The 71608-nt window shown below is 42.9% G+C and overlaps 4 protein-coding genes across 11 annotated transcripts; 1 reads left to right on the top strand and 3 right to left on the bottom strand.

Annotated features, from left to right (window-relative positions):
* Positions 1–17767: 17767 nt before the first annotated feature.
* suclg1 (succinate-CoA ligase GDP/ADP-forming subunit alph) lies at positions 17768–33524 on the bottom strand. The gene is given in 9 exon segments (XM_064335129.1): positions 17768–18001; positions 20835–21023; positions 25583–25734; positions 26117–26200; positions 26982–27039; positions 27377–27581; positions 27755–27909; positions 31132–31232; positions 33418–33524. Coding segments are annotated over 9 exon segments (1005 nt in total). The 5' UTR covers positions 33452–33524; the 3' UTR covers positions 17768–17974.
* Positions 33525–34818: 1294 nt separating this feature from the next.
* cisd2 (CDGSH iron sulfur domain 2) lies at positions 34819–41476 on the top strand. 3 transcript variants are annotated; one of them, XM_064335128.1, is made up of 4 exons: positions 34819–35020; positions 39576–39790; positions 40284–40397; positions 41340–41476. In XM_064335128.1, exons 1-3 carry the CDS (start codon positions 34918–34920, stop codon positions 40371–40373), a joined length of 408 nt encoding a protein of 135 aa, XP_064191198.1. In that variant the 5' UTR covers positions 34819–34917; the 3' UTR covers positions 40374–40397; positions 41340–41476. The 3 variants fall into 3 exon arrangements, 2 of the variants coding, with proteins under 2 accessions (XP_064191198.1, XP_064191197.1); XR_010329951.1 differs by having other exon boundaries at positions 34820–35020; positions 40284–40429; XM_064335127.1 differs by having other exon boundaries at positions 34820–35020; positions 40284–41476.
* Positions 41477–42618: 1142 nt separating this feature from the next.
* Positions 42619–57270, bottom strand: si:dkey-162b23.4 (sodium/hydrogen exchanger 9B2). 4 transcript variants are annotated; one of them, XM_064335119.1, is made up of 13 exons: positions 57115–57270; positions 54777–54897; positions 53153–53396; positions 52423–52593; positions 49306–49448; positions 48664–48791; positions 48164–48339; positions 46821–46927; positions 46429–46578; positions 45862–45970; positions 45286–45422; positions 45017–45218; positions 42619–43910 (listed from the first exon to the last, which is right to left on the bottom strand). In XM_064335119.1, exons 2-13 carry the CDS (start codon positions 54846–54848, stop codon positions 43837–43839), a joined length of 1713 nt encoding a protein of 570 aa, XP_064191189.1. In that variant the 5' UTR covers positions 54849–54897; positions 57115–57270; the 3' UTR covers positions 42619–43836. The 4 variants fall into 4 exon arrangements, with proteins under 4 accessions (XP_064191189.1, XP_064191192.1, XP_064191190.1 ...); XM_064335122.1 differs by lacking the exon at positions 57115–57270 and adding an exon at positions 55926–56665; XM_064335120.1 differs by lacking the exon at positions 57115–57270 and adding an exon at positions 55746–55903.
* Positions 57271–57781: 511 nt separating this feature from the next.
* On the bottom strand, positions 57782–64694 carry bdh2 (3-hydroxybutyrate dehydrogenase, type 2). Of its 3 annotated transcripts, none has more exons than XM_064335124.1 (10): positions 64560–64694; positions 63468–63569; positions 62966–63044; positions 62176–62272; positions 61821–61929; positions 61240–61300; positions 60530–60643; positions 59875–59933; positions 59304–59396; positions 57782–58567 (listed from the first exon to the last, which is right to left on the bottom strand). In XM_064335124.1, exons 2-10 carry the CDS (start codon positions 63537–63539, stop codon positions 58514–58516), a joined length of 738 nt encoding a protein of 245 aa, XP_064191194.1. In that variant the 5' UTR covers positions 63540–63569; positions 64560–64694; the 3' UTR covers positions 57782–58513. The 3 variants fall into 3 exon arrangements, with proteins under 3 accessions (XP_064191194.1, XP_064191196.1, XP_064191195.1); XM_064335126.1 differs by lacking the exon at positions 64560–64694 and adding an exon at positions 63836–63985; XM_064335125.1 differs by lacking the exon at positions 64560–64694 and adding an exon at positions 63767–63977.
* Positions 64695–71608: the final 6914 nt, after the last annotated feature.

Raw genomic sequence — 71608 nt, 5'->3', positions numbered from 1 at the left:
TTAAATCTCTGTCACGGAGCAGAGAGCAAAAATAAATTGCTGGCAGTTGAGAAAAAAATAAATAACATTGTACCCGAACGAGAGTAAATACTACCGGTGCATCCACCCGTGGACCTTAAATGGGGTGAAATGTAGGGAGATTGAGCATTGTGTTTATCTAATTTAATGCATTTTTAGACATTTAATTCTCTTTCTCAGCTATAATATAAAATAGTGGCAAAATTCTGATGTTCCAGCAGTGGATTATTTCTGTCAGATTACGTGATATGAATATTTTGAATAAAAATCTAGGCCTCGTCTTTTGAAACTTGAGGAGAGGCAGTGTTCAGCGGCCTGAACGGAAGCGGCACACGCCCACTGCGGTCCCTCAAAGCGAGGCGAGGCTACAGGCTAATTTTCAGCTCCCGCTGCAGCAGCGCCGACATCGAGAGGCTTTCGTAAATGAGCCGCAGAGGCTGGCGGGGCTGCAGAAATGGCTCGGGACGAGCGGCCGGGACGAGCGGCAATCTCGCCAACCCCGCCGGAGTCACGCAGGCGTGGACCAAAATGCGGCCGGATGGTTTGCCGTCACGGCGAAACCCTCCCCCCCCACCCCTAAAATCGCCTCGGAGGCTCTGAGTGCCTGGGGAGACGGGCCGCATCCGGCAGCAGGAGGGAGGGGTCAGAGGTGGGCTCTGACTGCTATCGATTTCAGATAGGGTCAGAGGGGAAGCCACGAGTTGTGCAGGGAGGGATGGGAGCCATTTTAATGTCTGTCGAAAGTTCGAGCAGATCAATAGCTGGACTAAATAAAACTCTAACAATCTGCTATTGCAGTGCAAAGGAGTGGAGTCTCTGTTATGCGCTTCAAGAGTTCCCCAAAGGTGTTGAGCCAGACTTCCTCAAACACAGGTGTCAAACTACAGTCCTGGTGGGCCACAGCATCTGTTAGTTTTTGAGGTGTTCTCAGCACCAGGGGCTAACATAAGTCAATGATTGGCTAAAGAATCCACACACTTTGTTCTGAAGTCCTTAATTGGAAGCTAATTGAAAGGAAACCACAAAAACCGGCAGACACTGAAGCCCATTGGGAATTTAGTTTGATATCCCTATCCAAAAGCAAGAGCTCATGAAACCCATTGGGAATTTAGTTTGATATCCCTATCCAAAAGCAAGAGCTCATGAAACCCATTGGGAATTTAGTTTGATATCCCTATCCAAAAGCAAGAGCTCATGAACACTGGTACATTGCATTTTATCTGTGTAAATGAATCCAGGTTGGTATTATTAATACTCTAGTGGGTATTCATAAATATATTCAGTACTGAAGGGACGTGGAATATTATTTCCCTTTATAAAAATGAGATTATCAGCTGGCTGCATTGCCACATGGATATTTCTACTAATAAAAAGTATATGCTGGGACTGAGAAATCATCTTATAGTTATGATATGAAATATATTAATATTTTATTGTATTATGTACTGATTTTGTATTTTTCATTGGTGTGAATTCCCTATACTGCAGAAACCTCATAACAGTAGCCGCGGTGTTGATGATTGCCTCCCTTGCACTTGTGTCCAAGAAGTTCTGATCTTACGAAGATTAGTTAAAAATTAATTACGGTGCAGCTTGGGCCGCGGAGACACTCTGGAAGCTCGAGCGATGCGCGCGGCGTATGCTACCTGGCCCGCGATCGCGAAACAGTGTCAATGAAGGAGGCTCAGACGCATTAATTATAAACTGCTTAATCTGGCAAGTAGCTGAAGACGGAGAGTCAGAGGGGAGCGGCGTGCCGGAGTGCTTTCGAGCGCGAGTTTATACACAAACATCTGCTCATGTTCTGATACAAATGAGTCTTGGGCCGGCCTAATGTACCCCCCCCCCCCCCCCCCCCACGCTAAATAGATCGCAAACAGCGGAGAGGGCTCCCATTAGCTCTCTGGAAATCAATGCTCCTTTCTCTGGAACACGCCGCGGCCGGATGTGAGGGAATTGAATCAGCCGCAATCCGCTGCCAAAGGACGGGACGCGGATCGGCGACCTCTCTGTGCGTGCTCCAGAGTCATCTCCCTGGGGAACGAGCGGCTCTCGTCTTTCCTTTGAAAAAAAACGCTAAGCAAGAAAGGCGGTTGTTTTGTATGCACATTAGGCTCTTGAAGTATATCCCGAAGATGCACTGATGTAATTTTAGCATATAGATAAGATTTTTGCCCGACTGTTTGTTTTCAGCCTTGTTCCCATCGTAGAGATTTTAAATAGCATTTAATAGCTCTGCAGAGGTGTAATGTTTTGGCACAAATTGCTCTGTAACGACACAGTTCAAAGGACTTGAAAACTGAAATACACACATTTGGAAGGAATTTGAAGGAGAGCCAAGTTAACTTTAAGAGAGGGGTAAAAAAAAAATCCAGGATCCATCAATTCTATTGCTTACCCAGTTACACATTGTACAAATCAAGTCGATCTGTCCTTACCAAATGAAGTAGCTGAACTGACCAATTGCTATTAAGGTGACATGAATGAAATTAAGTCTAAACTGTGTTGTGAACCCATTTCATTACGTCCAGCCTAATTCATAATCTGACTTCTAATCTTGGGACTGTCCAGTGCTTTTTTCCTTTCCATTGATTATAACACCTTTTTTTGAAAATTCCATTTAAGTGGTACCAATGTCATTTAAAATAGACAGTGCAACCTTTTGGCAAGGAAAACCCCATCTCAAGCCAGCCAGCCATAAAGTAATCTGGAACATGAATTTGTTAAATGACTTTAATGATCAAGTTTCTCCTTTGATTCATTGTCTTCAAAAGCACAACAAAGCACTGGGCCATCTAAATGACAGGAAATTGGCAGAGAGATCACTACAGTTGGCAATTTGTAAAAGCAAAATTACCTCTGGATTTACATTTGAAATCGTACAGCCTTTCATTTTGTTTCATTGCAATTCACTCCCAGATATGCTCTGCCTACTCTGGGGCTGTAGGTGGCAGTAATTTAATGAGTGCAATTACAGATAAGGATGTTCCAATGATAATTATGTACCCATATCCCTAAATGAGTTATTTATATGAAACAAATCCGGCATTTATTTTTGTGTGGTTTATAATTAGGCAAAAATCACTTTTCTGATATTTGAAAAGGTGTTAAATCCATTTCTGTCAAAGACAAGAGCAGAAATAATAGATATAATGGTATTCTTAGATGTAATGTTTTTTAACACAAACTACCTGCTCAGAGGTTGCAATTTTCATGGCCATGTCCAAGTGATCAGCTAAGGCTAAGAGATCGGAGGGGATGTCTTGACAGGATATAAACAATTTCTGGTATAGTTTGCAGACTTTGACCCAGAAAAACTCTCTGGCTTCCACTTTTTTTTAAAACAAGCCTGAAAATGACAAACTAAGTTGTCTGTGCACATCGTGTCCCATTGGCTATACTGAGGGACTGCTTGGCCAGTACTGGTCAACCTTGTATGTGATTCTTATTGCTTTATTTTATTTTTTCATGTGCTGCGAACAACCTTCATGAAGCCAGTCATTAAATTCATCAAAACCTGTTGCTACATAGTATCAAAATATTGCTATTGTCCACATGCTATCCTCGATTGTTTACCAGTCTAATTTCTAATCTGACACAACCACAAATGTTGACTAATTAGTTTGGCATCAGCATGATTAGAATTGTATTTTCATCCAGTATGTTGAACCAAGATATCTGAAGCAATATGCTTACCTACATTGTGCTTGTTCAACGGCTGCTGTCTAAACAAGCTACTCAATCAGACATTTAATTATCTTATCCTGATGTTTTATTTACAATGCCTACAGAGTTTTTCCGACATATTTGCTCATACATTTCTCATTTAACTGATTTACTTGAAATGTGTCACAATATTACAATGTGGTGATTAGAGTTGATGGGTAATTTGTTTATCTTGCCTAAGCCACTTTGAATCCTGTTTCTAACCAAACATTAAGCAGCTATATTTTAACCACCATCCGTTGCACCTGTCTAATTGTAACCCCTAACACCTGACTGTTTTCATCCAAGCTGTCTCTCCATTCAGCCAGCAGTAAAGATAACGCAAACACACAATCCCTAGGCACCACTGGTATCTTTTATACAACAACGTAGAATGACAGCAAAATGACAAAGCCATTTTTCTATGTATTTAGAGTCAGAGAATATGATCGCTTCCTGTTTTGGAGTGGTGATACATATAACAAGTATTAAAAATACTGTTAGAAAGAATTAAAAATTGGTTATGAAAATTAAACTAATTGTGAAACATAGGTTCAAAGTTTTCATTCATTCATTCATTCGTTCATTCAGTTCATTCACTCACTGGTCCACAGTGGCCCTGTGGTGTAACTTTCCCTTTTGCCTCCGATATGCTTAAACATACCGCTTCATTTATTCTATGAATATAATCTGCAAATGCATTCCATTGCATTATATTTTTTCTCTCTGAGTTCTACTTATTGAGTAATTAATTGCTTTTGATGTTGCATTCAACCCCAACTTCTGTATCTTTCATTTACTTTCTCATGCAACGTTGCTTTTTGCATATTTGCATCTTAATGCATGCTAATGTATCACATGTACATTTCATTTCTAATAATTTATTACATTCTATCGTTGAACATTTCCCAACTCAGTGCAGTGCTAAATAATACTACAGTTGTGAGTGGTGGTCTCAGTGCTCATCTTTTCTGCATCAAAGTATTTTGTTATTCCCCATTGCCTGTTCACTGTGTGTTATTTCTATGTGAGAATTTGTTTACAGATCCCCTGAGATGTAGTTCGCTCCCATTGGCCAGATTGAACATGACCTTGAAATTTTATGCAGATTGGGAGTGAACATATTCATTGATAAATATGTAACTTTAAACATGTTTAAACACAGAATTCTATGGCACTGCAGCTTACCATGGTATTACACCACACTGTGTCACACATGGTTTGACTGTTACTTCTGAATAATAATTTGCTGGAGGAGCCTCAACAGAACATGTACCACAACACTGCACTTTTCATTTTATTTATTTTTTTTTTACCCTGGGACTAAAATGGAGGATATGTGTAAACAATTTGTTAGGATACTGTGCAAGATGATGGCAGGTCAATAGCGTGTTCTAATTTCAAGTGTTGTGTTGCTAAATTTGAAAAGCGAAGCTGAAAAAATCCATAAATATGCTATGCATATTTAACGTGCAGAAGCAAAACAAAGCAGAAGATCCGCCGTAATGCAACAATTATCCTCATTTTCAAAAGATGCTTTAGGACATGAACAGATTATAAATTAATCACGAAGACAACTTTAAACTTTAGAGTAAAGGTTTTCCTGTGTTTTGCGATGTGCTGCAACATTTCTTGAGCAACAAAAATCAAAAGAAGCGCTGATGGTTTCGGTACCTTAGGCCTACGAATACAGTAGATTTGCATTTAATTTGCAACTATGTGTAATATGAAAAAAGTTTCATGACCCATTATGCTGAAGTTCAATGTAACCAATAACACAGGTCAGGAACGTATGCAGATTACATATAAGAGAAAATTGAGCTGAGACTGAGAATTATATTAAGCTCCAGAATGTGGCTGACTGCGGGGGGGCTACATAAAGATTGTGACAAATTACCCCCGCTGATGATTTCAGCTTTTAACTGGGAAGGCTGAATTTATATCTGTTAATTACCACCGTATGTACTCCCCCCGCAATCAAAACAGTTTGAGACAGGACAATATATTTCAAAAGTAAGCAAGCAGAGTTTGGATGATGCTAAGTGTTGTTGGAGGTCTGCCTGGAATTTAATCATCCAACAAGCTTTTTTGCGGATCGATGCGTCGCGACTTTGAGATAGACATTTTTCCCATTCGTATTTGTCTTGCTTGTCATGATTTTAATGTGAACACCAGTTTCCATTTTGCCTGTATCATTTTCATCTAAGAAATTCTGTTCTATTGCAAAGAGAATCATGGGTGCCCACAAATCTGCCCATATTAATGTCAGGGAGGGCTGGTACACAGGATGACCAGGCTGAATCAGTGTTTGAAAAGATGTTCCGGCACAGTGTCTGCCATCTTTATGCCAACGAAGATTTGCATGACAGGGAAGATTGCCTGACATTTAGTGCAAATATACTGGAAGTACTGGAAGTAAAAGAGCAACAAATGTAACACAACTTGGGCTGGATCTTGTATTATGAATGCTACAGTCAGGCAGCATTTGTAATACCTAAATACTATAAGTGCTACATAATACATCATAAACTTTGTCATAAGCATGCGTGAGTATTATAACCAGTCAACACAAAATAGCTTTCATATGAAGTAACCCAAGGTGTTGGCTACCTCATTACTGCCATAATGCTGAATGTAATGCTCATCATTAGGTCAGTTAGAATTTGGGGATAAAGTGTATATATTCTTAATAGGACAGAGTGTAGCACAGTGGGTAAGGAACTGGGCTTGTAACCGAAAGGTCGCAGGTTCGATTCCCGGGTAGAACACTGCCGTTGTACCCTTGAGCAAGGTACTTAATCGAAATTGCTTCAGTATATATCCAGCTGTATAAATGGATACAATGTAAAATGCTATGTAAAAGTTGTGTAAGTCGCTCTGGATAAGAGCGTCTGCTAAATGCCTGTAATGTAATGTAATACTTAGGATGAGGGTTGTTATTCCATAAAGCTGATGAAGGTATTATAAAGACCCACTTCAATTAAAATGTTACCAATGCATTACTCAAAATACAAGATTATGCAGGGTTGCCTCAGAAAGATGAAAAATAAGATTGTTGATTCCATTTTCAAACTCTCTGAAAAGTACTTGCAGGTCTGGTATTTTCAAGGCTTTTGAGATAAACTCTCTGTGGAAGTGGAATTATTGTCTATTTAAGAGCATACTTACTGGTGAAAGCTATTCGAAAAGAGCTGTCAAAAGTTTTCTTCCTGAACTGCATCCCATCCAAATCACAGTAAATTGATTCCATAGAAAAATGCGGAACCTACAAAAAGAAATTCATTCCAGCTAAATCCAACGAAAGGAAGATAATTCACACAACATGAAGCTGTCGTAATACATTTATGAAACAGGCTGATGAAGCTACCAAGAGACAAGGGTGTTGGATGTTCACAAGAGTACCTGCGACAACAAAAAATGTTGAAACTCTTTTTCTTTCTTTTTTTTTTGAGGGAGAGCCAAATTCTTACAGGTTACATGGGGTTCTGGGCTGCCGCAGAACATTTTGCCAGTCGTAAAACAGCATAATGTCTAGAGTTACACTTTTTGTATATTGCCAATACAGTGGAGTAACTATTAATTCTCCCCTGATATATCCTCCTTTCCTCAGGCAAAAGAGCCTTTTCTCTGGTTTTTCCACGGCTTAGCTTTAGTTCAGCACTGCAAGGCAAAAGTGCACTGTGGTGGTTTCACAAAATTGTAGTATACATATTGTAACAGTGACAATTTTAAATCATAAATGGAGAGATTCGCAACCAAAAACATATTTATAAAAATATACGTAAGACGTTAATTGTTAGGCCGTGTTGGCCCTAGCCTTTCAGGAGACCTACAGAGGATTTGATCTGGGGGGACTCCCCACTTCAAAAACACAAATAATATGTATATTTTAGAATAATTAGGGGGGCACCTGGAGGTTGCAAAGGTCTTAAACGTGTATTATCCCAATAATTTCAAAAAGGTTTTACACAAAAGCCAGGGTTTACACAAAATACCTAGCCGCTCACTGTTTCTGCAAATATATGCAACCCCCGGGTATTTGAATGATAACCACCATTCGCTCGTTTCCCTGCTTCTCGCCATGCAAACAAAATCTCAAAGTTGAGACTTGTCTCGGCCGAGGAATTTGATCGTCTTCTTCTAGGGAGCACTACATTCATCACAATTTCTGCGGTTGATGCGATCTGGAGACTCGCGAGCGCGTGAGTGATGTCCCTGTAATATGAAGGGATACCTGATTGCACGTAAACCGTTCATAATGAAAAGGCTCAAAGGCTTCGCGGATCTCCTCCCGCTCGCGGCGCGCGGCGCGAAGTCTCACGAGCGCTCGCTGAGGAGATGATGAATGGAGCGCCTTTAATCAACAACCGCGCTCCAACTCCGGGATTATATTAGTACAGCAGACAAGAGGAAAGTAGAAATAAAGATAAATGATATCCTCAGGGCGGGATCAGGGTTGGCTGTTGGCGGCCATGGGCACGTAGTCGGCATTAAAGCATCAACGGCATTCCCCCTCCCCCCCTCCCCATTTCATTAGGTTGTTGCCAACCCATTTTACGTTCTGTTTGAACGAGACGGAGGACGGAGGGATAAATTGTATTTGCATGGGACTCGCTCCAGCGTAGCCACGGGTTACGTTCTGTCACACCGTTGAAGCGAATTCTGATGACGGCAACCAAGAATGTTTTATTTTAGCATTTAGTGCACGTTTTACTACAATTCTACTTGGAAAGTCACAATTTAAGTAACTTGTTTTGGCATGTATCCAGCGCACTTTAAATCAATTTTTGATAGAAATGGGCTGCTGTCTTGTTTTAGCAAGCAAATAACTGAGTTATGTGGATCAAGCAATTTTTAGCTCCACACCTTTACCGAAAAAAGATAAACATGTATGGTGGCAATTTTACAAATTGCTCATGCGTCACCCATTTGATACAGTACAGAAGTATCTTAGAATGAAGGCCTTTATTTAAACAACTGGTGGCATTTTGTGGGTTTGATGGCACTTGATTTTATTGGAATTCTCACTCCGATCAATATTTCTTTGTGAGGAGCCACACATATTACAGTGTTATGACACCGTAGCATTTTTATCCTGGGGTGTCAAGCGCACGGAAATTGAATAAATAGACCAGAACGTCTTCTTTTTAAAAGTACGACGGCACCCGAAGCAAAGTCCTTGTTCAAGCCACGTGTTGATAGGCACCGTCATAAATTACACGTGCGGTAAAAAAAAAACAACAAGCCTAAATAGGATGAATGGCCTGTTCCCGTAATCAAATCTTCTTAAGCTTTTATGTCCTTATGACTTGAATGAGCTGTCAGGCTGTTTTGGCACACAACAGAAGGACTTGTCAGTTCCAGAGCGAAACCGTGGAGGACCTGGCACGGGAGAGCGGAGGGGGATGTCGGTGATGAGGTCAGGGCCGAAGCAGCCAGGGCAAACGCCCGGCGGAGATGCGGGGGGGGGGGGGATGGGGGCGGTAAGCGCATGGCCGCGGCAGCAGCTCTCCGGGACGTCGATTCTGCGTGAGCCGGGGGTAGACCGTCCGCCAGGAATGATCAGGAAGTTCGGCTGGGCTCCGACTGCTTTCGCCCAGGCGGCGGTCGATAACCGAGCCTCCTGGCTTTCAGGAGGTCGCGGAGGAGCAGAGATCATCGCCGGCCGGGGGAACGGCGAACACGCACCCCTTTCCCACAGCCTCAGCCGCGTCCGATGGAGGATCTTTCGTAAGACTTTAAAAAAATAAACAACAAATGTGCTTCGGTCTTCCAGATCACCCGTCCGCTAACTGGAATAAGCAGAACCAAAGAGATTCTCACCCAAAGATCATCTTCAGATATGCACATACGTGGACGTGAGAGAGTGCAGGCAGTGAATGCACAAGACCTTACTCCACTTCACTTGAGCAGCACATTCTTCCCACGCAGTGTTCCTTTGCTTTTAGTTTATTAGTGCACTTCTTTGTGTTTTGCACCGTTTGAACAAAGGCCGCGCCGCTTTGCCGAGTAATTGCCAGTTTGCAGCCGCCGCGTGTTTGAAGTGCTCTTCTGCGGCACGGCATGCTTGGCGACCACAGCTCCGCTCAGCCGTGTGCCAAAACCGGTGTTGTTCAGCCAGTCTGACGTGCACTGGGAGCCTACCGTCTGCTTGATTAAGTACACAACACGTGATGATAGATGGGGAGTGTAATGCTTGTTACTCTGTCATCTCGCAGGTAATAGGAAATGCGTACTGCATAGCTGTTCATCCCCCGGTCCTGGAGGCAGGCAAGGTCCGCCGGTTTTTGTTGTCACGCGGCGCCTAATTGATCCATTAAAGCAGCTGATTACACAGTAAACTCACCTCACCCAGTTTCTTGGGTGCGTGCGTTGGCTGGTGATTACCGCGCGAAGATAAAAACCAGCAGACCATTTTGGGCCTCCCGGACCTGGGTTGAGCACCCTGGCCTACTGCAGCTTAGCTGACTAAGCAGATGACTATAATTTCAGACCGCCATTATTGCACGCCTGAAAAGAGCTGCAGAGAGTTGGCGGTAACTGCTGAGTGGGGAGAGGTGCCACACCCCGAGTACCCCCCCCCCCCCCGCTGTATGAGAAGTGCCTTAAAGCCTTGCTGTAATGCTGCAAGTATTGCCGAAAAATTAGCAACGATGATGAAAAGACTGTTAGCGTACAGACGAAATGACACTCATTAATTGACGATTAGAAGAGGACAACAGCATTTTATTATGATTTTCAGTAAATGTAATCAAATCAAATTCGCCGACGTGATATTTCATTGATGGAATCAATCCAATTAATTAGCCAAATTGGATTCAGGACAGGGACACTCTGGTACAGGTAGAATAATGTATTCTACATTGACTTAATTAAGCAAATTAGATTCAATTTGAAGCGGTGCGACACACAAAAAGCTCCTCCTTGGCAAGCAGCGTGAGAATCACTGGTGAGCCTTTTGTCAAGTGCAACGTTACACGTATGTGTATGGGAACTAAAAGCTTGTCTGAGTGGAGGTTTCCTTTGTGCTCTCTGTCACCGCACAAATGAAAAAATGAAACTTCTTTTCTGTTGTAAACCGAAAGTCAAGTTTAATTGGCTTTGAAAAAAGACTCAACTCTCTCTGTTTTGTTATTGTCTCTATTAGCCTCCCACCAGGCAATCCTGAACCAGTGGTCCAATTAAAATGGTGCTACTTGATGGAAATTTCTAATTGTCTTTCTCTTTTTTATTTCATGTAAACCATTCGTTCTAGTGTCAGGACGTATTTTGCTGCCAGTGAATCGATTCACGTTATCCTTGCCACCAGAGAATCAACGGACAATCACATGGAATAATAAAAAAATAATAATAAATTTATAAAAAACTTCTAAACAAAACTTCCCCCCTCAAAATAACAAAAATAAAAAAACAAAAAAAGTGAACTAATCCATTCCATATCTTTTCTTCACGTAGGAAAGATTAAGATAATTTTAAGCATATAAAACGCATTTTAAGCCAGACGTTTTGTGCGTAGGTCTGACTGAGTGCATGTATGTGTTTGTTTCTGTACGAAAATGACAGTTACCTGGAAATGTTTCAATCCTGCTTTTGTGGACCAGAGCATAATTGCCATTTGGATTGAAAAGCAGACACATTAGCATAACACATTACTGCAGCGGTCCTCAATCGCCACACATGAAGAATCTAATGTTTTGCAGACTAACAATGATATAGAAAAGGAATATGTGCTTAAATTACAAATACAATGTGCTCCTGTAATTGATGTAGGTACTGCATTCTTGTGAATTCCAACCTTCTCAGAATAAATTACTTAGTAGGTAACAGCACAAAATTACATATTATGTGCCACTCCGTGTATATTACCTGCAGTTGCTTCGTTAATTTTTTTGTTTATTTTATTTATTTATTTTATCTTTTTATTTTTATTTTTTTTGCTTCCACCTAACATGCTGAGGCCCTTCAAAAAATGTACATTTACCTGGTAACAGGGAGCCTGCAGTTGGTAAGGCTCAATCACACAGCCCTCACAAGCTCAATAATAAAGATCTACCCATGGCCTGATAAAGAATTCCATAACCTGGTTACCTAGGAGACATGAACACTTGAGCTGGATTTACTTTTTTTTTCTTTTTTTTTTCTCCCAAAGAACAATTTCATAGTCAGGGCAGCAGAATTCAGTGAGGCCGAAACGGAGGACATTTTCTTCTTCTTCAAAGTATGAAATACTGTAGACAAGCACAGAATGTAACCACTGCAATGGCATTTAATAGTCACATCCCTTACCCCATAGAAATATCACAGGCAACTATTACCATTTACCATTCTTTCCCAGTAAAAAAAGTTAGATAATTATACTAAATTATACCACTACAGGCGTGTGTGGGTGTGTGCATTTCTACAGTTCTGAGGAACACGATCCAGAAATTGTGAAAACCACAGTGGAATGAAAGCTAAAGAAATGCTTGAAGACACAGACAGGTTCCTTTAAAACGCCAACGAATGACCGTTTGGACCATTTTGTATGACACACACACACGCATGCACACACACACTTGTACCAAGGGGAAAATACAAATCAGGAGGAAAATACAAATCAGACACATGCTCCCCCCCTACATGGTTCAATAAAGGATTTTCCATACCAATGCACACTCAAGTGTGCCAGTGCAGATACGGCCAAGTGCTGTACAGCTGGATGGGCTCGCTACCTTGGTCGTTAGTCGTGACCGCATGCGTCCGAACGTGCCTTCATGCAGAGGTGGGACAAAACGTCTAGGGGGAAAGCTGGAAAGATAACCAGAAGGTCTTTGGTTTCAATCCTGGATGGGAAACTGCTGAGCCACCTTAGAACCACACACATCCCCCTATTTATGTTCACACAGGCAAAATGTGAGAACTCCACACTACCCGAGTCAAACTGAATGAGGGCATCTGCATTGCAAATAGCGTAATGTAATGCACCAAAAACGAAAAGGATGTTCTCTGATGATTCAATGAATCTCAACAGTATTTTATTTTTAAACTATTCACTCGATTCATGCATACATGCCGTAAATCATGCAGCGTAACCTTGAAACTTCGCTCTCACGTCCGATAGGGTAATCCAGCTACTTCCGACAGGCATGTCATGCATAATGGCCTTTAAAATATATATTAGGGAGGGCAGGTAGCCGTGTGACACTGTAGCGCCATAACCCCACTGTATTTATTTATTTAAGTACGAGCCACGTGCTACGGCCCGTTACCCTTCCAGCAATTCTCACTTTAAACCCCTTCTTTTCCAGAGTGGCATGATTTCAGGTAGGATTTCCAAGTTATTTTTATTTTTACAACTTTGTCTTGGCGAATTTTGCAATAAACTCCATATGGATGGTTTTGCGGCAGTTTACTGTGCAACACAGAAATCACTGCACAGGGACATTTAAATTTTATGTCAGCTGTGAGACTGTCTTTATTTCACACAGCAAGGTGCTCATCCTTTTTTTTATCTAGCCAGTAGAGCAAGCGGGTGGCACTAAATGCAATGGGACCCATCATTATATGGTGCGCATGCCTTGTTAATGTTGTGCCATCCGGTCAGTGCACATTAGTCCCATTAGGCAAGCATCTTAAATATAGTCGTTTATATATAATTATATATTTTTCCACACCTGCCATTCACTAACTTTTTCTGAGTTAATTCAGGTTATAGACATTCCTGCTGTGACTAAGTTTCAAGTGTTGGAAATTTACAGGGATTAGTTTTCCCATGTGTCTACCTCACTCTATATACATTCACACCCCTATTCTAGTCAGTAGGAAACTGGGACCAACTGAAAACAGAGGCTGCGCTGGCAGTCTGTTCTTCCCATCCAAGGAGAAGTTTACAGACACCTTGGGACTTGTTTGGTTTGGTTCTTGTGATCTTCGATTCAAAACCTGGACTGCACGTCCCCACAAGTTTTTTGTGACCTGCCTTCTGAAATATCCGGCTTTGTGCGATGAATCAGATACAGAGACTTTGTCTACCAGTGTAGGCTTCTACTCTGCTCTTTCTATACTCTGCTCAGCCAGTTAGCCAAGCCTCATTAATACGGCTGGGTACTATTGCTCTCCTTGGAGCAAGAGTACCCTATGTTTTTCATCCATATTTTAGGGGGCACAGGGCAATTTACATTACATTTAGCGCATAGCCTTGTTCGGAGACTTATTAAAGTGAATGCAAAAAAAAACAAAAAGCACAGAGGACACAGAGTCAATAGTATCACAGCCTGTAACAGGACACAAACAGCACATCTTGGTTGGAATTCAAAATGGAGGCATGCAAACGTGTGTGAACCAGCAGGGACGCTTTTGATGTCACATGGGCAAAGTATGGTGCCCCTGCACAGGAAGCCAGAGCTCTTTCTCTTCCAGGGGAATAGAGATCACCTGATCTGAACAACAGAATACTGCGTGTTATGAAGATAGTGTCATAGTCCTTTAGGTAGTGACCCCATAGTGGAGGGGTGGGGAACTCTGTCCTCAGAGGGCTGGTGTGTAAGCAGGAGTTTGTTGGCTCTAGTGAGTTAATCAGCTGCATATGCCAACGCCTGATCACTAATAGATTGGACTACTGCAAAACGGCTTGAATTGGGACGCACACACAGTTTTCAGCTGTCACTCATGCGCTCACCAAAACACGGAGCCAAAATGTCCGATTATGTGTGCGACTGAGCGAGATAAATAATTAAGGGCAGGAGTTGGCACGAAATCCGGAAACAGATGCGGCCCGCGGTCCCCATCCTGCCATAGCGCGCAAGACAACCGCGGCAATTCATTCCCGCGAACAGGAGCGCACAAAAACAGGCAGATGACAAAGCAACAGCTAGCCAGCTCCATCGCTGTGTGCATGCTAATATGTACCAGAAACGCAGTGTGCTCAGCCATTTCACACAGAACTGGATGGAAAACAGAACGCATATCATAGGAGCACATGGCGCTTCCGGCCATGTTTCTCGAGAGCCCGCGTAATGAGCACGCGGACGTCTTGCGCTGCCGCCGGTGCCAAACGTTCCCCCGTTTGATTGATAAGAACCAGCTAATCAGCGCTGTCAGGATTACCTGTGAGACATCTAGAAGGATCAAACACTCTGACCACTGATTAGAATAAAGTAGCCCGGCTCTCATTACAAGTGGGAGAGAAAATAATCTCTTTGAAATGTCAGCAACATGCTCAAAATAGTATGTGGCAACATGGAAAAAAAAAAAAAAAAAGAAGTGATGATTTGTGTTATATCACTGGTCGCTGGCAGTGAGAAGCACGCATGTCCTGACTGACTTGATTAGCTCCGTTTGAGAAGGGCTGGCTAAAGGCACATCTACAGCACGCACAGCATGTAGGCCATACAAAGCTGCACACGCTATGTCACAACAGAAATGCTCATCAAATGACAGCCTACAAGAGGCAGAAACTCTGGGGGTTTTCAAATCCAGGCTTGATACATTGTGAGACACTAGTCTGTAGGTAATCGGAGCACTAGATACTATTTAGTTTAGGAAAATGACGAGCATCTTTGGGCTGAACAGCCTGTTCTCACCATTATGTTAAGTAAAGGGGGGGGGGGGGAGCTAGTTTCGAAGATGGAAATATACAAAGCTGAATCAAAACTTCAAATTGTTACGTCCACCCTGTTAAACTTTTCAAAAAATGGATTCTGTCTGCAAATTAAAATGCACCAACGTTATGACGTTTTTCTGTTAGCCATTAATGCACTCGCTCGCTCGCAAGATGTCGTCGCAGGGCGTGGTGATTCTCCGGGCGAAGCCGCAAGCCTCCCGCGGTCCTGCGTCTACGCGTCGTTTACGCGCTGCGGCTGCCGCGCGGCGCACACTTGGCCGGAGAGACGCCGCCACATTAACCGCGAGCGCAGATAACGAGGAGCGCGGCTTGGCCACCGTAACACAACCGGAGAATAGTGGCCACCCTGAGCCCCCAAACAAATAACGCTTCAGATTCCGCAGGCAATCTTTATTATGGTAATTCTCTAATGCAGATTAGCGGTAATTGCTAACAATGTGTACACGGAATAATCTCTCCAGGCTGACAATAACAGAAGCAGCGATAAGAGTGTGGAGGGGTCCAAGCAAAGGAGGGCGTTTTTTCACGGTCCATTACGGAGGTTAATCCCGGATTTATTTAAATAATTTATTTCCAAAGACACTGTCAGTCAGCCTCTTTGTTCCGTCTCTTACTTCCTCTTTCACTATGCAGTTCATTTGTGACCGCTCATTTAACTGCCCGTATTGCAAAATCCTTCTGACATAAAGAGAGTTCACACGCCTCTGACCCGGAACAAGGGTGACGACAGGGAGGCCACGCCTTTTTGTACAGCGGGATGACGGCGGCCGAAATTTGAGGGAATTGTAGAGGGGAACATTCAAAGCGGTTCATTAAACCCTTGACACTCGAGAGAACGCGGTGTCATCATTCCTCGATGGTTTCAAATATCGGGCTTATTCCACTAATCAAGGACATACGGCCTCGTTCAAAACTCACAATTTTACACTCGCAATAACTTTGGGCCGTTAACGAAGACATTTTCTATTCACAGACGCAATAAACGTAAAAACAAATTTGTGCACACACACACACGCACACATTCAGAAGTCACAGAGATCAAACCAATTCCACAGCCCTTAGTGACTAAATGAGGTCGAAAATGTTTGAACAGGTCAGGATAACGGGTCGACATCTTCCTTCACTCGCAGTTTAGAAATTCAAAACTGGAGCTCTGTGAAAAATAACGTACACCTTTTTTCAATTATACGGTCTTTCATATTAGGACAAAACGAAGCCCCAGAGGACAGTGCCGGAGACAACCTTAACATGCACCCGACGTTCCTGCCGGTGAAAATGATGAACACATTTGGAAATCACAAAGACCTCAGTTAATAAATAAGCAAATAAATCAGTCGTTTTTCTACCCAACAAAATTTATGAAACGCTGATGGTAATTGACTCGGCGCAGTTCCGAGAGCGCGAAAAAAAAAAAAAAACACTGAAATGGAATTATAATTTTTATTCTTTATCAAGAAGAAATGTGAATGCATGTCATTATGCGGGAGAAATGCAATTATAGATTGAAAGAAATGGCCTCCCACCGTTTTTCCTTCACAGGGTTAGAATTAATAAGTGCGTAGCTTACCTGAAAAACCTTGCTAAAAGCTTCAACTGTGTGATGCACCTGACTCCGTTTTGCACATTCATAACTGAGGATTTGGGGCTTTCTTCAACACCTCTTTGCCGAAAACCAAAACAGAAAAAGCCCATGACGAATTCTCAGCAGGAGCCCCGGTTAGATTGAGCTCGGTAATCAATTCACAGGCTTGCCTCCGGTTTTTTGGTTCATAGTCTTTAACACAAGGACAGCCCTCCAATGATTGTGGCCTTCCCTTTGAAATCTCGTGATACTGCTATTATTTCTTTGTATTCAGACGGCCTTATTTCGGGGGACTAATATATGCACGTATAACAAATTTACGCTCGCTGAGGTGCTCAAGGGATCTTGAATACTCCAGTTACAAGCCTAGGGGTTGTGTCCTCCAAGAATTTTACGAGAAAGAAGCCATTAGAATCATTTCATTTAATAGATGTTTTTAATTTTAATACCATTATAAAGATGGTTTATCATCAAACAAAACAAAAAACAAAGCAAAAAAATACCCCTTTGAGTTGAGAACACAAGACTGCTCAGTATAACAGTATAATAATCCCATGGTTTCTGACTAACCAATCACTGGTTAAGTAACTTAATGTTATTGTCAGTAGCCATACCACCCTGTACTCTTCGCATGTCTGTCTGACCACACTACAAAGGAGTGATCGGACTTGGTTTGTACATGGACGGGAGGTGACCAGGGAGAACCATTGTTGCCAGAAGAAATCATCATGGATTTGAACTCGAGACCAAAACTACTCCATAGTCCAAACTTATTTTTTGTATAAAACCTAATGTTTATCTGCGCTACAGAAGAGCTCTTAAGAGTTACCTTCTTTGTACGAATGAATTCAAAGAAATACTCAAGATATCATACATTTATTATTCTTCTGGCATACATTAAGGACGTCATACATATTAAATTGTATGAGTTTAAGTTACAGTGAACGTGAGGAGAGCTTGGGTTCTCCTGGGGCTGGCTCCCCAAACCAAGGGCAACGAACACAAAACGATCCACTTGGAGGGGTGCGGGGGGTGGAGGTGGGGGAGAGGTGTTCTTGGCTCCACATTCACAGCATCTTCCTCTTCTCAAATTCCTGAAAAAAAAGCAGAGGAGAGGTCTACTGTAGGTGCTCCGCCATCGTGAAACATGCTCTCGTCAAAGTCGATTTAACGCCGGCCATTTTGTGCCGTAAACTGCAAAGTAGAACGATGGGACTGCCTCAAGGTAATGCGCTTTAACTAACAGTAAAGGGCTCAAACAGACAGTGGGAAATTTACCTTTGATCAGAATCAGAATTGCATACATGGATCTTGAACTAGACAGATAATAGTTGGGTTCCTTCATTTAACCCGTCTCCTGGAGATCTATCATCCTGTAGGTTTCCATTTCAACCCTAATTAGGCACGCCTGATTCCACTACTTAGCAGCTCAATGAAATCTCTAGCTGTTGAATGAGGTGCTTTGTAAGGGTTGGAGTGAAAACCTGCAGGATGGTAGATCTCCAGGAACAGGATTGGGCAGCTTTGATTTAAACCCTGCCAGCACATTACATGTGCAGTCTGAAGACAAGTGTATATATATATATACACACACACACACACACACACACAGTAAGATCTATGGAAAATTGGTTTCTATCAGTAATGTTTCTGACGATCAGAAACATTACTGATAGACAAAACTGTTTATTTTTGTTATTTTTAACCAATTATCATGAAGGATGCTGTAAGTACAATGAATCTACTGAAAGAAAGAAAGGGGGGGGGAGAACAAAAAAAAAAAACTTTCCTGGATTAAATTTATTTTGGAGAATGCTGCTTTATGCAAACGTCATTTATCTGGTCTTGGACAGCACTTGCACGTAATCGTTCAATGCAGACGGAACCTTTGTCTGCTCTTATACCGCCATCTGGTGGAGGGAAGTGGAACGACTGTTGTAACCAATTCAAATTTAATGCACATCTGCATGGCAGAACAGAACCTTTTCATGCTGCTTTTATTTCCCCAGCAGTACAGCACTCAGCGCTACACAGAGCAGCCCTCATAAAAGCAGGGCGCGTGTTAAAAGCAGATAAATGCGCGGCGCATCCGCTGCTTGATCCTGCCTCTCTCACGCGAGCCTGAAGACGAGCCGACCGTACGGCCGCCTGCGGGGCCCACCTGCGCTCTGAAAGGGGCGGAGCCTTCCCTGAATACCGCAGCGGTCAAACCTGCTCCGCGCTGTCGATCGCGGTGAGCGGTACGGACCGACAAATCAACAAAACAAATAATAATTAGATAAAAAGAAAGACGGGCCTTTTTAACGAAACGCCGGCTGGCAGTCGGCGATTGGCTGCTGCCGCGCGGAAGCTCTGTGAAGCCCCCGCTCTCCCGCTGCCAAAGTCGAACCCGGCTCGGGCTTTTAATCACCAAAGGCTTGTGGGCGGGGAGACGAGACAGGAAAAGAAGAGGGGGATGAAGAAAGAAAAAAAAGAAGTGAATCAAAAGAGGCGAGAGTCCCCGAGTGAGGTTGAGCGACGCGGCCGGGAGCGGCGCGATGGAGAGACGGTCGCGTTCGGGACACCCACACCCTGGAACTGCTCCGGACCGTCTGCCAGCGGCGGGAAAGGCCAGGGATGAAGAGAGATGCCAGGTACAAGGCTCCGGAAGATTAACCTCGGCTTGCTTTTTAACGTTTCTGTAATAATTAAGCTTCAAAAAAATAAATTTAATCCAGGGCAACGCTGGAGAGCAAAATGTCCGCCGGAGTACGTAATGGCGGGATTGTGAGCGGGAATAATGTGCGCTCTCTGTTTTTACGCCACTTATTCACACCGCTCCCTGCGACCAATGAGAATAAACAGCGGCTGTTTGCAGCTTAGCCACGCTGCCCCATTGGTGGTTTTACCATCCGGTTCTTTACGGCAGCTCAATGAAAGAACCCGGGCAGGGCGCGGACCCGAGCAGGCGGCCGCGGTGCGGAGAGGAAGCTTCCCCATCCGCCACGCCCGCTGCCCGCATTCCCATCCTGCACTGCACTTCGCCTTCGGGTCAGCCTGGCCTCCCACGCCCGCGAACACCCAGCCGTTTCCTGCTTCACGGACCATTCCGGAAAAAACTGAAAGTACTCCCCACTCCTCCAGTTAAAATTGACTGGTCTCTCTTTTTTTCTCTCTTAATGCTTCTTGTTTTAAGCCCAGTTCATGCCAAGGATTCGCGAGGCGTCGAGCTGCCACCGGCGACTCTTCGTAGCGTTCTAAAACTCGCCACCTGCGATTAGACAAGTTGCCCGTGACGGCAAGTGCCGGCATCAGACGTTCTGAGACGGGCAGCTCAGACTGCTGCAGCTCCTCTCTGCTTCATTCTAAAAGGGTTTTGGCACGCCACAAATCTTTGTTCCTAGCTTGGGTTTGCAGTCTACACCTGTTAGCATGTAAAATATGTGGTAAAACCTGCGTATGAGCATTTTAGCTTTGGAAACAGCCTCGGCCATCGGCAGCGGGATCTCAGAAGTGTCCAAAGCCTTGTTTTTGTGACATCATTATTCTCTCATTTCAATAAGCCAATCGTTGCAAGCTATGCCCACTGCATTCTGAAAGGCTGTGCTCTAAACTAACATCGATATGGATTTAGTATTGCCAAGCCACAGACTCAGGAGGGATAAAGGAGTTCCATGGATATGCAGTTTTCAGGTTTTTAAAGCACCCTAGAACCCACTGAGATTATGGATAAGTGATTGCTCATAATAAAGCAAAAAGCGGCTTGCATGATTGGCAATCCACCAAGCAAAGAAATTTTTTGTGCCCACAGAATGTGAAATTAAGAAAACCCCCCACCCCACCCCCTACACAGATTGTTAAATGCATTTGCCTGCAAACCAATCCATAGACAGGTATGTAAGGGACTATTGAAAACAACTCCAGTTGGTAAACCCCCCCCATCCTTACCTTGAAAATGGTACTGCCCAACTGGGCAGGGGACATGCTGACTACCACCCCGGCCGCCTGCAGGGCGGAGATCTTCTCTTTGGCTCCGCCCTTCCCTCCCGCGATGATGGCGCCGGCGTGGCCCATCCTCCTGCCCGGGGGCGCGGTGAGGCCGGCGATGAACGACACCACCGGCTTGGCCTTGACACCCTGGAGACCACACACACAGACGCACTGTGATTGGGCTGCACACCCTGGAGACCACACACACAGACGCACTGTGATTGGGCTGAACACCCTAGAGACCACACATACGCACTGTGATTGGGCTGCACACCCTGGAGACCACACAGACGCACTGTGATTGGGCTGTACACCCTAGAGACCACACATACGCACTGTGATTGGGCTGTACACCCTAGAGACCACACATACGCACTTTGATTGGGCTGTACACCCTGGAGACCACACACACATACGCACTGTGATTGGGCTGCACACCCTAGAGACCACACATACACACTGTGATTGGGCTGTACACCCTAGAGACCACACATACGCACTTTGATTGGGCTGCACACCCTGGAGACCACACATACGCACTGTGATTGGGCTGCACACCCTGGAGACCACACATACACACTGTGATTGGGCTGTACACCCTAGAGACCACACAGACGCACTGTGATTGGGCTGCACACCCTGGAGACCACACATACGCACTGTGATTGGGCTGCACACCCTGGAGACCACACATACGCACTGTGATTGGGCTGTACACCCTGGAGACAACACACACAGACGCACTGTGATTGGGCTGCACACCCTGGAGACCACACACACAGACGCACTGTGATTGGTCTGAACACCCTAGAGATCACACAGACACACTGTGATTGGGCTGCACACCCTAGAGACCACACATACACACTGTGATTGGGCTGTACACCCTGGAGACCACACATACGCACTGTGATTGGGCTGCACACCCTGGAGACCACACATACGCACTGTGATTGGGCTGCACACCCTGGAGACCACACATACGCACTGTGATTGGGCTGTACACCCTGGAGACCACACACACAGACGCACTGTGATTGGGCTGTACACCCTGGAGACCACACATACGCACTGTGATTGGGCTGTACACCCTGGAGACCACACAGACGCACTGTGATTGGGCTGAACACCCTGGAGACCACACAGACGCACTGTGATTGGGCTGAACACCTTGGAGACCACACATACACACTGTGATTGGGCTGCACACCCTGGAGACCACACATACGCACTGTGATTGGGCTGTACACCCTGGAGACCACACAGACGCACTGTGATTGGGCTGTACACCCTGGAGACCACACAGACGCACTGTGATTGGGCTGTACACCCTGGAGACCACACAGACGCACTGTGATTGGGCTGTACACCCTGGAGACCACACATACGCACTGTGATTGGGCTTTACACCCTGGAGACCACACACACAGACGCACTGTGATTGGGCTGTACACCCTGGAGACCACACACACAGACGCACTGTGATTGGGCTGTACACCCTGGAGACCACACAGACGCACTGTGATTGGGCTGCATACCCTGGAGACCACACATACGCACTGTGATTTGGGCCATACACACCGGGTTTTAAAAGGTGTGGAATCAACACGACCAGTAAAGCTAAAGTGCTTTGAGATACACCATTTTAACAACTCAAACTGCTGTATCAGCCCTTTTGTTCTCAAGGGGTGATTAAAGCCAGAAAGGTTCTGTCTGAAGATTACATTAATAAAGTGGTGGCGGGGGGGGGGTGGGAGCATGGTCTTAGGGTGTAATGCGAGCACTTCATTACCCACAGGGTAATTAGTCACGTTTGCAGCCATTAGCCGACCGGCCGCACTGACGACGGTGATGGATGGGCAAATTTAAGATCAGTTCTGCGAGGAAAAAAATATTTCACATCGCAAGATTACGCCATTATTTGGGGATGAGGTGGGGCCAGGCCCAAACTTCACAACCTCTCGCAATGACAAGTTAATAGCCGCCTGTCTGGTCTTTTCCCCCCACATTGCTTTACCATACTTTTCTCTCAAAATGTCCTCCCCTCCTCTTCGGACTTAAATTCTCTGCAACAAAGTACTGTGATACATAATACATGCTCGTGTATTGAATGCATCTTTAATTAAAGCTAGCCTAATTTGTAACACGCATCTATAAACCGTTGGGAATGGGTAAATTAGACAGACAGGGAGAAGTTTTCTTTTTTTCTTTCAATAGCTCCAGACACTGATAAGGAGAGACATCACCGACTGCTTGCTAATACCTGTGAAGGAGAACTGAGGCAGCGCTCACAGTACCTCCTTCAATACAGCATGTGTGGCCGGTGAGCTTAGTTCTGAGTACCCGTTACATTACATTACATTACAGGCATTTAGCAGACTTATCCAGAGCAACTCACTCAACTTTTTACAAAGAGTTTACATTGCATTCATTTAAACAGCTGGTTACATACTGAAGCAATACAGGTCAGGTGCCTTGCTCAAGGATACGACCAGTGTCCAACCTGGGAATTGAACCTGCGACCTTCAGGTTACAAGACCAGCTCCTTAACCATTGTACTACACTGTCGCCCTGTACCCAATCATGCTTTCAGGGAAAAAAAGAAAAAAACCTCAGCTACTTTACCCTCTGATAAATGCATGGCCCCTTTGTGTGAATCTACCTAAACAGGTTGCTGCATAATTAAGGAATACATTCTCGCCGCCTCGGAAGCGCTCTTCGCATAAAGCCGGCCAAATTAGCGCCGCGCTGATAATTACCGAAGGAGATTTATTAGATTAATTACAGAAGACGAGCAGCGTCTCCCGCTCCTTGCCCCAGTAGGGTCCAGTAAAAGCGCGGACCTGTAAAAGGGAAGACTGCTTGAGGCTGCTCCTTAATCCGGCAAGGTTAAGGCGGCCGGAGGACGGACGCTGGGCTGCCCTTGGAGCTGGAGTTCTTTCTAACACGCTGGCCTAGTCTGACCCACCTCAGAACTACTAATGCGGACGGATTCATTTCCCCCCTGAAAATAAACAAGGCCTCAGAAGGCAATGGACTCACTCTACGCCAAACTGTGGGATTTAAAGATGGCAACTGTAACCCAACTACCTTTGAACATGCAGGAGACACTATAACCCAACTGCTTTTGAGGATGTAAGAGACACTGTAACCCAACTGCTTTTGAAAATTTGGGAGACACTATAACCCAACTGCCTCCAAAGATGTAAGAGACACTATAAGCCAGCTACCTTTGAAGATGGAGACACTGTGACCCAACCGCCTTGTAGAAGTAGAAGACGCTGTAACCCAGGGGTGTCAAACTGCACTCCTGGTGGGCCGCAGTCTGTTGGTTTTCGGTATGTTTCATCACCAGTGACTAATGCAAGTCATTTATTGGCTAAAGAGCCCACACACTATGCTCTCAAGGCCGTAACTGGCTGTTGACTGAATGGAAACCACAAATACCAGAGGACACTGCGGCCTGCCGGAGTGGAGTTTGACATCCCCCACTCTAAGAGTCGGGGGGCCGGGAGGAACAAACCTGCCCGCTGCGGACAGTTTTATGGAGAAAGCCGAAAGATAGAGAAGTGAGACAGCGACAGGGGGAGGGGGGGTGGGGGTGGCGTGCAGGTGAAAGGATGTTCTGGCCACACGCTCCATGTGAAGAGCATTCGAAGGCTCGGCGGGAAGCCCGGTCTTCCCCCTCACAAAAACCGCCAATATGACCGACACGGCTCTCCGAGAGTTTGACGGACGTTCTGACCCGCGAGCATCGACCGGACCCACCGCCTCGCTATATATAGCGTGTTTTTCACCGAGGAAGAATGCTTTTCATGTCTGCACCCGCCTGTAACAAGCTGTGTGAAAAATATGAATTCCCTTTGATGCTCCCTCATATTGATCTGGAAGCCATTCACAAGTAGTGCCTTAAGAGAAGAAGGGTGGGGGGGGGGAGCATGGTACATCTCGATTTGAGCCTCCTTATTGTCTTGTGCTGTCCATGGTCGATTTTTGCTAGTGTTCGAGACAACAGGAGGGGGTTACTCTGCAGGACATCCTGAACTTAAGCATAATCTCTCAAAGGGTCAAATTGCAGTCCAGCAGGTATTCTTTTAAAATTTCAGGTACGTTCCCGTTGAAGTGGGCATGTTGGGATGTGAGCTCGTCTCCTGAGAACCGTTTGCATTATCGGATTTGACCGTTTATCAGGGCTGACGTTCCACTATACGCCGATATTATGGATCTGAGCTTTTACCACAAAACAATATAAAACTAACCCTACGTACAGAGTACAGTGTAGCTTCAGATTTAACACACTGATACGTACCTCCTTGCACACCATGTTGTCCTGACAATTGTGAATAATAAAAAATGTTAGTGGTACTAAAATATATGAACAACATAAATGATTGCTGACCGTTTATCAGGGCTGAGTGTTACGCATATGTATGTGTAGAGTGCAAGAAGTTAGTGTTATGTCGTCTGTTGTCCTGCATGTGACGTGTGTGTGTAATGTGTGCCTGGCCTGCGATGTGTTTCGCTAGTGTGTCCTGTGGTGTATTGTGTGCGTGTGTCTGTATGGCACAGTGTGTGTGTGTGTGTGCGCACCACTGGCTATTGTGTGTGCACCTGTGTGCTGTGTGTGTATGTGTGTGTGTGTGCGCACCTGCATGTGTGTGTGTGTGTGTGCGCGCACCTGTGTGTGTATGTGTGTGCGCTCTTACAGAGTTGTGCTCTTTCAGGTACTCTGCGGCGTTCTCCTCCGCGTCCCCGCCGATCTCGCCGATCAGGATGATTCCCTCAGTCTTGGGGTCCTGCAGGAACACCTCCAGGCAGTCTATGAAGTTCGTCCCGTTGAACGGGTCCCCGCCGATGCCTGACAGAGAAACAGCGATCGTGGGTGGGGGGGACACCATGGAAATGCACCCCATAATATTCCCCTTTCAGGAAAACACAATGCGCTTATCTGTCCAGAGCGTACTCTGGAGTGGCATCTCAGCTAAATAAGTCACAAGCGCATTCAAAAGGACTTCATTTAGTCCAACTTCTTATCATGCAATCTTCAAAAAAACATAAAAATTCCCTTTAATCCCTTTAATATTTGTGAGGGTCATTACTTCCCTCCTTAGATATTTGCTTGCAATTGGGCTCACTAAATCCTTAATCAGCTCTTGCCAAATACTAGGCTCATGCTCATATCCCATAATGCATTATGATTGTTTTCTTGTCTGAGTGAAAGGAGGATTAAACGGACTTACCCACACAGAGAGACTGCCCCAGGCCCACTTGTGTAGTTTGGTGCACAGCTTCGTAAGTCAGCGTACCGGACCGGGACACGATGCCTGCGGAAACACGACCGCGCCGTTAACGTCCGGTCGAAGCGGTCGCGGTCACCAATAGGAGCACAGCCCGTCTCAGAGTTACGACCACGATGCAATAACAACGCAAGCGCACGGCTTTAACATGCACTTAAGACAAAGTGACCACAAAAGTCGACCGGGTCAGCGTGTCACCCGATTTTAACAGAGAACGAGCAATGTTGTACGTTCCGACTCCACGCAACCCTCAAAAGCACAACTGCAGCCTTTACCGGAGAACTTGAAGGGCGTCCAATGGACAAAGTTGCAGTAATGAGACGAAAGAACATGTAAAGGCCAGGAGAAACATACATGTGATGGAAAACGAAGACCTTCGAGGGCACAAACACACTACAGTTTGAGTTCCTCGTAGAGCTTGTTCTAAAACAACCTCTGGACAGAAAATAAATCGCAGTTTTATGCGAAAATAACTAAATAAATTAGTCAGCAAACAAATACGTAAATAAACAAATAAATAAGTTCCAGAAGCTATGATTAGAGACCTGCCGTCCTGCGATTAGACCAATTATCTCCAGCTTCTCTCCCTTTCTTTCTCTCTTTCCCTGGTTCGACCAGAAATGCAGCGAATTAGTTCTGTACTTTTCCATTGTGAACTTTCCCCATGCAGAGATCTAAGCCGTGTTTTCAGACAGACGAGCCTCCTTTGTTAACTCCGCCGGCAAGTTTGCAATTTAAAACGGGGGGGAAAAAAGAAAGAAAGGAAAGACACAAAAACAAAATAAGCGGCATTGTGCAAACATCTTACCGATTCTGCCTTTTTTGTGGATGTGGCCCGGCATGATTCCGATCTTGCATTCTCCGGGCTGCCAAAATATAATGAGAGTGTGATTAGACCACTTCAATCAAAAAAAAAAAGAGAGAAGAAAAACTGTAATTGCAAAATTGCATACTGAACACGCGGAGAGAAAAGAAGAGAAAGAGGAAAGGAGCAGGAGATGACGCACACGGTGGCAACAGGCAACAGTTGTTAAGAATTCATCCAAACAAACACATTTAAGTCTTGCATGAGGCTTTAATCAAAGCAAAACCCCCGAAGGAGGGATGGAGGAGGATGTCGGTGTGTTGGAAGGTCGGGGGTTGGAGGTTGGAGAACGGTTGGAGGTTGCGGGAACGTTGAGGGAGCGTTGCGGGAGCGCTTACGTTGATGACGCCGGGGCAGTTGGGCCCGATGAGGCGGGTGGTGCCCTGGCGGAGCAGGCGGTGCTTCACCTTCACCATGTCCTGTTTTGGGATCCTCGGAGCACACACCAGAGCATCTCGCTCGATGCTCCAGATGGCCGCCCGCAAGGCGAGCACGAGTCAGAGGCCGCCCGTGCAGTCCTTCGCCGCGGGGGGGAAGGAGGAGCTGAGGAGGCATCGTGCCAGAGAGGGTTCAGACGAACATGAGTCAAACTCAGCACAAGAGATCACAGAAGGTGAGAAAATATCCACACACGAGTGAGAGAGGAGAGAGAGGAGAGAGAGAGTGAGTGAGAGAGAGACAGTGAGAGAGAGAGAAAGAGAGAGACAGTGAGAGACAGAGAGAGAGAGAGAGAGAGAGAAACGCCACACCGTACCTCCTTCACGGAGTTGAAGACGGGCATGCTGAGGTGGGTCTTGCCTCCCTTGCCGGGGGAGACTCCTCCGACGAGCCGGGAGCCATAGTCCAGAGCCTGCTGACTGTGGAAGGTCCCCTGGAGCAGACGGGAGGAGGAGGAGGACGATGATGGATCAGGCAGGGAGGGACACAGCTCCCAGGGCCCTGCGCTGTATTTAAAGCTGTGACCTTGGGATATTATTAAAGACAGCAGCCGCGCTGATGAGGAGAGCTGCCATTGGCCATTAATCACCCGCACGCCGCCTAGCGCGGCGCAGCGATGCGAGGGACGCGCCCGCGCGCCTGGGTCGATCGCTCAGATGGGCGCTCGCTCGCGAAAGCGCACAGAAACGCAGGCTCACGCGCGCACTGGCACGACACGCAGCCTTACAAATCATTTTACCCACATACACACACATACACGCGCGCGCACACACACGCAGGCATGCATGCACTCATGGACGCTTACACACAGACTTACGCACACACACACACGCGCAAGTACACGTACTGTGATAAACACTATTGTCAACGTTCAAAGTTCCAAACGCACCGCATGTGTTTATTTTTCCACAAACACACCGTGGCAAAGGCTGAATGGTTGTTTGCTGCCATTACGTCGATAAAGCACAAGAGCAGGCACGCGCGCTAAAAGCCCGCTATCAGCCTGCTATCTGTTTGCGGTACACCATAAACACAGGGATGTGGCCGGGGGTGAAGTCCACCGTCCGCGAACACGGCGCCCTCCCGTGAGTATTCAAAAACACCCTCCAGAGAACGCATTACCGCCACTGTTCCCACATGCGCTCCTGCGCTGGAGACGGCGGGAACGCGCCGCTTAAACTCACATGTACTGGGCCAATCTTTCAAACTGACGTGGTTCAGCTGCCTTTCCTGGGGCCCAGATTCCATTCAGAAATCATACGTTCGACTGTTAGTGCCAACGGCGGCTAGGAGCTCTGCAGCGCCACACACAGACGAGCGTAGAGTCAGCTGGGGCGGGAGGGGTGTTTTTGCGGGTCGTCTGCGTCTTATTGCCCACTAGCAACCTCTTCTGGCCGTTCGGCCATCCACGACCTCCCTTCCCGAGCCACGAATGAAGCCTACTCCTCTGACTCAGAGCTGTACAAATGGGTAGACTAAGAGTTGAAAAGAAATGTTTGCAGAGGAGAGCATGTGCTTGTCTATGCTTTCTGCTTTCTGGAACAAGCGGATGAGGGGTTGCGGCTATGCGCACCAAGTGAGAAGTATGCCAGAACTGTGCAGGAGCATGCCTTCTTATGCATATGAACTCCACCTTTTTTCTGTTCAGTAATCAAAGGCATGTCTATGGTGGGCCAGGAGTATGTCTCCGGTCAGCCAAGAGTACATCTATGGTGGGCCAAGAGTTTGTAGGATGTGTCTGGCTCACAGGCTACAGGTGGGAATGGCTGCAACAGCACTGGGATTCCAAAAACCTATTAAAGCACGGGAATCCCAAAGCCATCGTTCTGAAGCTAACGTAAACCCTCTCAACCCTCCAACCTCCTCAGCACCATGGGAGAAACCAATATGAGGCCTACTGTCCTATGCAGAAAAAAAGCCTGCAGCAGTTTAGGAGAAAGGGGAGCAGCACCTGAAGACTCGCGCTGTAGACTGGAACGACGGGCAACATCGTCCTGTTTCCATCGCCCACGTTTGCACAAAAGCAGCCCTGGACCAAGGCCTCCAGCTCAATAGCAGGCAGAGGATTCGTTTTCAACCTGGCCAGGCACGCCTCTGAATGGTCATCACTAAAGGTCATGCTGAAATGAGCATGAGTGGCATGGAGGCGTGAATCCTGGGTCAAAACCAACGGCACCGGTGGCAGGGCTGTAATTGCCTGTGGGGGGGGGGGCTTGTTGCAGCGCACTACGGCTAACGTTTTTAACCTCTGCGACCGCCGCCTCGCCCCCCTTCACATTTAATGCCCGACGCTTAGCTTAGCTTAGCGCACGGTCTGCTCCGCTGAAGGCCTCGTCCATTTGGGCTCAATGCGGCGTGATGACTTTGGAGCCCACGTTCACTTAGCCCTAATAACTAGGACCGCTCATTACAACTTTACATAATAGCCCATTATTACAGAGATCAGGGCTTTGAGAAAGGGCCAGGGAGCAAAAATTGCCAAATGCATAAAACCAATGGCTGAGAACGGTAATCTTGCTGGACGCTGCAGAACTGAAAAACATTTGGCCGACTTGTTCACCCGAACAGCTGTAATGCGTTATTAGCTAACGTCTGTAATACTGTCCAGCTCATTCCACGGGGCCTCCGTGGTTTTTGGCTTTTGCTTTTCTTGCTGACCGGTCCCGGTTAAGCCCTCCAGTTGCACTACTTGTACCAACATCTGTACAGTCCAGTCAGGAGCGTAGACGCCACGCTACGCTATCATGTTTTACCTCCTGTGCTAAAAACCAAGGGGATAGCCACAGAAGGAAGAAAGTGTCTCATCTGTAGTAAGGAGGCAGAAGTAGACAAGTAGTAATAAGGAGTCTTTTTTCACTGAAAAAGTCCCTGCATTGGAAGGTTGACAGAGAGCAAGCTGCCATACAGTGAGAACAAAAAAGCAGTCATTGTGATGCGGTACAGCAACTTCAGGTGCCTTGTTCTAGCGCAACAGTGAAAATGAGGCATCTAAACCTGCTTAAGGCCAGTACATTTATATAATGGTACTAAAGTTTGCAATAAGCATTTACTTTGTAGAATAGTTTTGTTCATAAAATCCAAGTACAGTACCCAGTCATGCTTAAAGTATATTATGATATACCACAGACAGTTATTTCCAAAACATCTACTGAAGGCCAAGTGTTCTCAGAATTGGTAAAACTTTCTGATAAAGGTAATGTATCCTAACATGCTACTTCCAAGTGCATATCTATCTATCAGAGGACAGAAGAAATGCAGGAGCTAACTGTCGGGTTACTATAGGGAATCTGTGGCAACAAACTACTTTGTGACCCAGGATGCACTCTTCCAACCTTCCAGTTAATGACAGAGTATACCACAGACAAAACAAAAATATGTGTTTTGCTACCCTATATCTCAGTAAAATTGAACACTAACAACACAAAGGAACAAAGTCACCCTTAAAGGTGATGTCCAGCCTACAGCTTCACAAAATCACCATGTGTTTGTACCACAGCTAGCGACTAGCATTGATCATAAGGAAAGGGAAAAGGTGCTTGCAAACAGCAAGTACAGCACCCATGAACAAAAAAAAACAAAAGCGGAGCGCCATGAGGATGCTGTCTCACAGAGACGACTCGGCCTGACAGCAGTTGTGGACAGAGACAATACAAACCTGCTTTCCGGTGAAGCCCTGGCAAATGACCTTAGTGTCCTTGTTGATGTAGAGGTTCTTTCTTGAGGCGGTATAGCAATGTCGGACACTGCTCTGCTGTACTGAAGAGAGCGAGAGAGCGAGAGACAGAGAGTAAATCCTGGGCCCTGGCTGCCACTCAAACCCATCAGATTCAGTCGCAGGTGTTAAAAAATGTTGAGTGATTTCTCTACGGGGAGAAGTAACCAGTGTTTCTTTCTTTTTTTTTTTTCTCAACCAACCTATCATCAAAATATTCCCTATCCAACACAGCAAGCAATACACATTTAGAACACAGTCAGGAGGAATGGAGGACACCTGAAACAACTGGAAGAAGAACAGAAAGCCCTTTCACTTTTCCAGGATTTCTAAGCAGATGGAAAACTGACTGTCAGCCCATTGGCCACCTGGAAATAAATCAACTGTCAGCCCACTGGCTCCAGTGCATTCCAGTGCATTTACATACAGGAACAGGCATGCTTTCTGTAGACATGACTGAACCTACACTACATAATCAATGAAGCCAGACAAATAAAATGCTTGAAAGAAGTTTTTTTTCTTCTTTTTTTTTAATTTACCGAGTTTCTAGGAGAAAACTTTCTTTAGCCCCTTTCTAGACCCCTTTCAGTCTCGTGCCGTCGCCGAAGATGTCCCCAAGCAGATTCCATTACCCGATTAAAGCTGTCTCAGAGTTACGGATTATCTGATCCTGGGATTAGTTCACAGCAAAACGCCAATTTTTAGAAGTTGTAAATGATGATTCCATGTGTAATCTATGCAAAGCAATCTATTTTACCATCCAATCACTGCACATTTGCACACCAGAGGTGACTGAGTAGGATAAATCTGAAAACATAAATAACTCAACCACATTGCTTCCTGAATTAAATGCAGTTATTTTATAGATTCTTAGATTACTGATATTTTTTTTACAAGATCTAGGCCTAAATTTGGTCAATGTGACAAAACCTTTAGCCAGTATGTATCTGTAAATCTGTACTGAAGCAGGGTAGGAGGTGTTTGATGATTTGCTCATAGGTACTGTTCATGCACCAGACCTGCAGACTTTCAGTAAGCATGCTGCCCAAATCAGTGGTACCAGTAAATGGTGTACGTTGAGAGAAAAGGAAGTAAGAACAGAAGGGTCTGTCGCAACTGCAATCAGCACAAGGTGAATGTGAAAGGGAACTTCCAAAATGAAGAGAGTGGGGTGACAAAGATGTGCAATATCCATAAACAATTATATAGTAGCCATGTTTAACATACTGCAAAAGTATTGGAACGATGACACATTTTTTGTTCTGGCTCTGTACTCTAGCACATTGGATTTGAAATAAAATAATATGAAGTTGAAGTGCAGACTGTCAGCTTAAATTTGAGGGTTATGCGTGTTTCGATTGAATGTGCATTTCCCTTGGACACCAATGCATCAATTAAACAAACCATAACCAGAAAGTCATAACTTTGACAATGATTGCTTGGATTTAGCACAGAAGTACTTGTACTCACAGTGTTAACTGTTAAACAACCTGTCAATAAATCAATACTGTGTCATGACTAGTATGTCACAATGTTGGGGGAAGGAAGTCATTGAGAATGGATGGCTAACAAGCAAGTTACAATGCACTGCACAGGCATTACATCTTGAACTTAAATGTATTTATATAGACAGCTAGCAAACTATTTTGTATTGGCATAACACTTCACACGTTGTTTAAATCTCCCCAGAGGCTGGATAACTAACAGGATACTAATTAACTATGCAACTAGCTTTGTTTATGTTGGGTAACGTTAGCGAGTCTATGGTGCGGGTTCAACAAACGTTCAGAATGAATTATCGTCCACGTCAGTTGGCTAAAACTGGCCATTTACAACAGCCAGCATTAGTTAGGTTCTCAGTGAAACAATTCAAAAACGTATTGAAATGTACCTGCAGGTACAAAGGCCATGTACGTTTAAAACTGAAAAAGGCATATTTGTAAAAGCAACTAATTAAAACAATAAAAATTAAAAATTAAAGAGACATGGCAGGTCAAAGTTCAGTGTGGCCTGGAATAGCCTCGCGTGCAAGTAAAGTTATATTCCAAAGTCAGTTACACTGGGGGGGCTGAGCTTGCTAGCAGTAGCAATACCAGTGGTGTTGAAGAAAACAACCGAAGTATGTACAAATCAACAGCTTTATAACGAGTCGGCACGACCAGGCTCAGAAAAAAATGCAGAATTGACTGTACTCTGACGCATAAATAAACAAAAAGTTACCATACTCACAGAACAGCCGAGTAAACAGCCTACTGTGCGACATCTTCGGTCATTCACCAATGACACGGGAGAGGGAAGGGCCTAAACGTAAAATGGATTAGGTGTCTAAAAATATGCCCAATTAATATGGTAAGGAAAGGAAAATAAAAACGAACGTATACAATCAAAAAATAAAAATAAAAAAACAATCTGGCGACTTTTTTTTCAAAAACAATTGACTATCAATATACAATATTATAGGAAGAGAAAGGAAAAGTAGACTAAATAAATGAAAGAGAGGGTTCTAACCGCAAAGGATTCTGGATGGTGAAGTTTATGTAGGACGACTCAAGATATTTGATATTTCATGCATTTCCATTCTGGAAATAGGCTATCCCACCCTAACAGTGGGTCTACAACACATGCACTCACACACACACACACACAACACACATACTCATTAATTTGTACAAACACGTTTTGAAGCACATTTTACTAACAGACACAGCTGTAAGAGTTTCTACGAGCGTCTGAGTTTTCCACTAGAGGGAGGCATATGACTCCTAAATGCAGCTTTTTTGGCAACATGTTGCCAACTGTAAATTTTGTGCTCTTGCATTCAGTCGTTCTTTTGTATAATTCAATGTATATATGTTCATGTAATTACTTAACTATGTAGTCATGATCTACAAATAACAACAAAATACGTGTAAGCTACGTAATTGGGTTACTTGTCATCGATATTAATTCACTGAACATTCATTGTATAATAATAATAATAATAATAATAGTATGTTGTTGTTGTTGTTGTTAATTTTGTTGCTGCCGACGACGATGACGATAGATTAGTCGTCACTTCATAAAGATTGAACTCAAAGAGGCTATGAGAAGAAGTGAAATTTATTTATAGCATGAAACAAGCTGATCCTGTAATGTAGAAATACAGCATATTGACACTGGTCAATTGATTTGACAGTTAAGCTACGACAACAGACAATAAATAAGGAAATGATCACGATAAAAAAATAAGGATATTATCCGAAACTCATGAAACATTTGACCAATTTAGGCCCTTGGACAATTCATGACATTCAAAGACAAATAGGTAATGTAGATCCCGTGTTTAGCCTACTTCTCGCCAACCATCGGATTACACTTTATCCGCTGACTTTTATATAAATATACCATCTGTTACATATTTTAAATGAGCTAGGATTTATCATAGCCTATAACACAGGCAACGAATTAAGCGATGACAGTATGATACAATGAACTACAACATACTGCCGGTATGTCACTAATCGACACTGGCCAACCAGAGAGCACCAACTCTCCGGACATTCATTGGCTAAACACTGTAGCATCACCGTACGTAGATGGAGCTATTCATGTACACACATACGTTAAATTCCTGTTCTCATAGTAGTTGACCTGTGCTAAGTTACACTTTTGACAACGCAAATGCGTAGATGGGCCCCAGGAAATATGTAACTTCGGTGAATTAAAAACCTTCCCACAGACATATTCAAGATGGTGTTAGAAAGCATTGCGAAGATTATTAAAATCCAGCTCCCAGCCTACCTCAAAAAGCTACCTTTACCAGAAACTATCGGAGGATTTGCGAGGTTAACAGGTACGTAAATAATGATTTGGAATATCAAGTCATTAGGTAGGCTATCTCAAATGCAATGAGAACTAGCAGAGTAAATGAGTTGGTGTTCTTAGTGAAGTGCCATTGTTTTTGCTGTATCGATACTGCTCATGATACAGAACAGCTAACCGGTTCGTCGCTTATAAGGACAACCACCCGCTCCATAAAAGAAACAATATAGTCTACAATTCGAATGTATAGTTCATATATGACGTTAGTAGACTACATTTGAAGGAACTTTCCCGTAATTCCATTCAGCGTGCACTATGATGTGGAAGTGTAGGCTGTATCACAAAGTGAATTTTAAGAGCTGACATGACAAAACGATTCAAAGGCCTTTATGAAGTTCAAGATAAACTATTTCGCATTGGAGGGTGATTCGAGAAAGAACGGGTCATTGCAGGCTTAACTAACTGACAAAACCGGTCGCTATAAACTGATCTTGTCCGAGCTCTGTCTTACCCGGTTTTTGCAAGACAGTGAAACAATGTTCACCCCTAAAATAAGAACATCTAAAATTAGACGGCTACTCTTCTCCTGTCTTGCATCACAAACTGGAATTCTTATGGACGAACACTTAGTTAATCCACATGAATATGTTCTGACTAGAACAGAAAGACCATTGCATACATTCCTGTGTTAAAGAAACTTGCCACAAACTACCGATACAGCTAAAAGTGTTTAACACGCCATGCCTTATCCTTCATATAACATGTAGGCCTGGATTAAAACATTTAATATACGCAAACAAACATCATAAAATCCCAGAAACATTGCTAAGCTAATATGAGGCTTAGCATAATAAAGTACACATGGAGATGATACAGTAGTTAACTATGCACTCCGTCATCACAGCCTTTAAAATACTGTAAGATGGGCCCGAGTGTGTCATAAGGCGTCCTACACCATGTCACATGGTTGAGAATCTCTTGATGTTCCTTGAATCTTAAAAAAAAAAACAAATGCATTTTTCATCTCTGTACCTGAAGACTGGGACAGATCATATATAGCAAACTTAGCTACGTTTTATGCTTATGGTTGCATGGTTTGCACCCCTATATTAGCATGTGGGAAGTCATGCTCTATAGGAGCAATGGAGCTATATTTATAAATTCTACATGTTGCTGTGTAAATGGGCCTGTGCATGTATAGAACAGCATGTGAAATTATATTAATATGAAGGTATATTGAACTCTGAGAGCATCTGACTGAACACTGCAGGGGTCTCTACATGGCCCATGTTTATATGCCAGTTTAATGGGATGCTGTGCACAGATATGCATTGTCTGTTGTTCGATGAGCATTGTTTTATTTCTTTAGCTCACTGTGGTATTCTTGCAGTCTCTGCAATGTGAAGCATTAACTAAGCACTGGTGCAGGTGCCCAAAACCTGACTGTCTGTTGTAGCATTTTGTTTTCCTCTAAACTAATAGAATGAGTGGACATCACATGCATCTGAAATCCTATGGAGTGAGACAGAGGGTCAATTCTGTGAGAAGGGCTCAATCTAGGCTCATTTTGCCTTGTGGAAAACAAAAATAAATAAATAATCATCCATAGGAAAAAGTAATGGTTTCTCCGACCCGTCACGGTCATCTGCATGAAAAAGCATGTGGTACACCATAGGCAGGCGGAGTTACTGCTAATCTGACTGCTAATCTGCAGGATGAGCATGGAGCTGCTGGAAAATGTATGCATGGATCCAATACTCAGAGTACATCTACGCTGCTGCCCTTTGCCTTACGTTTCTTAAACATGAGATGGATCAGACATAGACAGGGTTGTTTTTCAGATTACAGTACAGTACAGTACTGTTTTTAAATTGGTGCATTGCCATTCATATCTGGAAAAAAATCTTATATTTCAAAATCGCTGTGGCCTGCAGAAGCAAAAACCAGATTAGGCTCTATATTTATATACATGGCCTATACTGAGCTGAAAAGTGTTGTGCAACTGTGACTCAGCAATTCCAGTTTTTTCTTCTTCTTCTTCCCCTCAAGGGGACTTCATGCCTCAGAATTTAGGCTACATGTCAGGCCTAACGTGTGTCACTCAGTCACTGTCTAATTGACACATGCATTCAACAATAGAATTATACACACTGTGGGCAGAGTGAGGTCAATGTGCATTGTTGTTGGTGTGGATATAAAATGGCACCTTTAACACTGCTCTGTAAGGAAAGCAGTATCTCACTGCTGTTTTCTGCAGTTCCCATACTCGTATGAAGTGCCACTCAATTGCGCTTGCCTCAGTGCTTTTACACCCTGACCTTATACAGTTACTGGCTGCAGCTGTTTCGCATGTAAAGGATGTGTAGGGTAGTTCTTGGGGTTTTATTTTAGTTCACTTAGGCTTCTTTGTCATGGTCTCATTTGATTACCAAACATTTGGCTCTTGATAACAAGAACATGATGTTGCATTTACCCCCCCCCCCCCCTTCTTTTTTGAGATGTGTAATGCAGAAAAGCTTGCACAAAAAAATACAAATTATAGGAGAAAGGACATGGATGTGGAAAAAGTTACTAGATAGTTTCTGGGTCAGTCATGGACATTAAAACGTGCAACACTGGGAATCAATGAAATCATTGAAATTTTCATAAAATACAGTGTATTTTCTTTGACCGATTGTGTGTGTTTTGGGGCATGTTCTAAGAACAGCATTGTGCACCTACCATATTCAGGTTGAAACTTAACTTGCAGAAATACTGTGTTTTTTAATTTAGCATTTTCATGAGAAAACAGATCATTTTTCTTGGTGTTCAATCTGTGAAACGTTGTGTCCTCTGGGTGCAGAATGGTCTAAAAATGGGTTGGCAGGACTATGGTTAGACAGTTTGAAATATTTTTCATAAAAACTGTGCATTATTAGTCCGCAGTGTTACTAATACCAAACCTGCAAACGGTTTGAGACTGTTTCCTCATTTTACAACTAGGCCCGTGTTCAAGTGGATGACGAACATTGTGGCGTCACTGAGGAAACTAAATAGGTGAATTTTAGTTTCCTCAAACTTTTGTGAATCAGTGGTGTCCATGTGTACAGCAAATATCAAATCAGGTGCATTGTGGGGTATTTTTTTTTTTTTTTTTGGCTTCATTTCAACTTGACTATGACTTGAATCATGACTACGACAAGGTTAATTTTATTTAGCCATCAACAGTTTTTTTAGCTTTTGCGTCTTAATATCTGCATGCCAACTCGCCTTGCTCATTTTCTGTAGCTAAAACAAGTTCTAGCTAGCCGATTCAAAACTGTGGCTCAATGCTGAGCGACTCGGCAAGCTTAAAAAGGCTTACCCCATTTCTTGTTGTAGTCTTCTAAAGGGACTTCTCCTGTACAGAACACTCATTTGAGACAATTAAGGGACTGTAAACCTCCCAAAATAGTTTTGAACAGCTTGGACCATTTTTAGGGAACCAACTTTATAAAACATTTTTTTATTTTTTTTTATTCCAGAGATTCAAGCTCAGTGAGTTAGTACCAGCATTTAACATCAATACCAGTCATCTCCCCAACGACATTTGCATCTGACGAATCGCTTTTCATAGCTTTTATGTCAATAAATAATGTGAAGATGTCACACCCATGAGCTGTGTTTTGGGGCATGTTCTAAGAACAGCATTGTGCACCTACCATATTCAGGTTGAAACTTAACTTGCAGAAATACTGTGTTTTTTAATTTAGCATTTTCATGAGAAAACAGATCATTTTTCTTGGTGTTCAATCCGTGAAACGTTGTGTCCTCTGGGTGCAGAATGGTCTAAAAATGGGTTGGCAGGACTATGGTTAGACAGTTTGAAATATTTTTCATAAAAACTGTGCATTATTAGTCCGCAGTGTTACTAATACCAAACCTGCAAACGGTTTGAGACTGTTTCCTCATTTTACAACTAGGCCCATGTTCAAGTGGATGAAGAACATTGTGGCGTCACTGAGGAAACTAAATAGGGCTTGTGGTGGTAGTCAGAATTTTACAGTGCTGGTAGTTCTGTAGTTCTCTACCAGACGAAGAGCCTTGTGAGACTTGGGAGCTTAAATGTATGTGGTCCTTTTTCAGTGTTTCTCATCAGAAACTCACCAGAAAGAAACGGTTTCAGAAACACATTTTGAAAGTTTTAATTTGTGCACAGAGCAAAAATCAGTAATTGAAAAGTGTTTTTGAAACCCTCATGGTTCTTTTCACTGAGTGTAGTGTTTTGCATCCAAAAAGTGCTTATTAATACTTGGATCCAAAATGAAACAAATCAAATTAATTAAGAATTGAGCACATTTTTTTCTTTTTTTTAAATCCCTTTCAAGGCTTGGAGCGGAACGGAGACTTGCAAATTGGCCGAGAGTAAATCCATGTGCGCAGTGGGGATACTGATAATGGCTGGAGACAAAAGCTCCTTTCACACAAGCATCTTTACCCGTAAACGTTCCGGAAATGTTCTGCTAGCGCGTCATGCGTGAACAGGAGCAGGAATAGATTTTCCAAAGTGACAAACCGGGAAGCCCCAGGGGTGAAAGGCTGATCGCATGACATCTGTCCGCTTAAAGTTTCAGAGTGGCTCCGGCTGCTTCCCCTGCTGGGTATCCTGGCCCTCCTGGGCTACCTCACCATCCGGCCCTTCCTCCCCAAGAAGAAGAAGCAGAAGGACAGCCTCATCAACCTGAAGATCCAGAAGGAGAACCCCAAGGTCGTCAACGAGATCGACATCGAGGACCTGAAAAGCGCCAGCGCCTGCTACTGCCGGTGCTGGCGATCTAAAACGGTGAGAGCGCAACCGGAGCGGCGGCGTGGCGCGTTGTGGTTTGGCGCGGTGTGGCGTGGCGAGCGGCGGTTATGGCGGGGGAAGTCCCAGACCCTCAGCATTGCGGACCTGCTTTATCTTTCACTTAAACAGTGGGCTTCACCTCAGCTGCTCTGGGGTGAAAATGAGCTGTAAATTAGCCGAGGCAAATCCACCAGTCACACAGCTGTGCAAGTCACGCGCGGTATGCTTTTCTTTTTTTATGAATGAGAAGGCCACAGTGCCTCAGAACACTGCGCAATGGCACAAACAAATTAAGAGTAGTGAGCTGGCCTTCCCTGCCTTTCCATGTTTCCATAGTTTCCATCTTGAATTATAAGTACACACATGCTTTACACATGTACTATAGGACACCTGTTGTGGCGTTGGGCAATGAAGACTCACTGCTATTGAAGCTCCGAAGCAGAACTTGTTTTATCGGCTGCTAATATGTTTTTTCTCTTTCCTGTTTCAGTTTCCTGTGTGCGATAAATCGCACATTAAGCACAACATGCTGACGGGAGACAACGTGGGCCCGTTAATACTGAAGAAGAAAATTCTATAATCCCTCACTTCTGTCGGGCAGTCCGTAGGTCTTTTAAAAATTATCTTTATTTAGAGGTGGGCCTCTTTTTTACCGTTTTGTATCATTTAGCTGTTTCTGACTTTCCCTGTGTTTCACTTTTTTTTTTCTTTTTTTTTGGTGAGGAGTGGGGGTGGTTATGTTGTAGAAAGGTAGCACACGTTGCCTCTATTCCATGGTAGCCTCTCCTAAATACAACCGATTATCATACCTTGGCGCAAAACCTGAACGACTGTAAAGGATGACTTCCGTGCGACAACGCCGTTAATCTTTTGTGAATCAGTGGTGTCCATGTGTACAGCAAATATCAAATCAGATGCATTGTGGGGTATTTTTTTTTTGGGCTTCATTTCAACTTGACTATGACTTGAATCATGACTACGACAAGGTTAATTTTATTTAGCCATCAACAGTTTTTTTAGCTTTTGCGTCTTAATATCTGCGCGCCAACTCGCCTTGCTCATTTTCGGTAGCTAAAACAAGTTCTAGCTAGCCGATTCAAAACTGTGGCTCAACGCTGAGCGACTCGGCAAGCTTAAAAAGGCTTACCCCATTTCTTGTTGTAGTCTTCTAAAGGGACTTCTCCTGTACAGAACACTCATTTGAGACAGTTAAGGGACTGTAAACCTCCCAAAATAGTTTTGAACAGCTTGGACCATTTTTAGGGAACCAACTTTATAAAACATTTTTTATTTTTTTTATTCCAGAGATTCAAGCTCAGTGAGTTAGTACCAGCATTTAACATCAATACCAGTCATCTCCCCAAAGACATTTGCATCTGACGAATCGCTTTTCATAGCTTTTATGTCAATAAATAATGTGAAGATGTCACACCCAAAGCTTACCATTTTCATTGGCACCATACTGAATCTTGTTTTTATACAACTGCCTATAATTTAGTGGCAGCATATTCTAATATGATTTTGTGTCATTTTTTTTCCTTTGCAGATCAATCAACACATATTTCCGCTGGGTAGATGGTATTGTTTCTGTTCTGTTCAAAATGTTATTTGGAAATAGATCCTTTTGGTTGTAATGTCTGGTATGTATGCTGTAATAAAGCTTCCAATGGTTTTTGTAACAAACACTCATTTGGGTTTATTGGTGGCTTCAGTTACAAGGGTTGCTATTTTTTTAACGATATAGAGAAAACGTTTCTGTCTACAAGTGGTTAGTTACAGCAGTTAAATTGTTCGAAACGTTTAGGAAATATAGACTACTGCCACTACCTTTTGACACCCGATACAATGCTGACTACATGAAAGGACTGCATTTACACATATTTTGCATTTCAAAACCACCAAAGTATCCGGAACATTCCAGACACACTGACAGTGGCGGAGTGTCACTGGCCGCATGTTGATTAATCTTTCCCGTGTGCTCTGTACAAACATGAACGCCAGTGACTCCACTAATGGGATTCTGAGGTCACATGACTATTGCTTACGGTCCCTCTTCAGTTCAAAATTGATTCTCTGATTCACCTGCCAACAAAACACTTGAGACATACTCCACATTCAGATTTGGGTTGCGGGCTGCTGGGTGACTCTTTCTGTTAAGGCATTCTTCTTGTGACTGGGCCTCACGGTGTGTAATTGAATTAGGGTTGCCAGGCGTCCGGTTTTCGACCGGAATGTCTGGTTTTCAAATAATTTGTACAGGTCTGGTTTGTGGTCCCTACAGGACAATGTAATGTCCGGTCAGAGTAATTGATAGAAGAAAATTTGTGGTAGCTTCTAACGAGTACTTCGTAGAACGGGTCCACGTTCCACTGTTGATCCGTTCAGGACAATGGTTCTGAGAGAGCTCCCCCCTGCCGTCCTACAACTGCCGACCTTGTTAGTGATTATGCCTCCAGTATCGGTATGTTGTCCAGTTTTGACATTCTAAATCTGGCAACCCTAGACCATCCTATAACTGCCGACCTTGTTAGCAATTATGTTGCACTGGATCCATGTCTCATCGCTCTCTAGTGACTCCTGCTGGTCAGTCAGGCACCTTGCTAAAGCTGCACTTGAAAAGTCTTCCTCAAACTCATCTATCAATGCCCAGCAAAAGGGTTCAGCTGGCCATACCAGGAAAAGACCAAGTAAGGAGCTGCTCAGTTGGTTCAGGGCTAATTCATAACATTTTGCTCCAACTACCATATGCACCTTATACAGTTTCCATCCCTTTAACTCTGTGTGGAGCACAAAGTATCTGTCTCTTTAATTAAATCCAACCACAATTATTTGGTCACAATGCATTTAATTACTTTTTTAAAGTAAAAAATTAACAAACAAAAAAAAACACACACACGTTATGGAACACATTGTAATAAATAATACATCTGATGTTCTGAAAAACTAGTTGACCTTCCATCAGCTGGCCAATGAGGAAACGCTTAAAACCGTAATAAAAGATATGGAGAAAACATCTCTGGAAATACAGCATACACAGAAATCTGCATGTAATGAAATTATATAAAAACTGAATTAGTGTTTCTCCCTTGCTTTAACAAAAGCTCAAGTAATTTTTTTACATTAAAAAAGCTATTTTGTCTTTGCAAGAAAGCATCTTGATTAACCATGACTGGAGATGAAAATGGAAGGTAGACTGTATGGATTCTTTATGCGTTCGCCTGGGACTAAATCAGGCCAGGGTCAAGACTTCTTTGGCTCCTGATTTGACAGTATAAATATGGTCCGCTTGAACTCTGGCCTCTAGTCTTCAAGCTGCAAAAGTGCCGCCCAAGACTTTGTTTGAGAAGCATATTACTGCCGTTGCATTTACGTTTGACATTGTCTAACACAACATACTTTCAAAACTGCTAGATCCCTATGATTAATTTAATATAAAATACGTCTTTTCTGCAAATTCTTAATTTATCAAAATATAAACCTACATGATCATAAAAATAACGTAGTAAGTAATATAACACACAGTACTCCTCCTAACATAAACACACCTACTCTCAGTAGTCTTTAACTGCGTTTCGACCCACTAGATGGCCAGCATCTCTCTCTTACTGCATGAGGATGTATAAGCTTGTGTCACTGGCACCTGAGAAGCAAGTCTTGCACATAAGAATACTCACTTGATCTGTGAATGCCTGAATGCCATCACACCATAAAGGTTGTAACTGACTCAATCTCTTTAGAGGTGGGTTATTAGCACCAACAGTCGAACCTGACGTCAGTCAGGCACTGTAGATGCTTAACTGAAGGTTGTCCCTAGTGTTGGTTTCACCTTGGGAACTGGAAACCCCCGACTGTTGTAACAGGTGGCTATAAATACACGCGGAGTAACTGGTGCTCGCGGGGTCTTACAGAGGAGAGGGGGATGGGGAAGCAGGGGGTCCCGCTTCCTTCCCGGTGGTCAGCGCGTGTCACTTCCTCTTCTGGGCTGCAGGTCTTTCTGGCGCTGCAGCCACGTGCTAACCCACCCCGAGCATGTTGGTGGGGCGTCACATAGAGCTCTCGTAAGTCATGGGCGTTTCCGGCAGCTTCTGCGGCACGTCTGCTTCTGTTCCTGTTTTTACTTTTTGTTTTGACAGAGGAATAAGAACAGGGGTGTCAAACCCAAGTCCTGGAGGGCTGCAGCGTTTGCAAGGCTTTGCGGCTTGCTGCTAATCAGTTGCAAATTTTGGCCTTGAAAACGAGGTGTGCTGACTCGGTGGTCAATCCCTCAAATTTAGAAACGCACCAGAAACCAGTAGGCACCCTCCGGGACTGGAGCCTGACACCCCAGTGTTAGAAGGTAGAGTCACTTTACACAAACACGAGACTCAGCTGGTACAGGCACTCTTTAGAAGTGCAAGCTAAGCCCAAGGCCCTAGACATGAGTGCTTGGATCTGGGCTGCGCCATAAGACTCTTACTGGGGGAGGGGAGGGGAGGGGAGGGGGGCGGGTTTCTGCCTCAGCCACTACAGAACTCCCCAATCAGAACCCCCCCCCCCCCCCATCACACTATGAGAGTCATACCGTCCCTTATCCTCCAGGTGATATTTGGCTATTCCAACAGGAAGATTAAATGGCCGTACCCGCTTGGGAGTAAACCTGGACGGCCAACAAAGGCTGCGTTGTGTTCTCCTAGCGCGTAGCGCACGGCCGTAAACAAAGGCAGCCGAGGATCATGCAAACGCTGACAGCTGGTGGCCGCAGTCCGAAAACGAATGGCCTGCTGGTCCATGCAAATCAGCGCGTTAACGCACACCACCCTGTTCTGATAGAGGTGGGAACAGCGCATTCAACAGAGAACAGGAAATGTTTGGCTGTACTCTGCGCTACTGTGATACTGTTATCAGGAGACAGAATTTTTTGAGTTTTTTCTTTGGGTTGGAGGCAAGGGATTCAAAATAATGAAATGGCCATCTTCAGTGGTAGATGTTTTTAGGATGGGGAGGTTTACAATAATGAAATAGCCACAATAATGTACTGAGTACATATTTGGGGTGGGTGTCCTGTGGTAGGTAGGTATTTTCAGAGATAGACATGTCTAGGTTGGGGGGGTGGGGGTGCTTCACAATAATGGTGCAGCGATGTTCAGCAGTAGGTATTTTTAGGGTGGGGGCATTTTCAATGGCCTGGGCGGCTCCCAGTAAAGGGCTGGGCATTTACAGCGGTCGGCCACTAGGGGGACTCACCCTCGGGGTGCGCGCTCCAGTTGGCGGGGTCCCGGGGCTTCTGCAGCAGGATGGGGCCGGTCAGGCCGATGACCAGGGCGCCGACGGGGGCGGTGATGAGGATGGCCAGGACGGCCACGGTCAGCACGTCCATGCTGTACTTCTCCAGCTCCGGAGCCTGCTTGCTGCGGGCCAGGTCCAGCGCTGTGGAGCCGATGGCCGCCTGTGTGGAGGCCAGGAGTTAGCGCGCCGTTAGCGCACGGGCTCGGCTCAGCGGGGGGGGGTCTTACCTGTACGGTGGCCTTGGGCACCCAGGCCAGGGCGATGAAGACCCTCTCTTTGAAGTTGAAGCCGGCACACATGACCATGAGGAAGGTGAAGAGGACCCGCACGGTCAGTGCGATGAGGAGAGCGGCCACGCCCAGTCCTAGAGAGAGGTGGGGGGGGGGGAGAGAAAGAATGAAAGAGGGGGAGAGAGAGGGAGGGAGGGAGAAAGACTTTTTGACTTTAGATGTTCCTTTATTGCACAAAATCACACAAAACGTTCCACAATTACCTTAAAGCCTACCTCAACCCCGTATTTACAAACCAAAAACCTCACCCCCACCCACCCCCCAAAAAAAGCAAAAAATAATAATAATAAAAGAAAAATGAAACGAATGCCCAACCAGAGAGAGAGGAAGATGGGGGGCACGTCTGGACATCCAACCAGTACCACAGACATTCTGTCCCTGGTGCAGTACACCACCTGTCTGTGCTACACCACAATACTCTTTCACACCGAATACTAAAGAGGAAGACGGGCCTTTGTCTAGAACATTCTCCCGTGTGGACTGCTGGGTGCTCTGTCGGTTGAGGGCCCTTACCCACGGTGACGGGATCCAGGGTGGAGACGGTTATTTCTGCTCCAATCAGCCCGAAGAGCAGAGGCTGAAAGATCTCCCAGGCCCCGCCCACGACCTCCTCCACGGCCGCCTGTCAGGGGAGAAAAGGAGACGTGTTGAGACGGGTGCATGTTTTACCGCAGCAGAAAACCCATACAGACTGAGGCTTATCCAGAAGCCCAGGTACTAAACCACTCTAATTAGAAACTGTGTGAGGGAAAAACTGGCTGTGGTGTACAGCACAGCTTGTTTTAGAGAAAGTGTCTTTAAAATGATAAAACTTCAACAAGATCCAGATACTTTAGATACTACATGAAATACAGTAGCTACAGGTTGCAGAACTGACATAAGCGATGACGTTAGCATTTCTAAACTTTACTGTCTTTCACATTACATTTTAATAACTAACACCAGTCTGGATTATTTTTGTTTTTAAAAATGTTAGAATGGACATTGGGATGTTTTTGGAAAAGAAAGTGAAGAGCCCCTGAGGAGGAGACATCATCACACAGGAAGTGACATCACGGGTAACCTCAGGGGGAGTCTGACCTTGGAGTCCCCCCAGCCGAGTCCCGCCAGGAAGGCCAGCACCAGCGTGCACAGGCCACCCGAGCCGGGGAAGCCCGCCAGGTTACTGCCGAACACAGCGAAGACGCACAGGCCCAGGAGCAGGAAGGAGCGCTTTATCACCAGGCTTTTCTGCAGCGGGGAATGCACACGCATTTGCACACACACACACACACAAACACACACATATGAGCGCACACACACACACAGGCATTGACGCACATACGTGCAAGCACACAAACATGACAACACAGGCCAGTCAGGAACAAAAAAATGAGTGCAACTTACTAAACTAATATTCTGTTCACATTGGTACTAGTCATTATTATAATGATAATCCAAATACAATTCACAGAAATCCCCAAGTTACTTACCTGGTCTTTACTGGGAAAAAATCGGATGAAGAAACCAAGCATCAACCCGGCAACTATACCCCCCACAACCTCGAGGACCCCTCTGAGCAGATTGTACCCAGTGGAACCTGCGGGAGGGGGGCAGGGGGGGCACCAGGAAATCAGCGCTTCTCATTGGCTCAGTGCGGTTCATTACAATAAGGGAAAGTTTCCTTTTTGCTTGTCAGGTTAAAATACGCAATGTAGACTGTTGATAGATGATATAGAACTTTCCTTTCTGTTAACAATGTACATCAATGATTTACATAAAATCTTTAAGTAGAACGTTACATTTATTTGCCTCCTCCTTGCACCCCCTTCTGGAAATAGCATGCATAACAATGAAGCTCCTAAAAGTACCCTGTACATTTCAATGGTAATGCAATGATTAGGCAAATGCTGTACTAGATATTTGCACATAATCAAATTTTTTTTTTTTGAGATTGAATTATTTTTTGTCCAGTTCACACCCCTGAACTGATGATAATATCAGGAGTTCAGGTGAAAGGACTCAATGCCCACGTTATATTCATCTCAGTTGGTCCAAATAGGCACACAAGCCCGTGACAAATTTGGATTGAGAGAAACAGCTGTGTGAACGGGTGACATCACCATATGGAGTCAAAGCCTTGTTTAGTTCCCTATCCTCAGATAAATTAACTGATATTGTCTTGCCAGGAACTGTGTCACGTGGTTAAGTACCACTGGTTTGAACCCCAGTTGGTCTACTCCACACCTACTAAATGCGTGAACATATTTTTGAAGTGTAAACATTTTTAGAAAGCTATACTCTCAGTTCTCCGGCATGACTCATCTTAAAACAGTTGCAACTAGAAATTAAACTGATATGGTTCTAGGAAAGAAAAAAAAAACAGTTTCTCAAAAGCTGCTGCGTGGTGTTGAACTCACACAAGGAAACCACTTCCAACAGTATGAAAATGTTTTCAGACTGTGCTATACACCATTTTTTCTTCCACAAAATTATATTAACACAAATGACCAATAGGGGGAGGTAGAGGTTCAATGTATGGAAGCTAGTCTTGAAGTAAATATTTGCAGTTTCATCTCATCATCATCGTCGTCAAGAACATATGCCCAAAGTGAGAGATTTAAATAGTTAAAATAGTTTGCACATTTAAGAGACTCCAAAAATAAATAACATGAAGTAGTAATGAAATAAGGTAATCATCATTTTTCCTTCTACATAAAACATCCTGGTTAAATAAAACCTTTGCAGTAGAACGGATCTGCACTCGACAGCTCATTTGTCATAGGCCGAATAAGCCAGGTGAGCTGAGCTGTGTGATGGACCTGGTCGGCCGTACCTGTGGCGAAGGCTACGCCCACGCAGGTGGTGAAGCCAGTGATGGCCAGGACGTCGTCGAAGCTTCCGGCAGCCATGAGCAGCGTGGGGACGCCCTGCTCCACGCCGTACCCCTCCTTCTGCAGGAGCAGCATGGACGGGACCACCACGGCGGGGGACACGGCGCCCAGCACGAACCTGGGGACGGAGGGGTCAAAGGTCACAGCCGTTCTACCTCTACGCAAGGCCAGCCAGCGAGGAGGAAGGGCTTCCCTTCTATAGGGAAGTTTTTTCTAGTCACCGCTTCAGTGTTTTTTCACCCTGCAGGGGAGTGTTCTACCTCACTGTTTGCTTTTTCAGGCCTGGTATTTCCCACAGTTCTCCTTCTCTTACCCTGACAGTTCACAGTAAAAAGCGCTACACAAATGAAATTGATTTGATTTGACTGGTCAGGGCTCATAAGCTCCTCCCACCCTTCCCTGACAGGTTGACCTCTGAGGAGGCTCCCGGTCTGGTCCTCACCCCAGAATGAAGCCCCAGATCCACGGCAGACCCATCAGGAAGTGCGAAGCGACAGCCACCGTGCAGGCTTCAATTGTGCAGGGCCCCACCGCCACCCGCAGACACACCATCTTTAGCTTCTTCAGAGCCTAGGGGACACACAGCGCTGCACAGGGTGACCTCGCACATTTAAAATAATCCATGTTACAGACAAACACGCCCAGGGAAGGCTAGAGGCTCAAGCGCAAATGACTGTCTGATAGCTCACTACATGTGACAGCGAGAAGAACCCCTTTCAGAAGGATTGCAAACAGCCATTATGACTGCTATCAGCAAACACACACACACACGCGTGCAAACACACACGCACAAGCACACACACACACACTCTCTTTACTTGTTTTTAAACACATTAGCTACCCATATAAATATCTGCAGAAACAGTTTGTGTGAAGTTCCTAGCGTGTTGTAACCTTGTTTTCTGAGCTAACGAAGGAACTCCGTGGCCCTGGTGAACTTAAGGGACACTAGCTCAGGCTGCACCCTCACTCAAGGGTTCGTCAGCAGTGCCCTTGGATGGGTCTGAGATGACAGCCTTGAGGTCGCTGTTAGCGCCCGCTTATCTCAGCCGTGTTCTGGGGAGGGAACCAAAGGGTGACGCACCGAGCCGTCCAGCCCCAGCCCCGCCCTGGCCAGGATGATCGCCAGGGCGATGTTCCTCAGGGAGGCCGACCAGCGGAAATCTATGTAGACGGCGTCCGTTACCACCGGGATGTTGCGCAGGGTGAAGCCGGCCAGTAGCATTCCTGTGTGGAGGTAGAGGAGGGTCTTAACGTGGCGGACACAGACTGGACCGCCAAGCTGGTGCAACAGGTAAAGAGGTAGGCCTGTATACAGTTTCCCAGAGGACACAGGGGACACCAGCAACATCTACTCTGACAAATATTCAGGACTCCTCGTTCATATGATTGTACATTTAGTTTAGTAACCTTTTCATTTAAATTTCGGAATCTGGACACGTTTTATTTGAAGCAATACCATTACCATCGAAGCAACTCAAACAAATACTCCATCCTACACTTTTCCCACCTCACACCCCCCGCCCCTCCAGATGTCAGAAAAGGAAATACAAGTGACACCCAATACAACATTCGTAAAATATGACTGTGGTAATACGTAATATATTAGTAACTGCAAAGAAGTGTATTCATATTTCATAAAGTGTTTGCTTAACCAAACAATGTAGAACTGGGGTCAAATTTCCTGGCTTAATATATTAAGCATGTTGTCAAAGTTTTGCTGAGGCAATTCAGGTCAAGTGGCTTTCTAAATCGCACAATGGCTTGAAGTCTAACCTTAACGTCACAAGTTAGAGATAATGCCTGTGAACACAGGTACCATGGTTCTGAGCCCTTAATTTCATCCTGAAATTCAGCAGATAAGAAACGCCCTACAGTGTAAAGACCATTAGCAGGAAGCAGCGTTTCTATTGACTAACCGCAGACAATGGAGGCTAACATGCACTGCTGCTGAATAGCTACTCCATCCCATACCTGCCCCACCTCAACTCTCCATCAGTTGTCAGAAAAGGTAATACAAGTGACACCCAATACAATATTTGCTAAATATTACAACAGTAACATGTAATATATTAGGAATTGTAAAGAAGTGCATTCATATTTCATGAACTATTTGCTTAACAAGCAATGTAGAAATGGGGTCAAATTTCTTGGCTTAATATATCAAGCTTGTTGTCATACGCCAAGATTTCTGCTGAGGCAATTCAGGTCAAGTGGCTTTCTAAATGGTCCAACAGCCAAAAGCCTTGAAGCCTAACCTTAACGTCACAAGTTACAGAGATATCGCCTCTGAAGGCAGCCACCATGTTTCTGAGCACATCGTTTCATCCTGAAATCTGGCTGATAAAGAAGACCTGATGGCATGAAGAATATTAGCGAGAAGCAGCGTTTCTATTGACTAACCACAGATGACAGAGGCTAACATGCACCGCCGCCGCAACCGGTGGCCGGCTAGCGACGCTAGGACTCTGCTTGGTTTACAACACACCCAGCCAAAGGACAGAGTGACTGAAGTCTTTTGAGGTGATTGTGCAAGACATGCGCCAACACTGAAGTATATCTTAATGGTCTCTGTGACTCAACTGGACCGAAAGCTGTTCCCACATCGCTGATAAAAATGACCCACCCCACCCCGCCACAAACAGAATGTGGAATCACTGAACGGCTCAGAACCAGTTAACATTGGACGTTCCGTCTGTTTCAGTAAATTTAATGGCTTTAATTCTGCAACAAATCCTGAGAGAAATTCATCTTCTTCTGACACGCTCTTGCTCGACTTAATGCTGTATCCCTTGGTGACTAAAGCTCAAAGCTGTTCAAAATCACTGCAGGGCAGGACTTTGTACTAGCCAAGAAAAAAGATATACTTTTTTTATTTCTACCCAAAAAATCTCCAGAATATATCAAAAGAGCAAAAGCAGAACATACTTTAAACTGACTTTATCTCCAATGCACTCTTAAACTGGGAACTGACAAGAATACCATTTAGCTGTTGAATGAGTTCTGATACAAAAGTGCTAAAACTCAGAAAAGCTTGCAGTCTGCACACGTACCACGTTATGTCTGCGGGTAATCTCAGTGGAGTAATAAAACCGCACAGTTTATGTGGTCACACGTGGTCAGCTACCAGTATACCTGGGTGCCTGATTTACTTGACCAATTTAAAAATACAAAGTAAATATAAAGGCTAATGGCTGGTTCAAGAAAAAAAAAAAAACATTCGGAGATAAAGAGGGTTTAAATACAGCTAAGAGCTAATATTTTACAAGTACACTCATATACGGCGTGTAACAAGGCTTTATGTACTGCTGCTGATCTTTTGGGATTTTTTTCTTCTTTGGTTCTGTAGGAGCGTCTCCCAAGTGCTTTTCCCTTGTTTTTCTCCTAATTGGCTCAATGATTCCATTTTGTTTCAATTCTCCCTGAAAACCTATTCTTTCTAGTTTAATTAAAACTGAGAGCTAGAATATAGCCAAAATTTCAGATACATTTCACAAATACCAAAACGTATGTACCCCTGAAACAACATTTTTAAAAACGTCAGCGGACTTGAGTTTGTTACTTTAATGAATATGCCACACAAGACTATTTATCTTACTTCAGTTCCACCTATTCAACCTCACTGCCATGGCAACTAGATCCAACTGTGCATTTCTGGTGGCAACACTGACATTTTATCTCCAGGGCAAAAATGCTAGCGCCACCCAAACCTGGGCAAAAGGGCAACACGGATGGGAAAATCAAACACAGGGCTGCTAGCTAGGATGCCAGGATCACCAGAGTAAGCTAATGAGCCACAGAAATCACACTACATCTGAGAGGGATAGGCTGTTTGGCACATGGCAGTAGGCACCGCCGCCAATGGCACAGGTTTTAAAAACGCAGGAAACAGACGGGACAATCTGAGCTTCCAGCTATAAATATTCTTTAAAACTTTTTTTTAAAAGTTATGTTATTTTAAATCCAAAGTTGGTTGCCCTGTATCCTACAACATGCCTAAACACAACAAATGTATTAGAGTAACTGCACTGTTTAATATACAACCACCAAAGGTCTTCACGGTCAATAGATGGCAAAATTGCACCCCTTCTATGGTTAATGTGTTCAGAGAACTTGCATCCCAGTCTGTTTTTTTTTTTTTTTTTTTTAAATCAGAGACTGACATTTTGTGAAAAGAAAAAAATCTCTCAAAAGTACAAACCCAGAAGTGGAGGGAAGGGTGGCAGCCTGGGTAATCGAATGTGCCCCACGATTTTGCCTCCAGCCACTGCACAAATGAAGACCACTGTGATTCCGAACAGGTTCCCCCCTGGAAGACACTCCTTCTCCGTTATGGACCACACCACTCCGAACAGCACAGCGGCCATGGCCACTGCAAGAGAGATACGGAATCAGCAAACCTGTTCATAACGTCATTTAACCTGTTGGATCAAACTGTTTGTATTAATCACAATGACAGCATTGTTGATGTTCAATTTATTTTTTACATCACAATGATCAAAGTCTAATTAATTAAGCCTATAGAAAACAACCTGTTTTCACATTTTTCCCCACAAGGACTAAACTGCTATGTTATTCATCACCACATGGACATAACCATCAATGTTGACATCACTGAATACCACAAAAAATAAACTATTTAAAACACTGTATTAATCACATCAGTCATCATTACACTGACTATGGTATGTATAAAATGAGGTTCATTTTTGGGAAATTCTCTCAATTTCTCAAAAGCAGGCATAATCACATGTGCAGCATTACTGAGGTAATTTCCAACGTCTATCTCAAGCACAATCTGACGATACAGTTAATTGAAGGGCTTATCTTCGACCTTTTCAGTGTACACTGGTTTCCTTTTGATCTGTATGCGATGCAGTCATTATCTTAATGTGGCATTAGAGTGCTGCGTAGGCCTGCTGCGATGCTACCTTTGGTGATGAGGGAGGCCAGGAGGCCTCTGGGGGGGCAGGAGCCAGGGCAGGGGCAGGAGCAGGGGCAGGGGCAGCGGCAGGGGCAGGGGCAGGGGCAGGACTCGCGCAGTCTGCCGCAGCATTTGGTGGGCTCCGTGTTGGTCCCCGCGTCCCGCGCATTCCTGCCGATGAAGACCGTCTCCTCGGTCACGTCAGGGCTCTCCGGCCGCCTCGCCACCACCTCCACCCGCTGCACGGTCGTCTGCGGTCCAAGAGGCACAGTGAACGCGGGACCACGTTCTTACAAACACATTTCTAGATTGTACATTTGGTCCAACTTTTACGAGTAAAGCTACATAATGTATATGCAATATCAACGATATACACTGATATTTAATGCATGCACAATATATGTCGATGGTCACACAACAATAAAGGCAATGTAAGAACGTAAAAGACAACCTCTATTAACCAAAAAGACACCTTTCCTAAACTTCCCAATCAAACCAACCATGTGTCCTCAGAACAAACGAACAAACAAATATTGTACAACAATCAACTTCAACCCTGCTTTTTCAAATGTTATGCACAGGTCCTAAAGACAGAAATTAGCAGTTGGATCAAAGAGCTGTTCTCGAGAGCAAGGCAAAAAGGACCATTTTATTGTGGTGATCTTCCATTTAATACTTTCAAAAAGGTTCCGCTTTTTCTGTGTTTTAGCAGAACTTCCAAGACAGAACTGCTGGGCAAAAAATGTAAGGCTCATTTCAGTGCTACTACAGCCAGCAATGTTGACTTTGTCCCTTTCTTTCACACCTGTGTTTAGCAGCTCTACCTTAACTGTTGACACAGGGCTTAGTCATGCTAACTAAACAGCTTTAACAACAATAGGGAGTTAACAGTTCAGAAGTTTAAATGAGGCTAAAAACAGTGTAGCACTAACTGCTTCTTCTAGGCATTACTATTTATTTATGAATTTCCAAAGCTTCTTTCAGTAGAAGATGCTTCTGTGTGATACTTAAATTGAACCTCCATTCCCCACCCCTCCAGTGTCTATCTCCATTCTGGGATGGCCATAAAGTGCTTGTGTTTGTTTATTTATTTTTGGTGATTCAATTTTAGTTTTTTGTTTTAAAGGAATAAAAAGGTAATAATTTATCAAAAAAATAAAAAAGTAACAAATAAATGGTGTTAAAATACAGGTTCCATATAGCAGTGCCTCGTTAAAATGTGCAGCTTATTCAGTATAAGACAGGGCCAATATGAAAAATCCATAAAAATCAACCCTGTGACCCTGTGGAATGGCAGACTGTGGTCGATTGAACTTGACATCTTAGAAAGTATGTTAAAAAAGAAGTCCAACTGCATAATGAAACATAATTTCAATACAATATAACAAATATTTGAACAAAGTAGCCTAATAGATACCCGTGACAAATGTATAAAACATAATTACACCATTTGCTTACAGCTTCAGTCATTACAATGCATTTTTAAAAATCATTAATTGCAGGTAATAAAAGACTCAATATTAAGGTCCCCACCCACCGTTCATAAAATGGCGTATAATGTAATAATGTAAAACTAGATCATTTACGAGACGTAAGGGACACCTTCTGGACTTTACATTGGAATACTTTACCTCAGCGTGGTTATCAAGAGCTACCGGATCATCCTCCGTCCGGGCGCACGGCTTGGACACCTCGCCGTCCATGGCATCCCCGAAAATCAGTCTCGGACAAATTTAATTCTCCAGGTGTTACCTGACAAGTGAACTGGCAGTGAATGAAGTGTTCCCATGAGAGGGTCCAGCCTTATCTCGCGCTAATTTAGACGTCACATATTTGAGTAGTCACCACTGGACATGAATTAGCATGCTGAACTAAAAAAAACAACCTACAGTGACCACACCAGAACATTTTGCGCTACCATGTATATTCGTTGTGTGCAATGTTGCCAGATACCAGAAATGTTATCCCCTCCGATATAAAAAAAAAATCCCTCCGCCTTTAATCGACTCCCATTTCAATTATCAAGATACTCCTCCATCCATCATACACATTGACCCCACCATACATATTTATATTTCAGCTTCCCACGTGTTTGTTTGTTTTTTTTTTTTTACAAACCCAAATCTTGCGAAATAATCCCTGGCAACCGTGCTTGTGTGTCGTAGATAGCTATTTTAGTAATACGCCTAGGTCTACGTTGAATTTTCTCGTACAGTCCATATGGCACTTAACACGCTATTTTATTTTTACTTTTTTTTTTTTGATCAAATAATAGGCTATGTTGTTAACTTCAAGTAGCATAGCAGTAACAATATAGTGGCACGCAGGGAAACAAAACTTCGTGTCGATGATTGCGTCCAGATGGGTTCCCACGAACAAGGAACGCGTAATAGTAGCAACGTTATAGCGCTGAAAGGGATCGATTTCATTATCACTTCGTAGCATAATCAGGATCACAACTGGGAATGAATATTTAAAGCTACTACGTTGGTTTGAGAAAATGTCATAGTCTAGCTGGAGAACCTCGGTCAGGCTATGCTGGCTAGCCAATTCGGTACGTGCCCGTTGCGCGTCCTGATAACCCAAGTCGGATCACTCACGTTTTCAGTAGCTTAGCTATACTGTAGCTATCACATTTTGACGGCGTAACCGATTTTTTCCACTGACCATTCTTCAATCGATGTGGCCAGCTTTATAACTTCAAAAAAAAATTCTAAAAGACCTCCCCTTCCTGCATATTTCAACCTCTTACGTAGCTAGCTTGCAAGTTAGCATCACACCTGCTTAACAGGAAAAGCACTGGGACATGACAGGAGGGGCGAATGCTATGGGCAACGTGCACATTCCCCGCAATAAGTCTTGGAAGCCCGACGGCAACGCGGTGCTGAATAGTTGCTGGCTAGAATTGAATTCCAACATTTATACAGCTGCCAATCTATACTACTGTCATCTTGCTAACCAGCAAGCGCACGTTTTTGCGGGAAGTTATAAAATATGTTAGCTAGCGCAGGCACTTCCACTTCCAATTAAATCGACTGTTGACAATCCCCATAATTATGCACGTTGGGCAACACTTGTCATTTCAGAACCAGTGTGAAATCGTGATCAAGAGCAGTTTGCATAGTCGTAGCAATATGTTTCACATAATTTTACAATAGTCTACAGTTTTCCAGTGTGTGGAGGTTCGTTCTAATTTGCCAAAGCAAAATATCTACCTAGCCTATCCATAGGTGCATGTAAACTAACGATCATGATAAATCAGCAATAGTAGTCCAGTTTGGTGGGTATAATCAAGATTACGTTAGATGCATACTTGGGTAAACTAAACCAGTTCAACAAACTAGCTAGCTAACATTTACGTTAGCCGAAGTATTAGCGGGTCAATTAGAAGGTAGCTAATCCCAATTCAACTCTAACACAGACTGACAGTACCGCGTAACGAAGGCTACAAAAAGTGGAGCCATATAGTCTAGTGTAAGCAATGTTCTCTTGACTTAAATAACGCAAGACGACCTAAATTACTACGTTAACTGAAATAAATAATAGTGATCATATAATCAACGTGTGTAACTTTACCTATCGATAAATAGCCTACCAGTACCAGTAGGTCACTACGGTTTTAGCTGGCTAACCCAATAGGACTTGATGCACTGGTTTGTAGACTAAACGAACAGATTTAGCGTCAGATAACCTGCTAGCTCAGCATTAACAGTTCTCCGTTAGCTGACTAAAACAACTCCCTTAACGGCGGATCTATAACAGCTAGCTGTCTTACAAACCAGCATTATCTAGTCACCCTACTAACGGCATACCAAGCAGCTGCTAGCGAATGCTACTGTGCGTAGCCTAACGTTGACGTTACAAATTAGGTAAATTATCTTGCTTCAAACTTTATGAAAATGTTATGAGAAAAACTTATGTTATTTCTGTAAAATATAGGTACATAAGAGATGCATTCAATATACTCACTCAATTTATGACGAAATAACTGTCCCAACACATTCTTACTTATGAACTGGCCTTGAGCCGAGATAACGGATTTTCACAGATGGAAACAAGACCAGCAACAACAGATTAGCGATGGCCTACTAAGAGTACCACGGCGTTGAAAGGCTAAAGCAAGGGTATTTCGAGAGCAATAGGAAGATATATTACATGCCACACTTCGGGGATTTGTAAATATGTTGGATCATGCACTGACAGTTCACACATGGCAAATTTAAAGCCAACGCACAATAACATGAAACGTTTAATAATGAATCACATTAGGTTAATTCATGCCGTCCACAACAGTTAGGCTACACGTGGACTCTGCGAGTAGCCTACCTGAAGTCCTCCACAGTCCACAAGGGGAAATAAACGTGGAAACGATACCGATAAACCAAGATGGATTTAGTTACTTTACCTCTGCACAGTTTGATAGCTAGCAGAACCCTGAAGGAATCATGTTATAATTATGATAACTGTTTTCACATAAAATACGTTTCCAGTGTGATTTTCCAGTTAAACAATTAACTGCTCTATTTTTTTTTCTTTTTGTTTCTAAATATTTTTATTTCCAACAGTTGATGCTTTTGAAGAATTGAAACAATAATTGAAAACATGTTTAGGCTATATATGCAACAGACAATATGAGTTCTGTAATAAAGAGCAGTTTATTACAAATTCGGTAACTTTTGGGTTAACCTTAATAGGATGATTGAATCAAACAAGTTTGACATGTCTGCATCGGCAGCAGTTCAAACAGGGAACACGAATTTACATTTCACTCTAGTGTGTTTGACAGAATGGCAGATTGTACCAGTCTATTTATAGCTCTGGATGGAAAGGGTTAATCCTATCCTATTAAAGTAAAAATTAATTCTGTAAGGTCCTTAGCTCAGTGCCTTTGTTCTGTCGACTCAATCTAGCCCATGTGCTATAGGTATAGCCCAATGGAAGACACATCTTATCCATTAAGATCACGCAGGAGGCTACAGTTAACAAAACTGTATCATCTATCCACAAATAACATCTAATGTTAGTCAGACCTTGAACAACTTTTGAAGGGGCACTATGATAGTTAAAATATTATAGTATACAGTGCCATATATTTACATCTTAAAACATTCAGTTTAAAAACATACACTAAAGCTGAAATACTATCTTTAAAATCCAGAAAGTGAACTAATTCTTTAAGGCATTGTGGCAGTACAAATGATCATCAATTGGTCTTCAGATCAATTTTCAAATGATTACAGACAAAAAATAAATGTTTTTTTTTTTTTTTCATTATTTTAGAGAAAAAAACAGGATGTCATGCAAGTGCTGAAAGGTTGCATTTTGAAGCTCCCATACAGTTGTGGCCTTTGGTTCCAAAGTAAGCACTTCAGAGTCTCCAGCCCCCATCAATGATGTGTTCTGTTCCAGTCACATAGGCAGACTACAAAAAGGAACAATAAATGTTTCTGAAATAAGCGAAACATTTATTTATTTGTCCTTATTATACCAGAAAGGTCCCACTGATATTAATATCCCTCATGCAAAGGTGTCCAAGAGGCAATGAGTAATATATGAGTATTCACACACTAAAACACATAATAGAATGGGAACACAAATTGTAAAAGTAGCCTGTGCATCCCATCACATATGCTGATGTACTAGTCATGGATACATGGTAATCACTGTAAGAGTAAACAGTAATTCACACTAATCCCCATTAGCCGGAGCACATCTTCCCTCAAGCATACATCAGCCCTCTAGGATTAAATCACTGTTCATCCCTTCGCCTTTAAAATGGCTAAATTCCTTACTATGGACTTCTTGAAAGCAGTAATCTTTGGCAATGTTTAATTTGATAGTGCTTTGGCTGTGCTCTTTAGCATTGAGTACTAGAGACAGTCAACCCTAAGACCCGGTTTACTTCAGCATGTCTAAGTGATAATTTGCCCTCTCAAACAGAGCATTTGATTTGGCGTATAAATGAACTGACCTACTGGTTTAAACCAGGCATGTGCTGCCACCTATTTGTGGTTATCGCTTCATTTCAAAAGTCAGACATCATTTTTCATGACAAAAAATTCCAATGCAAAACCTGAAATCAGTAGTGGTTATTCTACGTCATTTGTCTTTTCACTTACTGTAAGCCTCAGTGTTGTGTTATACATAAAGGTGCTCACCTCATCCGAGGCCAGGTACACACAGAGATGCGCCACTTCTTCAGCCGTGCACATCCTGCCAGTTTTCTGTCTGGCCAGGAAGTCTTTCAAGGCCTGAGGACAGACGTGGACCAATGAGGTAGAACTATCCAAGCATGTGACCACACAATACTACACCTTCAGGCTTGAGAACACTGATTTTCAAGATCACTGAAATTAGATAAATATTTCAGATATTCTTATTGATAATGGCCCAATCTCAGAGCATTATAATGGCTTTATATTAGCCATAATGATGGGTGGAATGAAATGTCAATCAGTGCAACAACGTCCTCAGAAACTTATGTCTTGAACTGTCTCCCGCTTAAATTCCATTGTGTAATATTATAAACCTTATCATACAACATTAAAGCACAAATTGATGATATGGCTCAAAGTTTGCTCTCAGTTTCTCAACCAAGAACCAAGGAGGGGACCAAGTTATCCCTTAGTGTACTAGTGTGTCAGGAATCGGGTGAATAATGTTTCTCACTGACTTACTTTGCCCTAGTAAGCTAATCACAAAATGAGTGACCATGACCAAAGGAAATACCTGTTCTGGGTTGGGTCTGGCCTGGATTCTGTCTCTCAACGATGGAGTATCCACCGTCCCTGCAAATGCACAGGAAAGAACCATTTGAGGGACTTTACAGTGCCTAACACCGAACACGGCATTTAACTTGGAGTAGCAGATACAGATAAACACTGAAGTCACCATGACAACAGAGAGTAAGACTACAAAGAAAATACTTTTTTTATAAACTTTAATGTAAATGTTACCATAACCCTGAGATTCCTATTGATGTGCTAAGTATAAAGGCCTCAGTATCACACTAGTCTGTCATGTTGGCATAGCAGCAACAGATAATAATGCATGCATTCACAGAAGAGGTAATTTATACTACGTATTACAGGGGTCATAAGCCTTCTGAACATTCTTTATAAAAAATCCTACATTCTATGAATTTATAGCAAGTAACATAATTATTTTCCACAACAGTGTGTGTAAATGTCATGCTAAAAGGGCTACAAGACCACACAATTCCAGACTGCAAGGCAGTATTGGCCAACCTTGAACTTGTTCCACAAGGTGATAATATTTGCTGCGTTGCACAGTTTTTACTTGGTGACAGACAGATAGGAAATAATGACTAGGATGAGTGGGTAAAGTGTGATTGCACAGAAGAATATGGAGGCTGTGTGACTACCTGGACAGATGCAGTTGCAGCGTATGCCCTGCTCTATGAAATCTGCAGCCACCGATTTGGTGAGTCCGATAACAGCAGCCTTGGATGTGCTGTACACACACCTTTGTGGCACACCTGAAGGAAAGAGAAGCCAAGGTACAGTTTTATCTAATGTAGTTACATTACATTACATTTATTTGGCAGACATTTTTATCTAAAGCGGCGTACAATAAGTACATACCAAAGGTCATTGAAAAAATGCAGGTCCAATAAGGTACAATACTCAATATGTAACAGTAATCCATCGCCATTAACATGTTAAATCCAGTTCACACAGTAAACATGGGCTAGGTTAGAAAGGTATGGTAAAAGTTAGCACCAGGGCTGCCTGAACCCCTACTAAACAACAAGATATACTGTAATATTCATGTTTCTGGAACTGAAAATCAGGGATCTCAAATTACAGACCTGGAGATCTGAATTTTTTGTCATTTCCTTACAATTAGTAGGTCTTGGAAATGTAGGTCTTGGAAACAAGTCATTTGGGCTTAAATTATGCACTTAAATGTTGAAACACTAGAAAACACTGCAGGCCTCCAGGACCGGAGTTTCAGATCTCTGCATTAAAATGACTTAACCTGGACAACATAATACTGTCTTGCTAAAATATTTATATTTATGTAAAAGTTACCTAAACAGCTTATGATCCCAAAAGGTATCACTCATTTTACCTTTTATAGAAGATGCCACGGATGCCATGTTAATGATATTCCCAGACTTGCGAGCCAACATCTGAGTATAAGACATGATAAATGTCAAACAAAGAATTCGCAAACATCCAGTCTTTACACATAACCACTTCGGTAGATGGAATATTAAAGAGATGACAAACACATTTCCCCTCACAACTGATCAGGGGTTCTTTTTAATGGCCACTGGGAATTTGTCAAGAGGAGCAGTTCTGTGGTGACAGTTCAATGAAAGGTTGCATTTCCCCCCGAGTTAAAGGCAAGAGGCATCATGCTGTGTTTTCTCTCCTGTAAACAAGGTGGAATGTACACTCTTCGTCTTTGCTAAAGAAGAGGGGAACTGTTGTGATGTTCCTGCATATTAGATGGGCTCGCACCGCAGTGCATTTCATCCCACGTAAAAGATGGGCAATGGTATTACATTCCACTCGTAAAACACTTGTGTTGTTTTCATTTCTGTGTATGAGATGGCGCACACAGTGTTTTCTCAGTGCTGTAAATGTACTCTCTAGCATTTTTTCCCCATAGTTCAGATTACAGACCTAGCTGTGGGAATCGGTCACCTTGGGCAGAAATGCCTTGATCATCAGGTACATGCTGCGCACGTTGACGTTCATGGTGAAGTCCCAGTCCTTCTCCTCACAGTCCAGGATCGTCCCATGATGCACAAACCTGTCAAGGACAAACACTGTCCGTCCTATGGGACTATCGTAGCCTATCTGGTCCACAAAAGACTATACCTTAGCCTTCTAATGCTAGTAATTTGGCACATACCCATGGACACAACACGTCTGTTCATGTAATACTTTGAAAAGTTTATTGACATGTAAAAATGTCAGGTATGCAGTGTGCCATCAACTTAAAATGTTAAAAGCAGGAAGAGGTACATGCTGTAAAGGATTTTTTTAGATTCAGTACCCTGCCACATTGAAGAGCACATCGATGTGGTCCAGTTCATTGGCCAAGGCCTCGACTTGATCCCGCTTGGTCACGTCCACAACCTTGGTCTTAATATCTGAATAAAAGGTCGGGTCAGATTTAAAACCTTGTAAAACAGTCGAGACGGGACAGAGGGGAGAATCTAAGGGGAAAACACTCCAAGTCATGTGAGGTGATTTGTTCCTTGATTATTAGGATTACTTTGCAGGCCGTAGGACATGTACAGAAAGCTTCACGGTGCAGGTCTTTGATGTGTTTCTCAGGAAGAAAAGCTGTTCTATATACACAGCTAATATCCTATGAGCACAGACATGGCAAATTGTATTACTAATGGGTGAGAAGGTACCTTTGATTCAGAGGTGTAATCTACCTCCGTTTCAGTTCACTTGTGCGAGTCTCCTACATGCATAATGCAATATAAACCACAAGACAGTAGGGCTGTTGCCATTTCTTTCAAGGCATGCCAAAGCAAAGTCAATCTTTACAGCAAAATAGTTGAGATGCTTTCCTCTTCATTGCTTTCTTATTTTGGATATCTTCAAAATGTCTCGATAGCTTCTATCTAATGTGCGTGTATTAAGTCATATAGGCCATGTTGATGGTTGAATCTTCAAGGTCAATTACAGCCAAAAAGACGCCACAGGGGAATAACCAAAATAATTCATAAATGATTACTCTGCCTTGTTTATCAAGGTCATTTTTAAAGAGTCAAAAAGTACCACGAGGTGGCAGCAGTGATTCAGGCAGAAACAGCACTAAAAAAACTTACTAGGATAGCTGTCCAGTTCTTTCAGCTTCTCAGCATTGATGTCAGTTGCCATGACATGCGCACCCTCTTTGGCAAATGCCTGTGTAAACACAAACAATATTATTTCCACAATTATTGACCAACTTGTAATGCAAAAGGTATTTTAAATATCAGAGTATTACTATTAATGTCTTTTCTTTTTTGACTTCAGTGAGGTACAGGCTATGGCCCACACTCTATCACATTTTGCTTTTGGAGGCAGATGTAAAGCTTGATTCATTTTTATTACATCAAAAATAAAAACGTGAATACTGTTTCAGTCTCGTGGCTGAGAACATTTCCATACAGCTCTTTACAATTAGCTATTCTTAGAAAACAAGAACATTCAAGTTTGACAAAACTCGACAAGTTTTAAAAATATCATAGAAGTGTTGCATGTCTAGAATTGAAACGCTGTATATACAGTCTGCACCACTATATAAAAAGGTGTTATAAGTCTGAAGATGGTTCTGAGATACGTTACTACGGCTGCTGCGCGACCAATTCCTTGTGCGGCCGCCGACAACACAATCACTTTCCCGTCCAGCCGACCCATGATGCACTGCAAAGTCTTAAAGGTGACGAGCTGTGTAAAAAACAAAATTAAGATTAGTCAGTATTCTCTCAATGTTCACATTAAAATCAAGGTAGAGCGATGCTGAAATAAGAATAGTCATTTTCTTGCGCGTCTTGTGCAACAGTCAATCCATTTGGATACGCTGAAAACAACCATGTGTAGTTGCACAGTAAGCAGTAGGCTATGCACTTTGCCATGACTCTCACCAGGGTTTGTGCAGGCAGAACTTTCTAGTCAAATATTAATCAAACAGGGTACAACTAGGGTGACGGTACATGGGTTGTTGGTTCAACCAAGAATTGAGTTATTACAACGATAATAGACTAAACTGTGTGAACTGTCTAAGATATTCACCGACAACCAACAGAACATTAGAACCGATGTTAAAGAAGTTCGCTGCTTCCTGCCAGTAACTGCAACGTAGGCTACTTGGCAACATGCTCATTGAATAATAAAAAGCTAGACTTTGACCGGCCTTCTTCAGATCGTAGTTTATTTAAACAGCCTGTAACTTTTCTTTACGTGTAACAATGTTTGTGTGCGTATTGCATGCAGTGCACTTTGCATCCTTTGTTGCCGTTCATCCACAAACGGTTGTTAATTGTATCATTCATAGCTAACAGTGTTGGCTAAATACGTTGGACAGATCCGTTGCACGGGAGGCTGCCCTCACCGAAAAATGCAAAACACTACAGCATGCTGCATTAAGTAGCGATGTGTGTATTGAATGCATAAAAGTAGATGGCTAGATAGCAAGTCAAGAAGGCAGCAAGTAATTAAACGGCATATATCTTAACGTAGCGAGGCAACTGTCAAGCTGTTCCCGTTTAGCAGCCATTCAAAATGTTGTTGTCAGGCCTGGCACGGAGACGGATTAAGAATCATTTGAATCATGAAGTGTGAATACTTTTGAACGCATTATAAATTGAATCAAGGGCAAAATGTACCGTAGCTTGCAATGGAATGCATTACATTACGGTCCACGAAGTAACAACTTACCGTTTGCACACAAAAGAGCAGAGAGGAAATCTAGAATCCCAGTCTCCGCCTACTGAATAAGTCTCCGCCTGTACAAAATAAGTAATTGTACCTTACTGAACCCGTGTTCAGCAGTTGTCTACGATCATGAAAATGCACTTTTGTACGTCGCTTTGGATAAAAGCGTTGTTTTATAAATAAACAAAAGTCAGTTGACAAAATGAAGCGTGAATTCCAACAACTATTAAGATTTGTTTCTAAAAAGGGGGAAGACGCCATTTCCATTTACACAAATAATAAAACGGTAATAATAACATTACATATAAACACATAACCTATCCATTAAACACGTAAACACTAAAAATATCATGCCATATTATATTATTGTACAGTGGCAGGGTGTGTTGAAGAATTGATTGAACTATGTAATATCCCATTTGATCCCTGAATAGGATATATTGTATTAATGTGTAAAGATGCAGATGCCAGAGCTTTTCCCAAGGAATTAACGCATTTAACCTAATCACTTAAGTAGATTTATTTATTTATTTATTTATTTATTTATTTATTATGTATTTATTTAAAATGCATATCTCATGTTGTGTGCAGCAGGACCAGAGATTGAGGAGAGCACAACAGGTTTTGGGGTTCTGCCAACTCGGAATACTTGTAAAATGACGATACTTTGCTCCCATGCAAATCCAATATATCTATTTTTCAGTCACCCAGGAGGTGGAGCCAACTATCCAGAAGTCAGCACTTTTCTCACAGTTTTACTCATCTCATATAGAGAGCTATGATGATTGCACTAAATGCAGTGCTCAGCTGATGATATAGCAAGGATAGCCTATATCATACGCAAAAATCATTTTTGTTTAATTTTAGGTTTTAATTAAATATTTTTTGTTTTTTATAAATTTATGATTCTTTCTTGAAATTATGTTAGTCACTACAATTCATCTTTGGACCTACCAAGTTGCTAGTTTATCACACTGTGTGACTGTGATGTTACTCCAGTTTAAAAGCTTAATTGTGACCCGTTTTTGGGTTATGATGTTATGGACCCATCCCTAGGAAATATATTGGGGAGTTTTCTGCACTTTCCTTAGTATTTCAGTCTTTTTGTTTAATGGGCATTTGTTTGGGATGATTTTGCAATTAATATAGTATGACTTATAGCAATACACAGTGTTGTGTGGCGTGTAATCATAATTGAATGACACATATGTTCATTCATATTTGTAGCGACCTGCTGAAGCACAGTTCAGTGTATTGTGAAATCATACATGTATGTGGGAATATTAAATTCTTCTTTCTGTATTTGTAGTTAGTAAATGCATATCAGTTAGTGTATACCGACTCACGTTCGACAATTACCTGAAGTGTTCTTATTTGGTGCAGATATTCGCCTTCTCAGATTGTTCACTAGGGACCACAAGCGGAAATCTCTGGAACGTGAACGGTGTTTCTGAAAACATTATGCCGCGTGACATGTCTACGTTGAAGGTGTGGGCAAATTATACTTGTAAATGTGAGTATCTATTTTGGAATGCTGTGCTTACTGTTTAATTAGTCGAGTTTGTAAGTACAGTTTCGAGGCTCCATTGACCGAGACGGAGGTGGAAAGAAGCGTGTCCCCAGATTTGCTGTGGTTCTTTAATTCGTGTATCGTTTATTTCATTCATTCCGTTATTTGAAGATAAGTCATTGAATGCCATTCCAAAAGAAAATCGGGGGAAAGGATAGTGGCATTTGTATGTGTATAATACATATAAATAGTGTCTGGATTTTATTCATGGAATGACCTCCATGGAATGAAAAAAAAAATAAAAAACCTTTTCCTGTACTTGTTACAGTTGCCCCAATCTGCATTCTTGGTAAATTGTATTTGTCCTAATACTGTAAAGCTATTTTCAGCCAGTTTAGGCTTTGCAGATGTTAGACAGGATAGTGTTCTTGTTCTGGCTAAAATGCTTTACAAATTAAGTAATTGTACCTACTGAATCCCTTCAGCAGTTGTCTACGATCATGAAAATGCACTTTTGTACGTCGCTTTGGATAAAAGCGTCTGCTAAATGAATGTAATGTAATGTAATGTAATGTCTGATATTGCAGTATTTCAGCCCACTACACAATGAATGACAAATATATGATATTTGCCTTGGAATGGAAAGCATTTTAGATATTTATAAGGAAATAAATGTGTCAGTCATGCTTTGTGCAATTTGAAAAACAAAATCGCATTACAAATTTAAATAATATACCCATTGCTTCAATTCCCTCTGCTCATTAACTTAATCATAGTGATTTGTCTTTGGCACGCATTTTTAAATAAGGCCCCACATCTTGATTGCCCTAGCCACACTGTATGGCAACTAATTTTTATTAAGATGAAAACAGCAAGAATATACTACACTAGATTTCCTTGGACATGAGCCGCGGATATACTATTTTGCCTCAGTCTGAATTCTGGAAAGCTTTTGTCTCCTCGCACCACCCATGCAATCCAAGATGAGTCAAGCCAGAGTTCAGAAATATCAGCGAGCGTGCGCAGATCCAATGCAGAAGCGGATGTTCCCCCTGAAGCTTCGGTAAGAGTGCAGTTGGTTCACTCGGCTGGGGACCTTAGTCTTCAGCTCAGCAACTGAATAGCACCACTTGTTCTACAGCACAGCTAGCTAGGGCCCTAACCACTGTTACACCTGAGCAGGTAGCCACTCACCATTAAATAGAGGATGGCCAGCAGCACATTGGACGAATAAAAGGTAGGTAGATGTATAACAGGTTTCATTGTGACATGTTAGGTTTTGGTAAAACATTTTGGCTTGAATCTTGGAAGAAAAACATTTGGGTTGTGCTGAGAGATGAAGCATATATTGTCAGAGAGCTGGAGAGATTATAGAAAAACATCCTGTAAAATCAATACCAGAACATCTCTCTCTCTGTCCACAATGACTCGGATGCATTAGGGAAACAGAAAAGTGGACCCGAGTGCCGCCTGACACAAAATATCTCACAATGTATGATCCATGAAACTGAAAGAGTATTTCACTATTACAGAATAGTGTGGAAGGTTATAAACATATGCTTTGTCTTTATTGTACAACAGCAGCCCCTCAAGTCTCAGTGTAGGAGTCTATGACTCAGTGGAGCATAGGAGATGTATGGCACCTGTCTGTGTCTCGAGAGTTATAAAGCTATGCAGAGGGTAGAATCTGTAGAACAGTGTGCCATCTACTGGACAGTGTATTAGTACCAGAAGATCATACTGCCTTAATCTGAATATTTCATTGCCATTAAAATGATCTCTCACTCTCCTTCTCTCTCTTAACATACATTCTCTCTATCTCTCATTCTCTCTCTCTCTGTCCTATTCATACTGTATCTCACAAAATCTAATCTGTTATCACACAAGGCAGGAACTCTACACCATTTTTTTTTAAAGGTGCAGCAGGAGCCACTGGCAGTTAATTGAATACAGTGTTTTCTGAAAAGCTACTATGGGAGGCAGAAAAGCTTTTTTTATTTGATCTTTATACCCAGTCTAGTTCTGTTTCCTTTCCTCAATATAAAAGAGTTCCAGCTTAAAAAACTGCACCCTTCAGTAGCCCGTTCTCTTTTTTTTTACTTCTTTGTGCACATGCACAGATGTTGTGGAGTTTCTTTCGTAAACTTTGCATGAATGTGATTGACTTGGTTAGATATAGAAAACGGTGACCGTGTTTCTTAATGAGATTCAAAAGCAGAAGAAAAAAAACAAAACCGATGCAATTTCATTATCGGCCAAGTACTCCTATGAGTGCATCACCTGTGTCCACTAATTGCATGCCTTCTTAAACTCAATGGAAAGTGCTCTCCATACTTAAGAATGAATGGGAAATAATATCTCTGCGTGTGTGTGTGTTTGTGTCACAGTAAGAAAGCCTCTCAAAAGATGCATTTCAGACTCCAATGTAAAAAAAAGAGCAGGCCTTCAGAATGATTAGTATTTTAAAATGGCGCAAAACCTCTTTCTAAATGGAACTGGCATTTTTATTGACAGTTTATTTGGACCATTTTAGGAAGCATTGCATAATAAACAGCAGCTGAAGTTATTGATTAAATGCAGTACGAATATAAATGATCCTGTCTAATACATTATTCAAATCGCTCTGCATATCTGCAGCCCTCTAGTCTTTATACACTTCTCACCCACTTTTATAGGAATTAATGAATCATATAAATCACTGAATTTGGTTTGAAGAGACACAGCTCATGAAAAGAATGGGGGAAGGTATGGATAAAATCCATAAAACACAGGTCTATTCCATATAACTTATGTGGATGCCTTACTTTTTTTATAACTTGTCACTTTTATGGCACATATATGGGCCTTCTACCCCTTCTTAGTGATATCACACTTTAATTTCTGAAACTAACACTGCTGTCTTGTACTTCTATAAAGGTGGCCTTATACTAGACAACTTCTAGACAACTAAAGTATGACACGCTCTCACATTTAACCGCAATCATGGGCTGTCTTAGAGGGGCACATATCAGCAATGATGGGGAATCACTTGCACAGGATTCTTTTGGAGATTTTTTAACTTAACCCTCCTCCAGTGTGCTGATGTCAGATGAAAACAGCGCACCCATTGGCTGTTGGCAGTGTAAGATCATAAATTACGTCATTTACCATCACAAACATATTAAACAAGTTTGATTTTGTTGGTATAGACGAGAAGAGTCACAAACTCAGTCAGAGCCATCTTAATAGAATCTTACTCTAATCGTGAGTTGTGATGGCACTTTGCACTGACTGAGGCGAGACTGGCTAAATTTTAATATGTCTTCTAAGACTTATATATCTTATTAACTGAAGTATAATCATATAAAGCACGCCATTTATTTATCTACAGGCATGGGACTGAGTGGACATCAGCTGTGTTCATTTACTGTTCCCTTTTCAATAACAAGCCCATAGACCTTTGTGCTTTCATTAAAACAAAATATGATATAATTAACTGAAAACTCTATTCTCTATGCCCTTCATTTAAGTCATGAAGTCTGGAGGGAGCTTGCATAACAATTGTGTCATCTCTCATTATTGGTGTGCAAAATTATATCTGACCTACACAATAAGCAAACGAAATGGTACAAGCTTTCATTATCCTGGGTTAACTAACCAGAGGCAAAAAAGCAGCTATATTTCTGACTTGGATATGGGTATAATGGCATGCCATTGTACGCTTATGGTACAGTATATCTTTTGACAATCAATAAAGGAAGATACCATATTGATACTGCTCTTAATTTCCTTTCATATTTCTGTTTACCCCCATTTCCTGATCATGGAAAACTAATCTTAAATCAAGAGATATAAAATAGGAGGAAAAAAAAACTGTTGTGTCTCTCTGTGAAAATAAAGGCATACCCTTGCATTATATGCTGTTCTTAAATGTAGTAAATGCAACATGGTTTGTTATTTTATTTTCATCTTAATTTAATTAATTTCAGCAACCACTGATGCTATGTAAGTATTCAAAGCAAAGTTAAAGTAGTTTATCTCAGAGTTAAAATCAATTTCAATAAGAGGCTTATGTTCAGTGTACATACACTCAGTAGTAAATTCAGTGTAAGACTAAATGTACCTTCTCCAAGTGTTTCACAAAAAATCCAGGGATACTTATACAGTATATGTATAAAGGCAAAAGTTGGACAGAGAATGCATTTTAGCCTGTTGGGGTAGGTGGGTGGGGGAGGGGTTTCTCAGCAAGCTAGCATGCTACATGAAAACTATACGATCTGGTAGTCACTAAAAGACTCCTTACAATTGCATACTCTTTGTTATGCACACACAATACAGCAAAAGACTTAAAAAGACAGTAATAAAAATCACTTGCATATAGCCAAAACAAACTTTCGGCAATATCTCCCAAAATATTTATTGAACTCTCCTGCTGTTTGTTGGAGACAAAGAGGTGGTAAATTAATATGTTGTTCGAGCGGAATGCCTCTACTTAAAAAGTCTGTGTTACTTTTTACCACGTGTTAGATTTTTGTCTTTTTGTTTCCGGTCAAGTGGTTACCTGTTAATGGTCATGGCACTGGTTATTTATTTATTTATTTATTTACTGTATAGCAGGCTTGCCAGTTGTAATAAATTTCACTCTTATTAATTCCATTTTACTCACTGTCACACAACACAGTTACAGCATTGGTCCTGTCCACTTGGTAAATGGTAAATGGACTGCATTTATATAGCGCTTTTATCCAAAGCGCTTTACAATTGATGCCTCTCATTCGCCAGAGCAGTTAGGGGTTAGGTGTCTTGCTCAAGGACACTTCGACATGCCCAGGGCGGGGTTTGAACCGGCAACCCTCCGACTGCCAGACAATCGGTCTTACCTCCTGAGCTATGTCGCCCCTGTTTCACTTAACCTGATTTCACTTAACATTTAATTAATTTATTACAGCAAAACATATGATTGTTTTAAAAATATATATCATTAACAACCACAGAACTGGCTTTTAAATTAAATCAAATTTTGTTGAGCCAGTATCATTAAATGTGAACAATCACATTTTCAGTGGTGAATCAGTACTGCTTCGTGCAATGCGATAAAATATAAATGGTAATTCTCATATAAATTGCCACGCTCCATAATTTTGAAGCAATCAAGCAAAAAATGTTTCCTGAATGATTGTAAAACAAAGGCATTTGCTCTCTCCTTTGTACATCTCACTGGCTTCCTTAGTTCTGGTTCTTCCGCTGTGCATAAACAGTAATTGACAGGAATACAAAATAGCAGAGTCTGTCTGTTTTCGTTAATGGAAATTGTTGCAATATAATTAATACTAAATCAGCCGTAGGTCTGTGCACAGAAGAAAAAGCATGAGACCGGTGTTTTCCCCTTTCTTTCATTTTCTTATGATTTCATCTCTCATGATTTCCTTGATCTTGTTTCGGATGCATTTTTTTTGTCTGTCTCTTCTCCTGGTGCGGTATATGTGGGCCTCCTTCCAGCTCCCTGTTACTCTCATGTTCATTATTCATCTGTGTGTTATGTTTTTGGTTGCGGCCGAGGCTC

Source organism: Anguilla rostrata, chromosome 5 (genome assembly GCF_018555375.3).
Source record: "Anguilla rostrata isolate EN2019 chromosome 5, ASM1855537v3, whole genome shotgun sequence".
Classification (NCBI taxonomy): domain Eukaryota; kingdom Metazoa; phylum Chordata; class Actinopteri; order Anguilliformes; family Anguillidae; genus Anguilla; species Anguilla rostrata.
This window is presented reverse-complemented; position numbering and strand designations above follow the sequence as displayed.

Coding starts and splice junctions, on each gene's coding strand:
- si:dkey-162b23.4 (XM_064335119.1), bottom strand. CDS start 54,848: ATGGACGGCGAGGTGTCCAAGCCGTGCGCCCGGACGGAGGATGATCCG. Junction 48,792..49,305: donor GGCTGGGGCTGGACGGCTCG/GTGCGTCACCCT, acceptor TGTGTCCCCTAG/GCTCTGAAGAAGCTAAAGAT. Junction 48,340..48,663: donor ATCTGGGGCTTCATTCTGGG/GTGAGGACCAGA, acceptor CTCCGTCCCCAG/GTTCGTGCTGGGCGCCGTGT.
- cisd2 (XM_064335128.1), top strand. CDS start 34,918: ATGGTGTTAGAAAGCATTGCGAAGATTATTAAAATCCAGCTCCCAGCC. Junction 35,021..39,575: donor AGGATTTGCGAGGTTAACAG/GTACGTAAATAA, acceptor GTCCGCTTAAAG/TTTCAGAGTGGCTCCGGCTG. Junction 39,791..40,283: donor GGTGCTGGCGATCTAAAACG/GTGAGAGCGCAA, acceptor TTCCTGTTTCAG/TTTCCTGTGTGCGATAAATC.
- bdh2 (XM_064335124.1), bottom strand. CDS start 63,539: ATGGGTCGGCTGGACGGGAAAGTGATTGTGTTGTCGGCGGCCGCACAA. Junction 62,273..62,965: donor AGAACTGGACAGCTATCCTA/GTAAGTTTTTTT, acceptor CCTTTTATTCAG/ATATTAAGACCAAGGTTGTG. Junction 61,930..62,175: donor GTGCTCTTCAATGTGGCAGG/GTACTGAATCTA, acceptor TGTCCTTGACAG/GTTTGTGCATCATGGGACGA.